Source organism: Lonchura striata, chromosome 16, assembly GCF_050655825.1.
Source record: "Lonchura striata isolate lonStrDom1 chromosome 16, ASM5065582v1, whole genome shotgun sequence".
Lineage (NCBI taxonomy): Eukaryota > Metazoa > Chordata > Aves > Passeriformes > Estrildidae > Lonchura > Lonchura striata.
The window spans coordinates 3,426,482-3,497,513 of NC_140718.1; the positions used below are offsets into that span (position 1 = coordinate 3,426,482).

Sequence of the window (71,032 nt, forward strand, 5' to 3'; positions counted from 1 at the left end):
AACACTCCTGGTTAGGTGGAGAAGTCTGAGCTGAGCCCAAAGGTGCAGATGGAACAGCCGTGCACGGGAAGGCTCGGTGGGAAGGATGATCCAGCATCCATAGGCCTGGCAGCCTGAGCTTGCTCCAGGGGAAGGCCTTGGAGCAGATCCTCCTGAGTGCCATCCCACGGCACGTGCAGGGAACCAGGGCGTCTGCTGGAGGGAGGGAAAGCTCTGCAGCGGGACCGGGACAGCTGGGGCTCCTGGAAGGGTGTTGAGGGCTTCTGTTGTGGGAGTTTGGAGGGGCTGGTGGTGGTGGGGTGTTGGAGAAGGAGTTGTCTGGAAGGTGAGAGGTCTAGGTTGGAATTTGAGTAAGTTTGAAGGCAGCATCTGTGGTTTGCCACAGCTTTGGTTACGGAGGGCAGAAAGAATATTGGTGATTTTTCCTCTTCATGGTCCTGATCCTCCTGCAAGGAACAAGAGGGGAGAGCTGTACTTTACTGGACAATTAGATATCTCTACCAGGGGGAGGATTAACCCTTTTTCCTTTCTTATTCATTTATTTGGGCTACTTTTGTAACACTGAGTGGACTTTCATTTCTTGCGAGCTTTTATTCCTTAAGATAATTAGGATATTATCATCCCTTCATAGAAAACCACTTGCAAACCAAAGAATGGCACTTGGTTTTGCCCTTTTTTGTGTAGTGTTATGTTCTGGAAAGTGACCCTCAATAGATGAGGTTAAGGCAAATGAGTTGCTGCTTTGAGATGGGAAGCAAAATTCCAAATCTTCATGTCCTCAGGCTATCCCAATTAATTTGGGAAGTTTGCAATGTTTTGGAACGCCTTGAGTTGAGCAATGGGAAGTAAAGCTTTCCTGAACTGAGGATTCTTACTTGCCAGATTCTTCTGTGCCTTCGCTGCTGTTTTTGTGCTGAAGGCAATACCTTCAATGAGAAAATAATTTCAGCATGGAGTAAGAGCTTCTGACAGAGACCAAGTGTTGCCAGCAGTTGCTCCAGGTGTTCCTGCCAGCAGGAAGGAGCACAGAAGAATCTGGCAAGTAAGAATGGTCTGAGTTGTTCCTAAAGATCCTGTCAGGCTGTCTTGGACACTTGGGGTGAGGGATTCCTTCCAACCTGGGCCACTTTGGGTGGGCAGGGGGTGGCCCCAGGGCAGGGGGCAGTGTGTGCAAGGGCCCTTTGTGAAAAAAGCAGCATGGTCACCATGGCATGGAACAGCGTGTCAAAGGGCCCTTTGTGACACATGGTGACATAGGAGCTGCTGGTGACAGGACCATGCCACAGTGCTCCGTGCACTTGAGAGGACAGGACGGGACAGAGCAGTGCTGTGAGGAGCCCCCACACAGCGCACTTGTTCATGTCTGACCAAGAGCTTTTCTGAGGTGTTATTCCTGCAGCTGACCTCGAGGCCAGACCACAGACTTGCTGACCCGTGGCCTTCCCGAGGCTTCTCTTCTGCAGGTGCCCTCCAGGGCAGAGCGTGGGACTTGGTGCCTCGGAGGCATCTCCCATCCCTGCCGCCAGTGCCCTCGAGGCCAGAGCACCATCCTTGATAGGAGACTCCTGTCCTTGTGGCAGGAGCCCTCGAGAACAGAGTGCAGGACTTGCTGTCCTGTAGCCTTCCTGAGGTTTCTCTCTTGAAGGTGCCCTCCAGGCACGAAAGCAGGACTTGCTGACTCGGAGCTTTTCCGAGGCATCTGTCCTGCAAGTAGCCACAAATCCAGCCACTGACATGGAGCAGAGACCCCCAAGAGTGCCCAAGCTGGCCTGGGTGGAGGAAGAGGAAGAAGGCCCTGGAGCTGCCCCAGCGCATGAGACTGAAGAGGTGGTGCCATTCAAGCATCTGCAGGAGGGTGAGTGGCAGAGCTGGGCTGCTGGGCTGCAGCCAGCTTGGTCACATCCCATCCCATTGCATCCCATTGCATCCCATTGCATCCCATCGCATCCCATCGCATCCCATCCCATCCCATCCCATCCCATCCCATCCCATCCCATCCCATCCCATCCCATCCCATCCCATCCCATCCCATCCCATCCCATCCCATCCCATCCCATCCTATCCCATCCCCTGGGGCCATGCCCATGGACAGGACAGAAGAGGGGCCCGGGCAGACACCCCGCAGTGGCTGTGCTCCATCCACCTGGGGCATCCCGGGGCTGTCCCTGCCTGGGCAGCGCAGGGCTGGGCTGTGTTCTCCGGCCTCTCCCGTAGCCCCTCAGCCCTGGCTGCGCTCACTCTTTGCCAGATGCAGCCCTGGACCAGACACAAGAGCAGGACCCCACCCGGGGTCGCTTCCGCAGAACAGCGCAGGTACCTGCAGCCATCCCCACCTGGGCTGGGCCTGCTGGCACCGCTCAGCCGAGCACCACGCTTGGAGAATTCCATGGAACATCCCTGCCTTCCTGCCCTTCTTCTACAGCTGGTTTGCAAATTCATTAAGAGGATTCGGGAGGAAGAGACTACCATGGGCACAGGACTCAGAGCATATTCACACATCTTCAAAACGAAGACCTGTGCTGCCCTGCTGGATATGCTGGTAGAGGAAGGGTTTTCCAATGCAAAGCAAGTAAGCAGCCTGTGGCCAGGGTTTGAGCCTCCCAGGAATTACTTGGCCTCCCAAGCAATGCCTGCTGGTCACTGGAAGCCTTTGAGGCCATGGCAGTGTGGTGGCAAGGGAAGCACTTCTCTGGGGAAGCTGGGGACATTCCTCCCTCTGGCAGCTTTCCAAGTCTCCCCTTGCCTTCTTCAGGTGCCTGCCATGGTGAGGTACATCCACCAGTGGCTCATGGCCAATCAGTTTGCTGAGCACAGGCTGGACAGGACCCTGCTGGATCTCACCAAAGAACAGCCTGCTGACGTAGTAATGACGCTCCTGCGTGTGGCCCCATCCTGTGACAGGTACGGGGCCCACCTGCCCAGAGGGCTCAGGGCTCCCCAGCCCATCAGCCTGCACAGCCTGTGCCAGGTGTCTGACCAACAGAGAGTCCCAGGGCCCTCTGGCTGCTCCCTCTGCCAGCCCTGGCACATCAGCCCCCACGCCTGCTGCCATGCTCCCTCACTGCCCCTCAGGGCCTGTCCCCACAGGGCTGGGCTGCCTGAGTGCTGCTGGCGAGGGGCAGTGGGCAGAGGCAGAGTTGGCAGCCAGCTCAGGTCCCCACTGCTGCCCAGGCCACAATGCTGTGTCCTAGACCCCCCCTGAGACAGAGCTCTGACCCCACAGAGCTGCTTTGACCATGTGGAAGAGCATCATGTGCTCGTCCAGGACTGCGGAGCCGGTGCAGCTGATACTCCTCGATGTGCTGGGGAGCTGGCCAGAGTACAGCACGTGCACCTCTGATGGGGACAAAACGGGTGTCTTTGTCCTGGCTGTGAGTTTCTGCAACTGGCCTTTGCTGGCCCCAAGGCCACCTCTCCATCCTCCCTCCCCCACTGCATCTCCCTGCCTCAGGCGCTGGGCTGAAACCTGGCCTTGGGGCAGCTTTAGGGCCACCAGGCCTGGTGCTGCCCCTGCATCTCTCCGGGCCTCTCCCTCCCGTGCTTGGGCCCTGTCTCACGGACACCTCGGCACTGAGCGCTGTCACGAGGGCCTTTGTCCTTTGCAGGCAACTGTGGTGATGTGGAAGATCCTCCAGGAGCCCTGTGTCCCACATATTGTGACCGCGTATTTCCCCCGCCTATTTGTCCATCTGCTCTTCCAAGTGCTCTTCAGCACTCTGGATAATCCAGAGGAGGTTGATACCTTCTGGAAGGGATGTCAGCAGCAATACGGCCTTGCCACCAGTCCCAACAGGTGCTCCATCCCAGTTCTCCTGTCCTTGCCATATCCCTGGGCAGGAGCCAGTGCTCCCAGCCTGACCTGGGCTTTGCTCTGCACACAGGTTTGCAGTGCAGACCCTGAAGTCCCTGCTCTGCCAAATGCAGTATGAGGATGTGGTGGTGGCAATGGAACGCAAGTGTGGCTGGGACACGCTGCTGTGTGCTGACACCCACCATTATGCTGTGGGTCTGCTGGCCAAGTGAGACCCCCTTCACCCTGCTGCCTCTGACATTTGTGCTCTGTGCCTAGGGTGCCCCACACAGTCCCCGTGGTCATGGGCCAGAAGGCCTTGTCACCGAGGGACAGCCAAACAGACTGGAAAAGGCTGGGAGAGGAGGGTGCCCACAAGGAGCCGCCTCCCAAATAGCCCAGGGGCCCTTGCAGGATGCTGGGGAAAGACCAGACCTCTGTGAGTCAGTCCTGGGAGAGGTTTGTCCCCCTGGCCCACAGTCTTGGTTACTTTGTCTCCTGCCAGGGAGATGTCCTGTGTCTCCATCCCCTTGTGCTCCCGGATCGCTCGCTACCTGCTCCGGCTGCTCAGCACACAGGAGCCACGCTGGGAGCTGCCCTCCCTGGCGTTCCTTGTGGAGGTGAGCCTGATGGCCAGCGCTGCCTCGCTCAGCTGCCTCCCAGCTCTCTGCCCTCTCGTAGCCACAGCTGCCTGGGATGGAGCCCACGCCCTGTGCTGCTGCCTGGGCCCAGCCTTGTGCGGTTCTGGGCTCCTGCTGGCCGGTCCCCTGTCACTGCCCTGTGCCTTTCAGGTTCTCGAGTGCCTGGACTTGAGTAAACGCCGTGCTAACAGAGTCCTGCAAATCTTGTCAAGGCACCTGAGGAGCGAGTGCAAGGAGAGGCGTCACCTGGCGCTCAGGGCCCTTCTCGAGCTCATCAACGATCCCTCGATGGTGAGAAGGGGACAGGGGCAGAGGCTGCGCTCGGGAATGCAGTCGCTTGGGCTTGGCTGGGCTTTGGGTGCTGGGCCAGCCGCTCCCAGCTCTCCTGCCTCCCACTTCAGCTGCCCAAGTGCTTCGGAACAGCCCTTTGGTCTCTAGGCCCTGCGGCAGCAGGATGGCATTTCACAAACTTGTGTTCCTCACAGAGAGAAAAAATGTGGAGCCTGACTGAAAGTCTTGTGGAGCTCCTGTGGGATGCGGATGAAGAGATAGTTAGAATGACAGTCATGCTCCTCAACTTTATCATCTTGGACAAGGACATGCTGATACCCAGCCCCATCCCACTGCAGCTGGTTGAGGAGCTCCTGCCATTCCTTGACCACGTAAGGCTCACTGCCCCCAGCCACGGACACTGGCGGCTGCCCAGATACTTTGTGCCCTGTGGCTTTGCAGGCCTGCACCAAGCTGAGCCCCATGCAGCCGATGCTGAGGTCTTTTTTTTTCCCTTCATACAGGACAATAGACAGGTGCAGCTGCTCTCCATACTGCTCTTCCGAACATTGGTGACTTTTCCAGAGGAAAATGAAAAAGAGGCTATGAAGACACATGTGCGCCAGAGCCTGCTGCCACTCTTCTTCCACTGCCATGATGAGAACCAGCGAGTGGCAGAGGTGAGGACTCGTGGGCTGCTGCTGCTCCCCTGGCAGGGGGCTGGGCTGCCTCCTGCCCTGGCGCCTGGCGGGCTGCAGCCTCCTCCAGGCTTTGGCACAGGGACACAGCTCTTGCGCCCTGGGCTCTGGGGCCATCTCCGTGTCTCTGCTGCTCTCCAGGCTTCTCAGGAAACGCTCCTTCGTGCGGCCGAGCTCTTGGAGAGGAGGGATCTTGAAAAACTGGTGAAGAGAAAGAAGCTGTGGAAGTTGGCGGAGTGGCTGGTAAGGAGGGCCGGGAAGCCGCAGCCCCAGCCCGGAGCAGCCCCTGAGCGCGGTGCTCGGTGTGCGGGCTGGCAGCTGTGCCCCTGCCCGCTGCTGCAGCCCGAGGCCCGCGGGCTCTGCTCCAGGCTCCTGCGGGCCCAGCCGGGTGCCGATGGAGCCGCGGCCCGGCGGGGCTGCGGGGCGGCCCCGCGGCTCCCCGGGCAGCAGCCGGCCCTCTGCCCCTGCAGAGCCCGGCGCCGGCGGCTGCTGGCCGCGCCTCAGGGCTGTGCGGGCAGGGGAGGCCGGGGCTGGCGCGGGGAGCGCCCGGCCCAGGGGCTGAGCCCGCGCCAACCCTTCCCTGCTGCCGCTCTCTGCAGCTGGCAGAGGACAGCAGCAGCGCGGCCGAGCACCTGCGCCGGGCCCTGCCCTACCTGCAGAGCCCACAGGAGCCCCTGCGAGAGGCGGCCGTCAGGTTCCTGGGTGAGCCGCGAGCCCGGGCTCCCTCCCCGCCCCGCCGCAGCTCGGCCCCAGCCCCGCCTGCTGCCCCGGCAGCGCCACCCGGGCCCGGCGCCTCTGGCAGCCGTGCCCTGGGGCGGCAGCGAGCGGCGAGGGCCCGGGCTGAGCCCTGCCGGGCCAGGAGGCCGTGTGGCCCCAGGGCTGGCAGCGCCGCTGGCAGGAGCTGTGCCGCTGGGCTGACAGGCTCTGTGTTCCCAGGGACGGCCGGGCGGCACCTCAGGGGGAGGAAGGAAGAGCTCCAGCTCATCTCTGAGGGTGAGTGAGGGCAACAGGCTGCCAGCGGGGGGTTTGTGGCGAGCACCTTCGGGCTGATCCGGCTGGTCCCTGCTCCCTGCTGGCCATGGCCAGAGCCGGCTGGGATGGCCCTGGCACGGGGGTCTACTCGGGTCCCAGATGCGGGAACTGACCCTGGCTCTGTCCTTCTCTCTTTCAGCCCTTGAAGGCATGGCAAATGACATCAGCATCCCCGTTGGAAGCCTGGCAATTCAAACACTGTACGTCCTCCAGGAAGCAGAGAGAGCTCCTTCTTCCATCTTCGGCAGCCTGCATGATCGGCTCCGCAGGGCATGGAGGAGACGGCCTCGTCTGTCGGGGCTCGGCTGGCTGTGCTGCTGGAGCTCTGCAGAGAGCTGATCCCAGGGGCTCTGTCTGCTAGGGCCACCCGAGCCAGCAGGAATGTTTCATTTCCTCAAGATTGTTCTTTCCTTCTTTTTGTTTTTCTTTAGCGTATAAATATAGGATGTGTTGCAATAGACAGACTCCCAGGATCTTTCTTTTGCTGCCCAGGCTCTGCAGGGCCGAGGGGAAGAGGGAGAAAAGGTTTCCTGGGCTCAGCAAGCTGCTCAGGCTTGCAGGGTTGCAGGGAAAATGGCCACAAGCCCCTTGGCCTTTGGTGGTTCTGCCGAAGCCTTTGTGCTGCCCACAGAGCAGATGGGCAGGGGCTGGAGCTGTGGGGATCTCTGTGAGAGCGGTGCCTGGAGATGGCCACAAGCCCTGTCCCAGGCAGGAAGTGCCATCCGTGTCCTCCTGCCCGTGTGTTGCTGGCTGGATTGCTGAGGACTCCCCGGTGCCTCTTGGTGGGGCTCCTCTGGAGCTCCTGTGGGGCTGCGGCGCTGTTGCCGGGCAGGTTGGCCAGGCTGCAAGGAGAGAAACCAGAAAGCCCCGTCAGCTGAAGGCTCCTGTCCCCTTGTCCCAGCCACCCGCGGTGCCCAGGCCATGCTGGCCGTGCCAGAGCTGTGCCCAGAGCTGCCCATCACTGCTGCCTTTGGGAGCAGAGCAGGAGGGCAGGACATGTGCCCAGCCTGCAGCCAGCCACGGCACCTCCAGCCCTCAGCAGCTGCCCAGAGCAGGACGCTCCTGTGCTCGCTGCCATCTCCCCAAAGCTCTGATCCCACCATCCCCAGCAGACAGGACCCACCTCACGCCATTCCCCGCTGGAAGAAAAGCTGGTCCCAAATGATGTCCTCAGCCTTCTCCAAGGGCACGGCCCATCCACGCCGCAGCTGCTCCCAAGCACTTCCTGATCCAGATTGGGCCCCACCTGGAACGCTTCCTCTAGAAAAACACACAACAAATTATTGAAAATACATTACAGAAAAAAGGGGAACAAGAAAAAAGGCCAAAGATCTTATCTCTGTCAGGGCCTTAAGGAAGGCCCAGCCATGTTGGAACTCAAAATGCCTCTCAGACATTTTTAGAGGTTCCAGGCCTTGGTCAGAAGCATTTTAGACCCTGGCAGGCAGCTGGAAGCAACTGTGATTTTGAGTTTGAGCCATGGAATGAGTTACCCACTTCGGAGGTGGAACAAAGGGTTAGATAGTATAGTAAAAGTAGTTACAAAGTAGAGGGAAAAATTTTTTGGTATTGTACAGGGGAGGGTTTTAGCACCTGTACAGGGGGGGGTTTACTTTGTACATGGGGGTCAGAAGTTCTAAGATGGAGGAAAGTGGGCTGATCCTGTTCTTCCTCCTTCTTCTTCCTTGCCTCCATGTTCTTGGTGATGCTGGCACTCACAGATTGGTTTAGAGTAGGAAAGCACTTTGTAATATAGGTAGTAGCTATTGGGGGAAAACTGTAAACTTGTAATACGTAATATATCATCTAAAAGATAGCAGCAGCCCTGGGTGGGGGGAGAGAAGAAGAAGACAGCAGACAGAGAGGGTGTCGGGGTGTGTGTGTGTCTCTGCCTGGGCCGCTGACCAAACAGCTGCACTCCGAGAAGAAAATCTTTTAGATAACTTGCAATAAACTGCCTTGAGACCGAACAACAAGAGGCTGTGGAGTTTTTCTTCGGAAGCATGGGTTGGAGGAGAGACTTTACCACCACATGAGACCCCAGACCAAGCCCGGGGTTCTCACACAACCCCTGGCATTTCACCTGATTAATAACAAAATGAGCTCTCTAGTGAGGCAGACAGCTGGTTAGCCAGTCCCGCCACCCAGGCAAAATGTGCATTTATCATCAAAAGCAGCCTCTGAAGTTCCTCAGTGCATCCCTAGCCCGTGTCTGAGCACATCACAGCTGGGTGGCAAAGATGGATTCCTACATTATTCCTCTGGAATTTGGCCTGGAGACACTGAACTGCTCCCCCAGAGCCACAGCAGGGCTCAGGCATCCCAGGGGTGTTTGTCCCCTCTGTGGTTGGGCTCAGCTCTTTCCTCCCCATCACCTCAGGGCAGCAGAAGGTGCCTTTAACCATGCTGGGAAGAAGCCAAATTGCCAAACCCAGGAATTACCAAAAGAGCACCAAACACATCACGTATAAAGGCTGACTCCAGAGTGGTTTGGGACCCATCCTGGCTGAGGCATCAGCTGAGCCTCACCGGAGCATCTACTGCCACACCAGGTGATGCTCTGCAGCTCCTGTGGGCTCAGCTTGGTGCTGTCCCCTCTTATGACCTGATTTTCAGAGACCAAACCCATCCCGGTCAGTCCCCTCACACACCCCCTTAGAGCAGCCAGGTGGGATAAGCAGAAATCAATTTTATTAAAGACAGCAGGGCTGCAAACTCTCCCCTCCAAGCAGCAAAACTCCTGCCTCAGCAGGGACAGCAGGAACATCCTCTCCAAACCACTCCAGATCCTCACCGCAGCACAGCTCCCACAGAACCTGAGTTTAGGCTGAAAAAGCCCTCTATGATGGAGTCCAGCACTGCCAAATCTGCCACTAAACCACTTCCCCAAGTGCCACATCTTTAAACCCATCCTGAACTCCCCACAGGGCAGCTACCGCACCAAAATTAGCTTTGTAGGATTACAGTATTCCCTTAAAAAAAAAAAAACTACAAAACACAGCGTGCCCATCTCAGCACGTCCTAGGACAGCTTCTGCAGGGCAGTTGAAATTTGGAAACATCAGCCTGAGCGGAAAACAGTTTGATTAGTTCATAGCCTGGGAAGCCAAGAGGAAATCTCCCAGCATTGTTCCACCCTGGGAAGAGCATCAGGACGTGTTGTTATTTACTCGGGGCTGGTTTCAGCACAGGGCTGGGGATTCCCATCCCAGGATCAAGGACATCCTCACACCAAAGTGTTCCCTTTGCTCCCCAAAGAGGGACTCCAAATTTGGGAGCTCCAGGATGGAGCCACAGCATCCACACGTGGTTGTGTCCTGCTGGGTGAAGGGGACAAACAGCTGAGGAAAAAAAACAAACACTGCCCTGGAAGGTAACTCCAGTGGAAAAACGGGGAGAGGGATTTGCTCTCACAGCACAGGAACACAGTTTGTGTGGGCACTGGAGGTTATTTATCCTTGAAGGTTTCAACCAAGTTAAAGACAGAAAGCACTCACTCCACGCGAACAATTCTCCAAATATTCCACATAGGAAAAACAAGGAGCAGAAATAGTAATTGTTTTCTCTTTCATTTCTCTCAGTGCACCTCTATGAAAAATCCTGAGAGGGAGAGAAATGTGATTGCCACACACAGGTTCTGGAGTCCCACCTCTGCTCCCACCATGGGGGTTTGTTTGTGTCGGGCTGGCTGCCCCAGCCCAGCCCCACCCCGGGGCACGGTGGGTGCTGGGGGCTGTTGGCAGGGCCAGGAGCCCACTCCCATTTTGTACCCACCCCAGCCCATGCCCTCAGCCCTGCCAAAAGCAGCCTGGCAGCCGACTGAAGGATCAGCTGCATCCACCCCAGCAAAGAGGGAACCTTGGGCTCCTGGCCAGGCTGAGCAATGCCCAAATCTGGGAGCATCCCCCTGTGTATGGACATATCTGCAAAATCCCTGTGGAACCTGGCTCTAAAGGAGATGTAAGAATCAAAGTCCAACATCTTCAGCCTGCCAGAGACCAGGTGGAGAAAGAGGTTGTCACCCTTGATGTCATCCTCGCTGCCCCCAGCAGCAGCAGGGCCCGACTCTGCTCAGCTTCCGAGATCAGACGAGACCGGGCGCTCTCAGGGCGGTGTGCCATAGGCACCTGGCAGCCCCTCAGCAGCGCCCTTCAACCCACCACACCACCCTCTGGGCACAAGCACAGAACCCCACGGGGGCTCGACAAGCCCAACCAGGCCACCCCTGCCCACAAGGGGATCTAGAGACAGACCCGAGCCCACAACACACAGACTAGGCACAAAAAGCACACAAGGCACACCTACCCCCTCCGTCCTGCTCCTCGCCATGACTGCTCAAGGAAAACCAAGCACCGCTGGCCTGTGACAAAAGTAGCCTGCAGCACAGCTGAGTAAGCCAACCTGTCAGCCCTGATTTTACCTTCTGTTATAAAACCTGGTAAAGTGGTGTCACTCTGAATGTGCAGGATGTAGTACGGATGAATCCGGGCTTGAATTGTGCACCACAATGCTCTCAGCAACTGAAACAAATGGCATTGTTGACTTCTTTCAGCAGTGGGTTATCCAGCCTCTTGTCTGTAACATAAGCAGAGTCAGTGACCAAATTCAAAGGCACCTCTGAAATGCCATAGCAATGGCTTTCAACTCAACCAATTGGGCTGCGCCGGACACGTGGCCTTCCAGCACTTGCCATCCTGACTCATCCTTCCAGGTCACAATGGCCTTTTCTGTTTTTCCAGAGCCGTCAGTGAAGACGGTGGGTCCCCGCACTGGTACTCGACTGTTTTTTGGTCGTAACTACAGACTGGTCATCTTTGCCAGTTGCAGCAATTTGTGACTGGGCAGATTATAAACAATTTGCCCTAGAAAATTTTGCAGCACGTTTTTCAAAGGGGCACTTAATAAAACACCATTCAAAGGTGTCCTGCCCCTCTGGAAGAATGATCCTTGCGGGATCAGCCGCCATCAATTGCAAACACCAATAATGGAATTTGATTATCAAATTAATCAGCAAAGACACTATCTTTTTGAGCTGATGGGTAAAAAGGCCCACTCTAAGATGTGCAAAGGATAAGGCCATTTGTCATTCCATTGGCCAATAACACCTGTGGGATGACTGTCTGGATAGATAATAAAAACAGTGATATCAATGGAAAGGTCTACTCAGTAAACCTGGTGAGTAGACAGAGACTGTTGAACCTCCTCCAGCGCTTGTCGTACTTCAGGAGTCAATTTATGAGGTGAACTCAGATCCGGGTCCCCCTTTAAAAGGTAGAACAGCAAGGACATCTGCGCTGTGGTCAGTCCCAGATAGGGATGTAACCAATTGATGACCCCAAGCAATCTCTAGGCATGAATCAGGGTCACAATACCCTTTGGAAATTGCACCTCCTGATGTTGAATGGTTTGCTCAAGAATCTTGACCCCCAAATACTTCCAAGGAGGTTGGCTCTGAACCTTCTCCGGAGCTACTTGTAGTCCATAAGAATGCAGGGCGGAGGACAACTGAGACTGAACCCTCAGCAGCTCCTCCTGAGTGGGTGCCGCCACCAGAATGTCATCCATGTAGTGATAACAATACACGTCAGGGAACTGCTCACAGACTCCGGGCAAGGCCTGGGCCACACACCACTGACAAATGGTCGGACTGTTCCTGCAGCCCAATGGCAAAACCTTCCATTGATATCTCGGCACAGACTCAGCACTGTTGATGGGAGGCATGGTGAAAGCAAATTTTGCTCTGTCATCAGGATGCAAAGGGATCATAAAAAACAGTCCTTTAAATCAACAATCAAGATTTCCCAACCTGTGGGGAGCATGGTAGGCAAGGGCATCCCAGGCTGCAATGCCCCCATACTTTCCATAACCGTATTAACTTTTCAGAAATCCTGTAACAACCTCCATTTCCCCGACTTTTTCTTGTTTACAAAAACAGGAGAGCTCCAGGGACTGGTAGAAGGTTCAATGTGTCCCTGACGAAGCTGATCCCACCCCAAAGAGTGATGGGAGCTGCAGTAACATAGGGCCAAACCTTAGCTGTCTGCCCTTCCAGATTATTGATCAAAACAGCCTGCTGGGGCAAAAATGTCTGCGCTGTAGTCCCCAATCCTTCAATGGCCACTCCCACAGAGTCCAGAGGCCACTTAGGAGGCCACACAGAGGTGGAGACAACTGTCAGGTTGGCTCTAGTGTCGATCAAACCTTGCAGCTGGATCCAAGGCAGGCTGGCACCTGGTAAAATCATGGAGCACATCATCTGCAGATGGTTGGCAGAAATGATCGTGGACCAGAGGACTTGCAGCCGTCCTGTGGATCCGAAACCACCATCTCCATGCGTCCATTGGCCTGCCCTGGGAACACACAAGTAGAAAAGCACAAGTTGAGCAATGCGGGTCCCTGCCAGAATAATGACAGAGGGGGTGATGTAGAAACCGTGGCAAAAATCTGGCCCATAAAATCGGAATCAATGATACCCAGGTGCACAAAGATTCCCAGAAGGGTAGCACTAGATCGTCCTACCAAAAATGCACTCAATCCATGGCCTAAAGGCCCAAATGCATTCAGAAGAACCCTGTGCACCTGACTAGAATCTAAGATGACTGCTGCTGCGGTGTGTACATCCACCCCGGCAGAGCCATGGGTGCTTGCGCTGAGTTGACTGAGACACCCTGCGCTGGTGCTGTGCTCTGGGGGATCACTTGTTTCAGCGTGCAGTTCCCCTGTGCGCTCTTTCCCCCATTTCCTGAGCCTGACAAATGCTTACCATTGGCATGGTAAGTAGACTTGCAGTCTTTAGCAAGATGACCTGGCCTCTCACACCTGGAGCACAGGAAATTAGAGTCTGGCCCTTTCCGGACTTTCATCCCCTGCACCTGCTTGCCCTTCTTCTTCCCCTTTTTGCGATGGCCAGCCCCTGAGGACGGTAGGCCTGCTTTCAAGGATGCTGCCAGAACAGACATTTTATGGTCCACTGTAGCAACCTTGGAACAAGCTTTGACCATGTCTGTGAACGATGGATCGCCTGGCAACACATTTATAATTTTCCTACAATCTTCATTTGCATTGTCCCTTGCCAAAGTTTTGCACAAAACCTGCCTCAAATTCTCATCCTTGATTTGCTTTTCTAAAGCAGCTGCAAGCCTTTAAACAAATGGCAAGAACAATTCTTTGGCTCCCTGTGTTCTCTTTACATACCGTTGCCTGGGAGCGGCTGTCTCCATGGTTTTCATCAATGCCGCAAAGCCCACCTTCTGGGCCTGCTCAAGTACGATGGGGTGCCAAGTAGCCTGAAGATCAGGACTGGCAAAGGCATTCTGTCCCATGAGCACACCCACCCCCACACAGCATCTAGGGTCTGTCAAAGGTAGTGTGCATTTTCAGCTGCAGCCCTGTCGGCCATCCTCCTCCAGTTGTTCATAAAAACATCAAGCTGCACAGGTTGGAACAACACAGAGGCCAGATGTTTGATATCCTAGGGATCAAGCAGGTCAGTGTTTATCACTCTGAGGACCTGCATCAGTGGAGCAGAACCCAGCACATATTTTGCCACTTTGTCCTGCAAATCCTGCACAACCTTCCCAGGTAAAACATCGTACTTGTCCTGTTGTCCCAAATTTGGGACAGCTCTTTGCACAGGAAAGACTTGAAGCTTACATTGCACTGAAGCATCGTCACACCCATCCTCTCGTGCTCCCTCTGGAGAGCGCAGAGGAATCAACTGACCGCTAGGTATGGTCTCTGTCTCCTTGAGCAGTGGGTTCAGAACCGCACCACCAGGTTTTCCCACCTGCTCTAAAAAATCCCAGTCACAAGCCTCCAAAGCCCCTTCCTGACTGCATCCCAAAAGCGATGGTGATTTATCGGTGGCACAAACACCTTACAGGCAGGGAGCATCTACAGATCTCTCTGAGATGCCCGCTGCCCCCGTTGGTGTCGGCGTTCCGACACACGGTCACGGCCCTGTGGCAGAACTGAGCCGATCAAAGCATCGCTGTCACTACCTGCCTCCTGTGACAGGGGCGTAGCACAGCCTGCAATCCACGGGCGAGGGTGGGTTGGTGGGAGACACCGAGGCTGGGGAAGCGGCTACCGACCTCGAAACAGACGAACCAGCCATGGCCCCCGAGCCAACAGCCCCCAGCATGGAGGGGCCAGCACCGGTGATGGGGCGGGGACTGGAGCCGTGACTGGTGGCTCGGCGGATCCTTCCATCGCAGGCGGCGACATGAAGGGATCAGCTGGAGCTTGTGACACCGTGGATGTGACAGGCACAGAAGCTGCAGTCATCGGAGACAGAAACGGCGCTGGCTGCCGGCACGCAGCAGGCATCACGAGCACCGGAGCCACAGCGGGCGGGGCAGGAGGCAGGAGTGTCGCTGCTGCTGAAGCAGCAGGCACGGCCAGAGGCAGAGGTGCAGCTGCTGAGACAACAGAGGGTGGGAGCCAGAGGTGCCGCTGGAGGCACCGAAGCACGTGACATCACACTGACATCTTTGTTTTGTCACATTGACCTTGTGAGGTCACACAGCTGTCTATGATGTCACATGGACATCTTTGTGATGTCACAAAGCGCTCTGTGATGTCACACAGCATTCTGTGACATCACACTGAATTCTCTGTGATGTCACAGAGTTCTATCTGATCTCACACAGACATCTCTGTGATGTCACTCCGACACCTCTGTGATGTAACACTTAGAATGCTGTGATGTCGCACCGACCCTGTGAGGTCCCAAAGCTTTTTGTGATGTCACAAATACACCTCTGTGATGTCACAGTGACATCACTGTGAGGTCACACAGCTTTTTGAAATGCCACACTGACATCTCTGTGACGTCACACATCTCTCTGTGATATCACATAGGCATCTAAGGGATGTCACACAGCTCTCTGGGATGTCACACTGAAAACTCTGTGACAGCATTCAGCTTCTTGTGATGTCACATTTACATCTCTGTGATGTCACACATCTCTCTGAGATGTCACAAAGACATCCCTGTGATGTTGCACTAATATCTGTGATGTCACACTATTCTCTTTGATGTCATACTGACTTCTTCGTGATTTCACACATCCTCCTCTGATGTCACAATGACATTTCTATGATGCCACACTGACACATCATTGACGTCACACAGCTCACAGTAATATCACATGGACATCTCTGTGATGTCACACAGCTCTTCGTGATGTCACACTGACATTTCTGTGAGGTCACAGTGCTTTTAGTGATGTCACACAAATATCTCTGTGGCGTCACACTGATATCTCTGTGATGTCACACTGACCTTATGAGATCACACAGCTGTCTATGATGTTACATGGACAACTTTGTGATGTCACACATCCTCCTCTGATGTCACAATGACATGTGTATGATGTCACACTAACACCTCTGTGACAAGACACAGCTCTCTGTGATGTCACAGCGACATCTCTGTGATGTCACACAGCTCTCTATGAGGTCACACTGACTTCTGTGTGATGTCACGAAGCTCTATCTGATCTCACAAGGACATCTCTATGATGTCACAATGACACCTCTGTGATGTCACACTTAGAAGGCTGTGATGTCACACAGGCCCAGTGGGATCAAAAAGATTTATGTGATGTCACAAAGACATCTCTATGATGCCACAAATACACCTCTGTGATGCCACAGTGACCCTGTGAGGTCACACAGCTTTTTCAGATGCCAAACTAACATCTCTGTGACGTCACACAGCTCTCTGCGATGTCACAAGGACATCCCTGTGATGTTGCACTAATATCTCTGATGTCACACAGCTCTCTGTAGAGCCACACGGATGTCTCTGTGACATCACAAACCTCTTGTGATGTCACACTCACATCTTTGTAATTTCACACAACTTCCTGTGATATCACAGAGATATCCCTGTGATGTTACAATGACATCTCTATGTTGACACATTGATTCCTCTGTGATGTCACACTTAGATGGCTGAGATGTCGCACGGACCCTCTGAGGTCACAAACCTTTTTGTGATGTCAAAAAGACATCTATGTGATGTCACTCTAATATCTCTGTGATGTCATAGTGACCCTGTGAGGTCACATAGCTTTTTGTGATGCCACAGGGACATCTCTTTGATATCACACTGACATCTCTGTGATGTCACATTGACATTGTGAGGACAAACAGCTCTCTGTGATGTCACACGGACATCTTTGTGATGTCACACCACCTCCTCTGAAATCACAATGACATCTCTGTGATGTCACAGTGACCCTGTGAGGTCACATATTTTTTGAGATGCCACACTGACATCTCTGTGACGTCACAGAGCTCTCTGAGATGTCACATGGACATCCCTGTGATGTTGCACCAATATGTGTGATGTCACACAGCTCTCTGTGATGCCACACTGACACATCTGTGACATCACACAGCTCACAGTGATATCACATGGACATCTCTGTGATGTCACACAGCTTATCGTGATGTCGCACTGACATTTCTGGGAGGTCACAGAACTTCCTGTGATGTCACAGAGATATCTCTGTGACGTCACACTGACATCTCTGTGATGTCACATTGACCTTGTGAGGACACACAGCTGTCTATGATGTCACCCAGACATCTCTGTGATGCCACACAACCTCCTCTGACATCACAGTGACATCTCTATGATGTCACACTGACACCTCTGTGACGTCACACTTAGATGGCTGTGATGTCGCACAGACCCTGTGGGGTCACAAATCTTTTTGTGATGTCACAAAGACATCTATGTGATGTCACTCTGACATCTCTGTGACGTCACAGTGACCCTGTGAGGTCACACATCTTTTTGAGATGCCACACTGACATCTCTGTGATGTCACACAGCTCTCTGAGATGTCACATGGACATCCCTGTGATGTTGCACCAATATCTGTGATGTCACACAGCTCTCTGTGATATCACATGGACATCCCTGTGATGTTACACTGCTCTCTCAGATGTCACACTGACTTCTCTGTGACATCACAAAACCTCCTCCTCTGATGTCACAATGACATCTCTATGATATCACACTGACGCCTCCAAACTGTCACACAGCTCTCTGTGATATCACCCTGACTTCTCTGTGAGGTCACACTGACACCTCCAGAACGTCACACAGCTCTCTGTGATATCACATGGACATCCCTGTGATGTTACACAGCTCTCTCAGATGTCACACTGACTTCTCTGTGAAGTTGTGGTGGTGTGCTTTCGGTTCCTATTTGGTTATATTTGTTATATTTGCTCAGTTATATTTGTTATTGGTACGTTTTGTAATGTTATTTGGTTCATCCCGGTTCCCCCCCACATTGTAATGGTTCTTTCCCTAGTTTTCCTGCCTTGTCCTCCCTTCCCGCCTTTCCAGTATCTGTCCATCACCCTGGAAGGGGCAAGGTCTTTTCCCTTTACCCCTCCCAGGTGCCTTGTCTATCACTTGGTGTTCCTTGCCCCCCATCTAGAAGCTTCTACTCAGGGCACCGAGTGATTGAACGAGGACCTGGGACCCCTCCCCTACCTTTCCCCTATTGGTGGTCCCCCTCTCCTGGCACACCCCTAGCCCCTCCCTGCTAGCCCCTGATTGGAGGTTGTTTTCCCTTCCCCTGCCCTATAAAATCCCATGCCAAGTTCAGTTCTGTGCCAGCTCCGGCTAGCACCACCTTCCGTGTTGTCATGTTGTGGATTTGCTTTGGTTTGCTGTTCTGCCCCGTTGGGCTAAGAAATACCAGAGCTTGCTCCCTGAGCTGGACCTTCTGTGTCTTTTTCCTGGACTCCTGCAACTGTCCGCGCTCGTGGAACCCACGAAGGCCCTGGCCAAAGCTGCCTTGCAGTCCAGCGGCCAGAGCCTTAGCCTGCCCGCCTCGTGTTCTGCTGCGGCTAGCTAGGGCTGCCTAGGGAAGATCGGTCAGAGTCTTCCGGAGCGAGGCAGCGGCATGAAGTCACACAACCTCCTCCTCTGATGTCACAATGACAACTCTATGATGTCACACTGACGCCTCCATAACGTCACACAGCTCCCTGTGATATCACAGGGACGTCTCTGGGATGTCACACAGCTCTCTGTGATGTCAAACTGTAATCTCTGTGACAGCACTCAGCTTCTTGGAATGTCACACTTACGTCTTTTTGATGTCAGCATGACACCTCTGTGATATCACACAATTTCCTGTGATTTCACAGAGATATCTCTGTGACGTCACACTGACATCTCTGTTTTGTCTCATTGACCTTGTGAGGTCACACAGATGTCTATGATGTCACTCGGACATCTCTGTGATGTCACACATCCTCCTCTGACGTCACAATGACATCTCTATGATGTCACACTGACACATCTGTGACATCACACAGATCACAGTGATATCATATGGACATCTCTGTGATGTCACACAGCTTATCGTGATGTCGCACTGACATTTCTGTGAGGTCACAGGGCTTTTAGTGATGTCACACAGACATCTTTGTGATGTCACTGAACTTCCTGTGATGTCAAAGAGATATCTCTGTGATGTCACACTGACATCTCTGTGATGTCCCATTGACCTTGTGAGGTCACACAGCTGTCTATGATGTCACTCAGACATCTCTGTGATGTCACTCGGACACCTCTGTGACGTCACAGTTACCCTTTGAGGTCACACAGCTCTTTCTGATATCACAGAGACATCTCTGTGACGTCACACTGACGTCTCTGTTTTGTCTCATTGACCTTGTGAGGTCACACAGCTGTCTATGATGTCACTCGGACATCTCTGTGATGTCAGACATCCTTCTCTGACGTCACAATGACATCTCTATGATGTCACACAGAGCTCACTGTGACATCACACTTATATGGCTGTGATGTAGCAGAGACCCTGTGGGGTCACAAAGCTTTTTGTGATGTCACAAAGACATCTCTGTGATGTCATTCTGACACCTCTGTGATGTCACAGTGACCCTTTGAGGTCACACAGCTTTTTCTGATGTCACAAACATATCTCTGTTACGTCACACAGCTCTATGTGATGCCACACTGACAGCACTGTGATGTCACACAGTTCTCTTTGATGTCACACTGACTCTTCTGTGATTGCACAGATCCTCCTTTGATGTTACAATGACATCTCTCTGATGCCACACTGACACATCTGTGACGTCACACAGATCACAGTGATATCTCATGGACATCTCTGTGATGTCACACAGCTCTTCGTGATGTCGCATTGACATTTCTGTGAGGTCACAAGGCTTTTAGTGATGTCACACAGACATCTCTGTGATGTCACAGAACTTCCTGTGATATCACAGAGATATCTCTGTGACGTCACACAGCTCTCTGTGATGTGTTTGACATCACAGAGAGCTGTGTGACCTCACAAGGTCAATGTGACATCACAGAGATGTTAGTGTGTCATCACAGAGATATCTTTGTGACATCACAGGAGGTTGTATGACATCACAGAGGTGTCTGTGTGACTTCACAGAGAGCTGTTTGATCTCACAGAGATGTCACTGTGACATCACAAAAAGCTTTGTGACCTCACAATGTCACTATGACATCACAGAGGTGTTAGAGTGATGTGGAGCGTTTTGTGGATGAATGGCTTCGTGAGAAAGGACATGACTACGTGCAGTTAGTGAAGCAGTAGCTGAAAATTGCATACTGCAGCTATAGCAAATGTAGCAATAATATCTTATGTCCTTGGGTAAGCTGGTTCCCAACAGTGGAATGGTCAGCAAAAAGATAAATGTAAGGGAAAACAAAGCAAGCTTAGAAAGCTCCAAAGGCGGGATTGACCTGTTTTTAATATACCAATGATGAGCCTAAGTTTTGCAATATGCATGAGCTTCATTATAACGGGTATAACTGTACATGCGTGCTTGGAATAAACTGAGACTTGTTGACATTATAGAATGGACTTGTCTCCTGTCATTTTTCCACAAAAATGGTGACCCGATCGACGTGATAGGCACCATGGTGGAGTGACGAAAAAGGGTTCGGGTCCTGGTGCAGCCAGGACGGCAAAAGTGCTGAATTGAAATAGAGTGCACCGTGCCCCAGGTGACTGCACAGGCAAGCCTGGCCGATACGTGCTGACGACGACCTCGGAGGGCTGCAACAGCACTGGCAATATAGGTATGGAGAGGCAAGCAGCATATGATTTATTTACTGCATTCTTGCAGAGAAAGCAGATTAAAGGCATTGATTTGCAGAAAGATCTGCCAGGGTTATTAACATATGGGTATTCTAAGGGGTTCTTTGTAAATCCTCATACAGTACATGAGTTGTCTGAGTGGCGTAAGTTTGGGGATAAACTGTGGAAGGAAGTTTTAGATGATGATAAGACAGCTAAAAAGTTGGGAAAGTGGTGGAAGCTAGTTCACAATGAGTTATTACAACATCAGGCAGAAAAGAAAGCTGCCAAGTGTCAGTAGCAACCCAGGGAAGTCTTTACGGCAGCCATATGAGATGTTTCCGATGTGGAGGGACAGGACACGTTCGGCGAGAATGCTCTGCTGCTGGAGTATGGTGTCCTAAGTGCAAATCGGATACTCATAACATTGCTGCCTGTAAGAGGAGACCGGGAAACGCCCGAAACAGCGCGAACAAGAGCAGCCGCGCTCTGAAACAAATAGCTGCTCCAGCTTGTCCAACAGGACACCTTGCGTCCAGCCACAAGAGAGAGCCTCGGGATGGACTTGGCAGCTGCAGTAGAAGTGACTTTAATGACGCCACAGCCGCAGAAGATCCCCACTGGAGTTAATGGACCTATTATAATCAAGGGCAGGACAATGGGAGCTTTGTTATTGGGAAGATCATCGGCCTCTATGCTTGGATTGTTTGTGCTGCCTGGTGTCATTGATGCAGACTATACTGGTGAAATTATGATTATGGTTCATACTCCATTTCCTCCTATTCGGATTAATAAAGGACAAAGGATTGCTCAATTAGTTCCTCTGGAGCAAGTTACTAAAGCTGTATTCTCACGGAAGAGCCGTGGGGGAGATGGATTTGGATCTACAGGAGGCCTGACTCTATTAACTTTGGATCTGAATGACAGGCCAAGAAAAGAGGTTTTGTTGGAGTATAAGGGACAAAAATGCATGCTTACAGGTTTGCTGGATACGGGGGCGGATTCAAGTATTATTGCACCACAGTGTGGACCTGCACATTGGCCCTTACAGCCAGCTGCTACAGCAGTAACAGGAGTTGGAGGTTTAACTCTTGCAAGTCGCTCGCCACCTCTTACTGTCTCAATAGATGGTAAAGTCATAAAGGCAATATTTTCTTTTGTTCAATTGCCACCTACAATGCAATGCCTAATTGGGCGAGACATTTTGGCTCAGCTAGGGGTTGTCCTGACAAATGAGCACCCTTTGGGATAATAGCCATTGCTTGGACTTTCCCAATTCCCATAATTTGGAAAAGTGATGAGCCTATATGGGTAAAGCAATGGCCTTTGAAAAGGGAAAGTCTGCAACGTGCTCATGCCTTGGTCACTGAACAATATCAACAAGGGCATCTGAACGTGTCTACAAGTCCTTGGAATACCCCTATCTTTGTGATAAAGAAAAAGTCAGGGAATTATCGCTTGCCACATGACTTGCGGGAGGTTAATAAACAGATGGAGCCAATGGGTGCACTACAGCCAGGTCTGCCTAATCCAGCAATGTTACCTGAAGGATGGCCTCTATTGATAATAGATCTCAAAGATTGCCTTTTTACAATAGCTTTGCATGACAGGGATACAAAGCGCTTTGCATTTACCTTGCCAGCTCTGAACAGAGAAGGTCCAGATCAACAGTTTGAATGGACGGTTTTGCCTCAGGGTATGCGTAACAGCCCTACTTTGTGTCAACTTTACGTAGATTCTGCATTACAACCATTGAGGCAACAGTGGCCACAAGCTATTATTTATCACTATATGGATGGTATTTTGATTGCTCAACCTAAGTCATCTACGAGTCAACAGGTTAAGCATGTACAAAATTTGCTGGGACGTTTTAAGCTTGTTGTGGCCCCAGAGAAAATACAGTTAACTCCTCCTTGGAAATACTTGGGATGGACATTGTCTCAAAGCTTGGTAACGCCTCACAAATTAGAACTGAAAATACAGATTGTTACTTTAAATGATGCTCAGAAATTACTAGGTGGTTTACAATGGCTTAAACCTATAGTGGGCCTTCCAAATGAACTGTTAGATTCTCTTAGACCCTTATTGAAGGGCACAGACCCAACAGCACCAGTGACCCTTAATCCTCAGCAGAAGAGAACTCTTCAGCAAATTACAGACTGTGTGGTTCAGGGTCGTGTACATCAGCGAATACTGGGAATCCCGCTTAATCTCACTATATGGTGTGGTGAAAAACATTTGCTGGGAGCTTTAACACAGCTAGAAACAAAAACGGGGGAGATCAGGGTGTTAGAATGGCTAAACACCCCTCCACTTCAGCAAACAAAGACTTTAATTCAAAAAATTGAACTGTTAGCAGCTTTGGTAAAATGGGGTCGTGAGAGAATTTTGCAGGTTGATGGACAAGAGCCTGAACTAATACAGATTCCTATGAAAAAGGACTCTTTACAATGGTATTTGGTCAATAGTGAAGAACTGCAGGAAGCTCTGCTAGGAGTAGGAGGTGCTGTCATAACTGAAAGTATTAAAAATCCTCCATTACAGTGGATTGGAAAATTGAGTTGGATGGTTCAGCCACAGCGAGAAAAGGAGCCGATTCCTGGTGCAATAACGGCATACACAGATGCAGGGAAGAGGTCAAGAACAGCGGCAATTACATGGCAGGAGCAGGGAGTCTGGAATCATGAAATTCTTACTGCAAATGACTCAGATACCCTTCAGACTCTGGAGTTAGCAGCTGTGGTATGGGCTCTAACAGTCCTGAAGGGGCCTTTGAATATTGTTACAGATTCCTTCTATGTAGTTGGTGTTGTGGAAAGAATAGAGGATGCTGCTATCAAGGAAGTACGGAATCAGAGATTATTTGAACTGTTCATACAACTTCAAAAAGCAGTAAAAATCCGAGAACATCCTTATGCTATCATCCATATAAGAAGTCACAAATGGGAAATTGGCTTAGGAGAGGGTAATTCTCGGGCAGATAAGCTCGTCACAGTGACTCAAACTTCTCCTTTGTCAGGGCAAATGCTTGCTAGGGAGGCACATTCTATGTTTCATCAGAATGCAAAAGGGTTATTACAACGGGAGATTGGAATATCCCATGCAGATGCTACTACTATAGTGAGAGCTTGTCTTACCTGTAGTCATCATAATGGGGGTCATGGCATGGGATGGGGAGTTAACCCACGAGGTCTTTCATCTAATGAGCTCTGGCAGATGGATGTTACTCATGTAAATAGCTTTGGTCGCTTGAAATATGTTCATGATACTATAGATACATATAGTAAATACATCTGGGCAACAGCTCAAGCTGGAGAAAAAGCATTACATGTTATAAGGCATTTATGTAGTTGCTTTGCAGTAATGGGAGTGCCAAAGCAGATCTAGACAGACAATGGTCCTGCATACATTGGTGGCAGGGTGAATAGATTTTTAATATCATGGGGAATTAAGCACATTACAGGAATAGCACATTCTCCCACTGGACAAGCAATTGTAGAAAGGGCAAAAGGAACTTTGAAGAGATACCTGGAAAAATATAGAGAGACTGGAGATGTTCAGGAAAGATTAATGAAGGTGCTCTTTGTTCTTAATCATTTGTGTATATTTGGGGATTCAGAGGCACCACCTGCAATGATACATTATGGACAAAAAGAAATGAGCAAAAAGGGCAAAGAAGTATGGGTCAGGTATAGGGACCCTAAAACAGGTATTTGGCAGAACCCAGCAAAGGTCCTATATTGGGGAAGGGGATATCTTTGTGTTTCCACCCCTACAGGTTCACTCTGGGTGCCGGCGAAATGGACTAATCCAGCTCTGGATGAGTTGTCTCTTAGCCTGCCTGACGGATCAGGACCAGAGGAGAATTGAAGAGAAGCTGATTCGCACAGTGGGACCTATTCTTCAAGAGATAAGAGGACTTTCCCCAGTGATTGATCAACTTTTGCCTTCAGAGTTAACTTTTACGGCAATTGTTACAGCTATTGAGGCTTTACAGACTGTTCATATTTCAGGACCAAAGAATCCTGAGTGTCTTAGTTGTGGGAATTTTAATTGTAACAGTTGGATTGCTTTTGTTTGTGGGGGTTGTGGGAAAACATACTGGGAAGATCAAATATTTTTAAAACTACATTTTTGGTGTAAACATTGTGACTTTCGAAAGCGAGGAGATTCTTGGCAGAGAGATTTAATACGAGACACAGGCTTAGGAGTTGCTATAGCTTTACAGTTATTTGAAGCACCAGAACAAAAGATATTAGCTTTTTATAGGTGGGAAGCAGAACACGCTTGTGATAGATTAATTAAGCAAGCAAATTCAAAAGTTTTATCAACAAGGTGTCAAAAGCAAGTGAAGGTATCTATAAGATCTTATTTAGGAAAACCAGTAGTAGGAAATCCAGACATAGAATTAGATAAGCTTATTAAATATGTGCAGACATTAAAATTAAAATTCAAGCAGAAGAAATCATGAGGGCAATAAGATGGATAATCTATCTTGTTCTTTCAACTAATCTTTGTCGTGATTGGATCCCTCACAGCTGGCTTCAGAGCATACTCAGCTTGGCTCTTCCAAATTCCAGGGGCTCCAGGCTGCTCAGCAGGATCTGCACCTCCACAGTTACGTGGAACTGCACCTTCAGTACAGGCACCTTTCCAGCCTGATCTGCCCTCATTCCTCTGTGTGTGTGCACAGAACACGGCGTGGAAGAGAACAGCAGAAGGGGCCTGTGTGTCCCAGGGCTTGGGATTTGCGCTGCTTCAGCTCCACAGAGATGCAGGTAAATGGGAGAAACCAAACTGTTTATTAATGGAAGGGAAAGGGAAGGGATGAGATGGGGGCAAAAAGAGGGGATGGGCAGGGTCTGAGGGCTGCAGGGAGGGAGCTGTCAACAGGGAGGGGAAGGCAGCAGCTATGGGAGCTGGAAGCAGGCACAGCTGCGGCCAGCATCAGGTGTGCCCGGAGCTCTGGTGACACGGAGTCCTGGTGCTCTCTTCACTGTCTCCTGGTACTCTGCTTGGGGCCCTAGTTCTCTGAATCCAGCAGATGACCTTAGTTCTGCACATCTTTGTCCAAAAATAGCCTGAATTTCCAGGAGAGTGGAGGATGGGCTGTCATCTTCGCTCATGGCTTCAAGGGCTGGAAGACAGATAAACTAGCACAGTCAGAGCCCAGAGGGCCACCCGGCGATTCTTCTGCTAAGGCCATGTCTCCCAGCTCTTGCCGTGCCTAACAGAGATGAGGACGCAAGGGGATCAGCCGCAAGGTGCTGGTCACAAATCTCCCACTGGCGTCCCTGAAATCTCTCTGTGCCCTGCCCACACCGGCCCTGGTCCACACAAGGAGCGCAGCTGGCCGCAGCCGGGACAGGGATTGCAGCTCCCTGGGCGGCATTGCAGCTCCCCCGGCAGCCCCTGCTGACAGCCGCTGCCCTGACTCACCCTGAGTGAGAAGGTGAAGCTCTGCTGGCTGTCCCCTGAGGTGCCGCCCGGCCGTCCCTGGGAACACAGAGCCTGTCAGCCCAGCGGCACAGCTCCTGCCAGCGGCGCTGCCAGCCCTGGGGCCACACGGCCTCCTGGCCCGGCAGGGCTCAGCCCGGGCCCTCGCCGCTCGCTGCCGCCCCAGGGCACGGCTGCCAGAGGCGCCGGGCCCGGGTGGCGCTGCCGGGGCAGCAGGCGGGGCTGGGGCCGAGCTGCGGCGGGGCGGGGAGGGAGCCCGGGCTCGCGGCTCACCCAGGAACCTGACGGCCGCCTCTCGCAGGGGCTCCTGTGGGCTCTGCAGGTAGGGCAGGGCCCGGCGCAGGTGCTCGGCCGCGCTGCTGCTGTCCTCTGCCAGCTGCAGAGAGCGGCAGCAGGGAAGGGTTGGCGCGGGCTCAGCCCCTGGGCCGGGCGCTCCCCGCGCCAGCCCCGGCCTCCCCTGCCCGCACAGCCCTGAGGCGCGGCCAGCAGCCGCCGGCGCCGGGCTCTGCAGGGGCAGAGGGCCGGCTGCTGCCCGGGGAGCCGCGGGGCCGCCCCGCAGCCCCGCCGGGCCGCGGCTCCATCGGCACCCGGCTGGGCCCGCAGGAGCCTGGAGCAGAGCCCGCGGGCCTCGGGCTGCAGCAGCGGGCAGGGGCACAGCTGCCAGCCCGCACACCGAGCACCGCGCTCAGGGGCTGCTCCGGGCTGGGGCTGCGGCTTCCCGGCCCTCCTTACCAGGCACTCGCTGAGCTTTGACAGCTGCTCCTTCTTCAGCAGCTGTTTGAGATCCCTCCTCTTCAAAAACTCGGCCGCACCAAGCAGCGTTTCCCGAGAAGCCTGGAGAGCAGCAGAGACCCAGAGATGGCCCCAGAGCCCAGGGCACAAGAGCTGTGTCCCTGTGCCAAGGCCTGGAGGAGGCTGCAGCCTGCCAGGCGCCAGGGCAGGAGGCAGCCCAGCCCCCTGCCAGCATCATACAAATGCTCACCTTTGCCACGTGCCAGTTCTCATCATGACAGTGGATTAAAAGTGCCAACAGGCTCTTGTTCACAATTGTCTTCAGGGGCTTTTTTCCCTCATCCACTACCAATTCCATCACCTTACAGAAGAGTTGAATGGAGAGCAAGCGCACATGGCTGTTGTCCTAGAGGAAAGGAAAAGACCTACACCAGCTACTCCAGGCCCACCTGGGCAAAGGCCTGAAAATCCACAGGGCACAAAGTTTCTGGGAAGCAGCCGATGCCTGTGGCTCAGGATGCAGAACCTTACGTGGTCAAAGAGCAGCAGGAGTGCCTCAGTCAGCTTCGGGGCAGTGGTGCTGGACACCAGGATGTCTTGGTGCTGGAGTACATTCATGAACACACAGAGGCTCATGCTGACCACCTCTACATCTGGAGCCCCCAGCAGCTCCAGAAGCCTTTGAGATAGAGGGTAGATTCTTCTGGCCTGTGCAGAACACAAGGCTGTGCTGGGGAGCCGTGGACGGCTGCAGGGCCAACACTGCCCTGGCACTGCAAGCCCACCTTGCTGCTGCAGGGCCCACAGGCTGAAGGCCTGTCCCAAAGCACTGGGGCAGGTGAGGCAGGAGAGTTGGGAGCAGCTGCCTCAGCTCCTGAAGCCCTGCCAGCCCAAGGGGCTGCTTTGCCCAGCACAGCTTCAGCCACTGCCCCCTTCTCACCATCCATGGATCCTTGGTGAGCACCGCGAGGCCTCGGAGCGCCAGGTAATGCCTGTGACAGCATTCACTCCAGAGGTACTTTGACATGGTCTTCAGAGTGCTGCCACGACATTTACTCAAGTCCAGGCACTCGAGGACCTGAAAGGCACAGGGCAGTGACAGGGGACCCGGCCGGCAGGAACCCAGAACCGCACAGGATGGGGACCAGGCAGCAGCACAGGGCCTGGACACCGTCCCAGGCAGCTGTGGCTACGAGAGGGCAGAGAGCTGGGAGGCAGCTGAGCGAGGCAGTGCTGGCCAACAGGCTCACCTCCACCAGGACTGTCAGGAAGATCAGATCATAGCATGGCTTCTCCTTGCTGAGGTGCCGGAGCAAGTGGAGTGCAATGTGAGAACACAAAGGGAACGAGACACGCCGCATCTCCCTGTCAGAGGAAAAAAGGCACCAAGGCCCTGAGGTGGGGGTAGCAAACCTCTCCCAGGACTGACTCACAGAGGTCCAGTCTTTCCCCAGCATCCCTGGAGGGGATGTGGGCGCTTTGTGACGCGGCCCCCTCTGGGCATCTTCCTCTCCCAGCCTTTTCCAGTCTCCTCGGCCATCCCTCAGTGACAAGGCCCTCTGGCCCGTGACCACAGGGACTGTGAGGGGCACCCGGGAACAGGGCACAAATGCCGGGGGCAGTGGGGAGAAGGGTGTCTCACCTGGCCAGCAGACCCAAACCATATTCCTGGGTGATAGCACGCATCATCGTGTCCCAGCCACGCTTGCGCTCCATAGCCACCAGCACATGGTCCCACTGCAGTCGGCAGAGCAGAGCCTTCATGGCCCGCACTACAAACCTGTGTGCAGAGCAAAGCCCAGGTCACACTGGGAGCGCTGGCGCTGGCCACAAGGGCACGGGAAGGACGGGGGGACTGGGACCTCCTGAGCCTGCTGTCAAGGCGGTGTTCCTGCCAGCATGCTCTCCAGAATGCAGCAACTTCCTCTGGTGGGATCTCCTGTGTGGTGGCAACAGCATGGAAGAGCAGAGCCACAAACAGGCGGGAGGAATAAAGATTCATTGCCTCGTGGCACTCAGGCACCTGGAGAATCACCCAGAGCACCAGAGTTGCCTGCAAGAGAACAGCCCAAGGCAGCGCTCAGTGCCGAGGTGTCCATGGGGCAGGGCCCAAGGGCCGAGGCAGGGGAAGCAGCGGGCCTGGTGCCCCCTGAGCATGCCCCTAGCCCAGGTTTCAGCCCAGCGCCTGAAGGATGGATAGGATGGAGACCTGCTGGAGTGGCAGCCAGGGGACGAGTAAAGGGCAGTTCCAGAAACTCACAGCCAGGGCAAAGACATCTGTGCCATCCCCATCAGAGGTGAAGATGCTGTGCAGAGGCCAGTTCTCCATCACACAGAGCAACACTGGCAGCACCTTTTCCACTGCGGAACTCGACGAGCCTATGGTTCTCCACATCATTGCAGCAGCTCTGTGGGATCAGAGCTCTGTGTCAGGGGCATCTCAGTCACAGCACAATGCTCTGTGCACCCGTGGGGGCCCAGGAGACAGAGCCCCGGTGCCCTGAAGGGCAGGGGGGGAGCGCTGGCAGCAGGCTCAGGAAACAGAGGGGCCTGAGGCTCCTGGGCCTCTCTGCCTGTCTGGCAGAGCCCATTGGACAGGCTGTGCAGGGCCGTGGGCCCTAGAGGCTGCTGAGCCCTGAGCTCTCAAGGCTCGTGGGCCCCGTACCTGTCACACGTTGGGGCACAGCGCAGGAGGGTCAGCACCACGTCAGCAGGGTGTTCTTCAGCCAGCCTCACAATGTCAATTTGCAGCCAGGCATCCACAGTGACTTGGGACATGAGACGCTGGTGAATGTTCCTTACAATGGCTGGCACCTGGAGGAAGCATGGGGAAGACTTGGAGTGCTGTCCAAGGGAACAACTTTCCCAGCTTCCCCCAAGAAGTGCTTCCCTTCCCGCCACACTGTGCTGGCCTCAAAGGATCAGGAGGCCCAGTGACTGTGGCTTGAGGGAACACACAATCGTGGGAGGCCTCCAGGCCTGGCCCCAGGCTGCTTACCTGCTGCTGAGAAAGAGCAGCACTCTCCTTGAGAAAATCCATAGTGGGAGCATGAATCACAGTGGCAGTGGGCATGGTGCCAGTCTTTGAGATGCCCTGAGTCATTCTGGTGTCAGTGTTTGTGATGGCCATGCTCTCAGCCATTGCCATGTGAACAGCCATCACCCTCTGAGAATGGATTGCATTGTTCCCTGAGTGTGCAGTCGATTCTGGGCTGACATCAGGCTCTGCCTGGAGCTCGGTCAGCCCCGAGTCAGGCTCGGCCGGGCCCTCAGCTGCTGCACTGCTGGTCTTTCTACGTGGAATGCACGGGAACTTCCAGAACATCTGCAGGAGAGCAAAGGACAGGGTAGCCAGGGATGTTCCATGGAGTGCTCCAGGTGTGCTGCTGGGCTGAGCAGTGACAGCAGGCCCAGCCCAGGTGGGGATGGCTGCAGGCACCTTCAGGGTTTTGCGGAAGCAGCCACGGGCGGGTTCCTTCTTTTGTGTGCGGTCCAGGGCTGCATCTGGCAAAGAGCGAGCACAGTGAGGGCTGAGGGGCTGCGGGAGAGGCCGGAGAACACAGCCCAGCCCTGCGCTGCCCAGGCAGGGACAGCCCCGGGATGCCCCAGGTGGATGGAGCACGGCCATTGCGGGGTGTCTGCCTGTGCCCCTCTTCCATCCTGTCCATGGGCACGTCCCCAGGGGATGGGATGGGATGGGATGGGATGGGATGGGATGGGATGGGATGGGATGGGATGGGATGGGATGGGATGGGATGGGTCCAAGCTGGCCGCAGCCATCAGTCCTGTGGCCCAGCTGTGCCACTCACCATCCTCCATTGGCTGGAACTGCTCCGGTTTTTCATGCTGTTGCACTGGGGCAGCTTCAGGGCTATTCCTTTTCTTCCCCCTGAACACTCTGAACAAGCGGAGAAATCTGCCCGCCATGCCAGAGTCTGGCCTCGAGGGCAACTTCTAGAGAGATGGCTCGGGAAAGCTCCAAGTCAACAAGTCCTCAAGGACACTTGCAAAAGAGAAGCCTCGGGAAGGCCACGGGCTGCCAAGTCCTGTGGTCTTGCCACGAGGTCACCTGTAGGAATAATGCCTCAGAAAAGCTCCGAGTTGGACAGGAACGAGCGCGCTCTGCGGGGGCTCCTCACGGCACCGCTCTATCCCGTCCTGTCCGGTCGCCTGCTCCGAGCACTGTGGCGTGCTCTGGTCACTGCCAGCTCCTATGTCAGCACGTGTCACAAAGGCCATCCAGTCCCGTTCCATGCCATGGTGACCATGCTGCACCATGTCACAAAAGGCCCTTGGAAACACTGCCACCTGCCCTGGGGCCACCCCCTGCCCAGCCAAAGTGGCCCAGGTTGGCAGGAATCCCTGGCCCCAAGTGTCTGAGACAGCCTGACAGGATCTTTAGGAACGGCTCAGACCATCAGCAAACGCTGCCCTGCTCTGCGGGCTCAGGGCAGCAGAAGGAGCCCCCAGGGCTGCCGACGCAGCTGTGCTGGGAAGGGCACGGGACCTTCCATGGAAGCTGCCACGGCCTCCTTGGGACGCGTCCCAGCCCGTGGCCATCCTAAACCCGCGGGTGTGGCACACACAAGGAACTGTGGGCCAGGGCAGGAATGCTGCTCTGAGCCCTGGGGCCCGGGGAGCGCTGGCACCAGCAGGTGAGGCAGAGTCCCTGCCCAGGCAGACCTGCCAGCCCCCGAGCCCTGGCAGGGCTGGTGCCGTCTCCTGCCCCAGAGACCTGTGCCCCTGGGGGCTTCTGTGCCAGAGGGAGCCAAACCCACGTACACTGGGGGCTGTGCTCCTGCCTGCAGGGGCTGTTGGCAGGAACACCTGGAGCAACTGCTGGCAACAGTGAGTAGATGGCAAAATGGTTAACCCTGCCCTGGTATAGAGATCTAAGTGGCCAATAAAGTACAGCTCTCCCCTCTTGCTCCCTGCTGCAGAATCAGGACCAAAAAGAGGAAAAGTCACAGATATTCCAACTGACCTCTATAACCAGAGCTGTGCCAAACCACAAATGCTGCCTTCAGACAGACTCAAATTCCAGCCTAGACCTCTCACCTCCCAGACAACTCCTTCCCCAACACACCTCCAACACCAGCACCCTGCAAACACCACACCGAAGCCCTCAACGTCCCGCCAGGACCCCCAGCTGTCCCTGTGCCTCCGCAGAGTTTCCCTCCCTCCAGCAGACCCCCTGGTTCCCTGCACGTGCCGTGGGATGGCACTCAGGAGGATCTGCTCCAAGGCCTTCCCCGGCAGCAAGCTCAGGCTGCCAGGCCTATGGATCCTGGATCATCCTTCCCACCGAGCCTTCCATTGGCACGGCTCTTCCATTGGCACATCTGCACTCAGCTGGGGCTACTCCACTCACCCAGGGCTGCTGGGAAAGGATCAAGAGCAGCCTGGCAAGCTCTTTCTCCAGCTCCCTCTGTGCTCTTGGGGAAGGTAGAACCTTCCACAGGAAAGCAACTGGTGCCACAAGGAGTGGGTGGCATCAGGCAGCTCTGGGGAAGCCCCTCAGGAATGCTGTATCCTGAGGGAACACTGTTGGCTTTGACCTGTTGGAACCTGCAAAAGCTTCAAATCAGCTGCCTCAGCTTCCAGGGCCTCTCTTGGCCAGCATCCTGACGTGGATGCAGGACGGCTGCCAGGCACTGCTGGGACCCAGCGGGACAGGACCGGCTGTCTCGTGCCCACGCAGCAGCCCTGACACAGCCAGGGCCATCCCGAGAGCAGACAGACGCTCACGGGCCAGCAGAGAGGAGCAAGGAGCCCTGGGCTCCTCTCAGGGTATCTCAGCTGGGCTCGCTCCACAACACGCCTCCATTGGAAGGCCTGCTGATGCCCAGCTGCCAGAAATGCCCACCTTGTGCTCTCCAAGATGCACAGGGAGAGCCAAGGAGCAGGACACCTTGGCAGGCAAACCTTCCAAGCCTTTTCTGAGGCCAGGCACACACCCAGATCAGCAAAGACTCCCCACCACACTGCCTGGCCCACCCAGCCCAGCTCTGTGCTGGCCCTGGGAAGGCAAATCTTGCCAAGAGTTGAAACACAGCAGCCAGGGAAGATGTGAAAAGTGAGTGTGTAAAGGCCTTTTAATTCACAGCTCCCACAGAGAGCTTTGGGGCTCACAGATGGACAGAGATGGTTCTGCTCACCCCTCTGTCCAAAGGGGGGTAACACACGCTGCTGCAGGTGCTTGGGTTGGTCTCTGCAGGTTCAGGTAGATGCCAAACCTGCTCTTCACAGGCTTCTCCCTTGCCCTGCCCCTCTGCCAAGTTCTCTAAAAACCCCACAGCCCTGCCTTTGCCCTGTCTTTTGGGGGTAAGAAATGGATTCTGGAGCTTTGTGAAACCAAGCCCCGTCTCATTTGTTCCTGGCACGCACAGCTGCACTCTCCCTGGACACCATGAACTCAACTTCTGGAGGATTTGTGGGCTCTGGGGGAATTTTGGGCAGTGTTCTCCATCTCTTTGCACTCAAAAAAAAAGCCAAGAGGGATGAATTTGTCACCACAAAACCACTCAATCCCACTGAAAACAACTGAATTTTAACCTATAAAGGCACAATCCCACCTCAAATTGCATGTTCTGACCTCCAAAAAACTCAATCCAATGCAAAGCTCACTTGATTCCACAGCTTCCAGGGTGAGATGGGGTTGGGAGGAGATTGGGAGAAGTGGGATCCCAGTTTGCTGTGGTGGGATGTATTTGATAGCAAATAAAACTTTCCATTACTGATTTCTGTCCCCTTCATTTTCAGTCTGTTCTGTTTGTAGAGTGGCTCCTTCTCAACTGATTAAATTTTTATAAAAATCATTTTTTTAAAAATCAGCTGGCCCAAACATTCCAAAAACCAATATCCTTATAAAACCACCCATCTGCAATTATATTTTTTAAACAATTTTCATTTTTTAGAGTGTGTAAGGGTGTTATTAAAGTTTAATTGTTTGGTTAAATTGTATGAGACATTATAGTGGTGTTTCGTTTCATGTTCAGTATATTTGTAGTGTGAATTGTTTTACTAAGGTGTGTTCGATTGTATGTTTAGATTGGCCGGTGCTGTGAGAGGCGCTGGGCTCTGCCTGGCAACTGATGAGTCAGAGCCATCCCGGGCGCTGATTGGCTGAAAATCGCCAGGCGGGACCAGCGCCGAGTTTCTGCCTGGGAACTGAATCGTCATCAACGCCGCGCGCTCTGATTGGCCAGGATCTGCTTCGGGGCGGGGCCGGGAGGAACTGGGGACCCCCAGGAGCCCCCCGGGTTTGGGGGTTTCCATCCCCCCTCGGCCCCCGGGGCGGCCTTGGGGCCACCCCAACACCCCCGAAATGGGGAGGGTCCCCGGAGCCGCTTGGAAGCCCCAAAAATGGGCTGGAAGCGGCAGGAGCCGCCCCAAGAAGGGATTGAAGGGTCCGGTCCGGGAATGGCTCCGATCCGGATTGGGGCGGGCTGGGATTGAGGGAGGGTCCGGTCAGCGGCTGCGGAGGGGCTGGGATTGGGGAGGGCTCCGGGATTGAGGGGATGGGTCCATTCCGGGACTGGGGCAGGATCGCTCCCTGGGCGTGGGCTCCATTATTGAGTCAGGCTCTCTCCCCTTCCCGATCCCAATCCCGTTCTCTGATCCTGTTCCCGATCCCAATCCCATTCCCATTTCTGTTCCCGATCCCGATCCCGAGCTCATTCCCAACCCCATTACACTCCCATTCCCGATCCCGATCCTATTCCCGTTCCTGTTCTCGATCCCGATCCCACCGCTGTTTCCAGGGAATGGCTCCTATCCCAACCCCGACCCCAAACCCGGGGGGTCAAACACTGGGGTCAAACACCCCAAATCCCAGCACTGGGAGGGGAGAGGTCAAACAGCCCCAAACCCAAACTCTGGGATGTCAACCTCCCCCCTGCCCCAAACCCCAAATTTTAGGATCAAACCCCCCAAATCCCAGATCCTGGGCTGTCAAACACTGCCCAAATCCAAAACGTTGGCGTTAAACCATCCTGACCCGAAATCCTGGGGTTCAAAACATCTGGAGTGTCCAACACCCCCAATTCCCAAAGTCTGGGGTCAAATACCCCCAAATCCCAAATCCTGATGTGTCCAACACCCCCAGCCCCCAAAGTTTGGGGCTAAATCCCCCAATCCCGACTCCTGGGGTTTGAAATATCTGGGTTGTCCAACCCTCCTCCTATCCAAAGGTTGGGGTCAAACCCCTCAATTCCCAAACTTTGGGGTCAACCGCCCCGAATCCCAAACCCTGGGGTGTCAAATCCCCCTGATCTCCCCCACTTTGGAGTTAAATCCTCTAAAATCAGTTGGTCAATCCCCCCAGTTTCCAAATTTTTGGCTCTAAACCCCCAAACCCCAAATCCTGGGGGTTGAAACACCTGGGTTGTCCAACCACCCTCATTCCAACTTTTGGGGTTGAAACCCCCTGATCCCCAAATCTTGGGGAATAAAACCAAAATCCCAAACCCTGGGGTGTCAAACTGCCCCAGTTCCCAAAGTTTGGGGTCAAAAACTCCCAAACCCCGAGGTGTGAAACCCCCCTAAACCCCAAATTTTAGGATAAATCCTCCCAATTCCCAAAGTTTGGGGTCATGACCCCCAAAATCCACGCCAGCCCTGGGGACACAGAGGGGTTTGTTTGGGGTTATTTGGGGTTACTTGGGGTTTGTTTGGGGTTATTTGGGGTTTGTTTGGGGTTATTTGGGGCAGCTCCAGGTGCAATGTTTGCAGAAAGACCCTGGGTACAACACTGGAAAAAACGGGGAATGGCTGGGAATTGGGGGATTCAGGATGGGGAAAGATCCTGGGTGGGAAAAGGGGATTTAGGGTGGACAGGGAAGGATTTGGGATGGGAAAAGGAGATTTGGGATGGGGAAAGGGGAATGAGGTGGGGAATTGGGGTGGAAAAAGGAGATTTTGGCATTGGAAAAGGGATTTGGGGACAGACAAAGGATGTGGGAAGGAAAAAGGACAATTTGTCATGGGAAAAGGAGGATTTAGGTTGGGAAAAGAAGGATTTGGGGTCAAAAAGACATTAGGGATTAAAAGTGATTTTGGTGTTGAAAAAAGGAGGATTTGGGATACAAAATGAGGATTTGTGATAGAAAAGGAGGATTTAGGATAAAAAAAGGATTTAGGATAAAAAACGGGAGGATTTGGGTTGAGATGAGCCGGATTTACCTGGGGATTAGGGGCATGCAGGGGGTTTGGGGCAGGGTCAGGACCATTTTTGGGGCAGTTTTCTGGGATTTTGGAGTATTTTCTTGGGATTTGGTGGGAGGTCTATGGGATTTGGGTGCAGTTTTATGGGATTTAGGGTGTTTAGGGGTGGTTTTAGGGATTTTTGGGCGTTCCTATGGGATTCGGGAGCACTTTTATGGGATTTCAGGGGTTTCTACGGGATTTTGCAGCGATTTGAGGGATTTCAGGGTATTTTAATGGGATTTTGAGGTGGTCTGGAGGGACTGCTGGGTGTTTCTATGAGATTTTGGGGCAGCTTGAAGGCATTTGAGGTGTTTTGGGGCAGCTTTAGGGTATTCTTGTGCATCTTTGAATAATTTTGGGGTGGTTTGGAGGGATTTGGAGTGTTTGGGAGCACATTTTAGTTATTTAGGGGCGAGTTTGAAGCAGTTTTTTAGGGATTTTGGGGTATTTCAGGCCCGTTTTGTTTGGGTTTGGGGTTATTTTGGTGGGGTTTGGGGTGTTCTGGGTCACTTTTTGGCGAAGGAGATCTCCATGGGTGGCTCTGGGTGATGCTGGAGCCCTGCAGGGCCTCGCGGGCGGCGCCCGCCTGCACCTCGGTGTCCAACTGCAGCGAGGCGATGTCGCGGCGCCCGGGCACCAGCGCAGCTCCTGGAACCCCGGGAACCTGGGATGGGAACGGGGCCAGGAGAGCCCGGAACACCCGGGAACCTTCCCCAGACACCCGGGAATGTTCCCCAAAAAACCTCTGAATGCTCCCCAAAAAACCTGGGAATGTTCTCCCCAAATTCAGAAATGCTCTGCAAAAAAAAGTCCTGAAACATTCCCCCAGAATTTCAGAAATATTCTCCAAAGAAATCCAGAAATGTTCCCTCAATAAACTCCTGGAACATTTCCAAAAATAGGAATTTCTGTTCCCCAGATAATCCAGAAATATTCCTCCCCAAAAAATCCAAAACCAACCCGATTCCTCATCCAGAAATATTCCCCAAAAATACAGAAAAGTTCCCAAAAATCCAGAATTTTCCACCCACACCAAAATCCAGAAACATTCCTCCAAAAATCCCAAAATTCCCCCTCAAAAATATCCAGAAATCCCTCCCCAAAAATCCTGTAAGTCCTCACCTAAAAATTCATAAATTCCCCCCTAAAAATCCAGACATTCACTACCAAAAATCCAGAAATTTCCTCCCTAAAAAATCAGGAATTTCCTCCCCCCACTCCTGGTATTTTCCTCCAAAAATCCAGAAATTCCCCCTAAAATCCCAGACATTCACCCCCAAAATCCCGATATTTTCCCAAAAAATCCAGCCCCAAGCCCCCCTCAGCCTCTCACCCCCCAAGCCCCAAAATCCCGCAGTGCCCAAAGCCCGGCCGGAATGCCGGAATGCCGGGATTGCCCCAGATCTCCCTGGCTGAGGAGCAGGGGGAGCATCAGCTCCTGGGGCTGCTCAGGGAGCTGGGCAGGAACAGGATGTGCTTCGGGGCTTTGCCACAGCCGGGGGACACGGGAGACAAACCCCAAAAGCTGCCCCAGAGCTGCCCAAAGTCACTCTGGATACACAACACAAAATCTGCCCAAAATCCCAAGAGAAAACACCAAAATCCCAACAAAATCCTGAGAAAAACCACAAAATACCCCACTGAAATAAGAATAATAATAATAAACTCACAAAAATCTCCCCAAAATCCCCCACAAAAATATCGCCAAAATCCCATAAAAATCCCCCAAAAAACACCCAAAATCCTGCAAAAATCTCCCTAAAAAATACCCACAAACCGCCACCAAATCACAATAAAAATCATTCAAAATCCTCACAAAAACTCCCACAAAAAAATCCAATTAAAATCCCATAAAAATTCCACCATAGAATCCTTGAAATGCCAGAAAATCCACACAAAATCCCAGGTAAATCTCCACAAAAATTCCACCCAAAAGCCCACAAAACTCACCCCAAAAATCCCCACAAAAATCACCTCAAGGCTCACAGAAATCCCTCAAAATCCCCATAAAAATCACCCCAATAGCCCCATAAATGCCACAGAAAAAATCCCTCAAAAAGTCCCACTTAATTCCCATGAAAATCCCACAGAATCCACAAAGAAAAAGCTGTACAAAAATGCCCCCCAAAATGCCCCAATCACACAAAATCCACGTAAAAAATCCCACCAAAATTTCCCCAAAAACCCTCCAAAATCCACACCAAATCCACTCAAAAAGTCTGCACCAAAATCCCACCAAAGCCCTCTCAATTCCCCCCAAAAATGCCCCCAAGTCCCTTCACATCCCACCCAAAGCCCGAGGAAATGCACCCAAAAAATCCCCACAAAATCTTCCCTCAAAATCCCAGCAGAACCTCACAGAACCCCCCCAAGAATCCCGCCCAGATCGCTCCGAGCGCCCGAATCCCCCGGAACAATCCCCGAGCCATCCCCGCCCGCCCCCGCGCTCCGGCCCCGCTCTCTGTGGGGCCGGGGCCTCTCCCCCCTTGGCTCTGCGCTGGGGCTGTTCCCGAGGATTTTGGGGCATCTGGGAGAGCTTCCAGAGGGGACTTGGGGCTTTCTGAGGGGTCTGGGGGAATTCAGAGGGGATCTGGGGAGGATCTGGGGCTTTCTGAGGGATCGGGGGAATTCTCAGGGATTTGGGGCAGTTCCAAGAGGGATTTTGGGGTTTTCCAAGGGATTTTCAAGAGTTCTGAGGAATGTGGGGAGGCTCCAGAAGGGATCTGGGGCAGTTCCAAGAGCAATCAGGGACGTTTTTGAGGGATTTTGGCAAGTCCTAGAAGGAATTTGGGGAATTTCAGCAGGATTTTGGGGGAATTTAGAGGAATTTCGGAGGTTCCAACAGGGGTCTGGAATAATTCCCGGGGGACTGGGGGTGGATTTCTGTCTGGATTTCTGTTTCTTCCCAGATTTCAGGCTTTTTCCCAAGATTTCCTGTTTTCCCAAGGATCTGTGGATTCTCCCCTGGATTTGGATCTCACTGTGGGGTAGAAGGGGAAGGTTTGGGAGATTCAGGGTGAATTCTGGGGGGTTCCTGGCTGGATTTGGGTGTTTCCCACGGGATTTTGGGTGGGTTCCCAATTGAATTTTGTGTTTTATCCCCAGAATTTCAGGATTGTTCCCAAAATGTGGGTATTTTCCTGAAAATTCTGCTGTTACCACAGGTTTGTCCCAGAAGGGGAAGCTTTGGGGGGTTTTAGGGTGGATTTTAGGGATAATTGAGGCTGGATTTTGGTTTTTTCCCAAGGATTTTGGAGTTTTCCTCAGAATTTCAGGATTGTTCCCAAAATCGCAGGACTTCTACTCTGATTTCTCTCTCACCATGGGCTTGTGGTAGAAGGGGAAGCTTTGGGGGGCTCCTGGTTGGACTATGGGGATATTTGAGGCTGCATTTTGAGTTTTTCCCACAGGAATTCAAGATTTCTCCCAGAATTTCAGGATTTTTTCCCAAAATGTCAGGATTTTCCCAGGGATTTTGGTCTCACCATGGACTTGTCATAGAAGGGGAAACTTTAGGAGGTTCCTGGTTGGATTTAGGGGGTGTTCCCAATTCGATTTCAGGGATTCTTGATGGGATTTTTGGGGGAATCCTGGTTGGGTTTGGTTTTATTCCCTCAGGATTTTGCGTTTTTTTCCCTGACAAGTCCAGGATTTTCCCCCAGCATTTCTGTCTCACCACGGGCTTGTCATAGAAGGGGAAGCTTTGGGGTGGTCGGGGTGCATTTGGAGGGATTCCAAGTTGGATTTTGGGGATAGCTGAGGCCAGAGTTTGGCGGGTTTTCCCCAGAATTCCAATTCTTTCCCCAATGTCGGAACTCCCCCAGTCTCTGTCTCCCCACGGGTTGGCCGCAGGAGGGGAAGCCCTGCAGGGAGCGCAGGGCGTTGGTGGCGCTGCTCATCTCCCTGAAGGTGAGGAAGGCCTGGCCCCGCAGGCCGAGACTGCGCCGCACCAAAATGTCCAAAATCTGCCCAAACCGCGAGGAAACGGCGCAGAGGGACTTCTCCAGCTCTGGGACACCCAGGGGACAGCCTGAGCCCCTGGGGACACCCAGCAACACTCTCGGACCCCCAGGACCCCCCAGCCCCCGGTCCCCTTGATCTCCTGGCTCAGCTGCTGATGGAGACGCTGGGCTGGGGGCGGGGGTCCTGCACCACCAGGGCCGGGACCCCTCTGTGGGGACAGGGGGGCTTCAGGGGCGTCTGGGGGCTGCGACCCCTTCACCCCCTGGCACCCCTTTAGGTGCCCCCAGAGCCCCAAATCCACCCAGACCCACCTAAACCCCCCAGGTACCCTCAGATCCCCCCACTTTACCCCAAGTTGACCCCAGACCCACCTGAGACCACCCAAATCCTATCAGATACCTCCAAATCCCCCTTACACCCCTGAATCCTACCTAAACCCTATGAAATCCCCTCTGACCCCCCCAAATTCCCTCAGAACCCCCCAGTTCCTCTCACAACCCCCCAAAATCCCCTCAGACCCTCCAATGCCCCTCAGATCTCCCTAAACCCACCTGAGAACGCTCCAGACCCTCTCAAGCTCCCCCCAAAGCTCCCTAAACCCCCTCAGACCCACCAAAGCCCCCTCAGACCCCCGCATTGCCCCCAAACCCACCGCACACCCCCTATTTCCCGTCAATCCCCCCAAAATCCCCAATTTCTCCCCAGACCCGCCCCAAACCCCCCCAGCTCCCCCCGGCCCCCCCTCAGCTCCTCCTCAGCCGCGCTCCCCTCACAGTTTCCCGCCTCCGCCGCGCGCGCGGGCTCCCCAGCCAATCGCGGCGCGCCCCGTGCCGAACCGACCAATCAGCGCGCGGCTCCCCTCAGCAGCGCCCGCCTCCCCGCGCCGCGGCAGCCAATCAGAGGGAGCCGGGAGCGGGCTCGGGCGGGCCCTGCGGGCGGCGCTGCCAGAGCGGGGGAGGCGCTGGGAGAGGCCGGAGCTGCGGGAGCGGCTGGGGCGGCGCCGCTGGGGAGGGGGGTCCGCACAGGGCCTGGGGCTGGGGGGATCGGGGCCTTGGGGGAGGGATCCGGGGGGAGTGTTGGGAGGGGTCTGGGGGGTCCTGGAGGGGTTTGGGGAGGGGTCTGGGGGGTCCTGGAGGGCTTTTGGGAGGGGTCTGGGGGGTCCTGGGGGTGGGGTCTTGGGGGGGTCTGGGGGGTCTCAGGGGACATCCTGGCCTGGCTCGATTGGGGTCTGGGGCTCTCAGGGGGTCCTGGGCCAACCTTGGGGGTCTCTGGGGGGATTTGGGGTTCCTCGAGGGGTTCCTGGGGAGATTTGGGGGTCCCGGGGGGTCCCAGGCCCACCCTGAGCCGGGGTCTGGGGGTTTGGGGGAGGAGCACAACAGGGGTTCCCCCTGCCCCGATTTTGGGGGTCTCCCATGGTGCCCCCTCCCCAGAAAGCTCCGAGGGCCCCTGAAGTGGCTCCTGTTCCACCGGGCGGTGCCCCTGACCCAGGACAGCTCCCAGTGAGTCTGGCGGGCTCTGGGGGGTTTTGGGGGGATTTTGATGGTGGTTTTGGGCTTTGGAGGATTTTCTTGGGAGTTTAGGGGGAAATACTGGGTTTTTGGAGAGAATGACTGGGTTTTGGGGGGGGTACAGGACTTTTTGGGTTTTGTGGCTTTGGGGACATTGGATTTTGAGGTATTTTTTTTAGCGATTTGGGGATGTTGTTTTTTGGAGGGTTTATTGAAGTTTTTGGGAGTTTTTTTGAATGTTGATGGCTTTCACTGGGATTTTATTGGATTCCTTGTGGTTTTGGAGGGTTTTATTAAGATTTTGGGGGGGCTTTGCAGTTGTCCCCGGGTGTGGGGAAGGGCTGAGAGGCACCAAAATCTCCTTTAAACCCTTGAAAGTCCCAATAAAACTCACAAAATTCCAATTAAATCTCACAAAAACCTCATTAGAACACCCCAGAATCCCAATAAAAGCCCACAAAATCCCAATTAAACCCCACAAATCCCCCCAAAAATGTACCCAAAACCACAAGAAAATCCACCCAAGACCCAAAGAAATCCTTGCAACACCCCAAAACCCCACAAAATCCCCCAAAATCCCACCACAAAAAAAAAAAAAAACCAAAGAAAACCGAAAACCAAATCCCCAAAGAATATCATTAATCCCCCAAAAAATTCTAATAAAATGGCCAGAATTCCAGAGTTCCACAAAATATTTAGTTATTACAAAATACACACACCAGCACTGTGAGCTGCCCCCCCGCCACGTATTTTCGGTTACACCAGAGCCGGGTTTTTTGGCCAATGCCTCATTTACAATCCAATACATGTGGCTGGTCTGGAGATGGGCTGTCCCAAAAGGCGATACTGGAACACCTGGGAGCTGATCATGCTGGTAGCGACCCAACATTGGGATCGCTGGAGTCCTCCGGGCTGATACATCTGAATGCCACGGTTCCTATAACCTCATCAGGAAAAACTGTCCACACCTGGACCTGGATTGTTCAACCCTGGCTCAGAGAAAAGAACTTTATGAAGATGTGGGACTCTGAATAGAAAGAAAAGGCAGATTACTGAAATCCTGGCCTCGGGCAGAAAATTTCCTATAAGAACTGCAGGGCCCAGGAGGGTGGTGTGTGTGTCCAGGGGAACCTCTGCCGAGAGGCTCCTTCCTGTCACGCACCCAGTGCCGAACCCGGGCTCAGCGCTGTCCTTTTCCTTGTGGTTGGCTCAGAGAAAATTCATTCCTAAATACATTTTTATCATTTCATTTTGAATTTGGCTGGACTAATTTTCATTTCTAAAAGGGGAAAGCGGACTGTGAGGAGAACAGAGAACATCTAAACAACAAATCACAATAACATACCTCCACATCAATAAAGCTTCTCTTAAGATACACACAATATTCATCCCTTAATTGCGAGAGCCAATCATCTCATTATCTATCTATTACAGTTTGGATGGAGACCAGAACTAATACCTTGCAAAAGGAAAAGAGGGTACAAAGGTCCCTGCAGTCCCCTGGCCTGGTACCCCAGCCAGTGGGGAAAGGAAGGGGGCAGCATGTGGCCAGGAGTTTAAAAGGAGGCTGTGTCCTCCAAAACTTTGAGAGAGAAAACCCCAGCAGCAGATGTCCCCATGGACTCTCTCCCTTTATTCAAAGAAAGATGCAGGGCTCCTCTGGCTCCCTTATGGACACTGGCTTTTCACAGCCTGGTTTGTATGCACACCCGTTTCCTTGTATCAGAGTATCACCAGCCTGCAGTGACTCCCTGCCACTCTGGTCTGCAGGAGAAATGGAACCAATTTCCATGAAGGCCCTCCCAGAGGGAAGGAAGAACACACCCAGAGGAGACAAGCAACCCCTGCAGGCATCCAAACTTCAGCACCAGATGCGGAGTGAGTCACAGAGGGGACGTAGTGGGTGCATTTCCCTCAGCCTTCTCCTGAGACTCAGCAGCTGGGGGCTTGCACTGCACATGTCAAAAAGATGTCCTCTGCACCCGGGGAGCTTTGGACCATCCAGGTGTCCTTTGTCCCCTGAGACCTCCTCTCCTGTTCCTGGTTTTTGCGCTCCCTTACCCCTTCCCTCCTCCCCTCCCCGAGGTAAAAGGGACAGCAACTGTGGCAAGCACATTTCTCTCCCTCTCAGTATTTTTCATAGAGGTGCACAGAGAGAAATTAAAGAGAAAACAATTTCTATTTCTGCTCCTTGTTTTTCCTATGTGGAATGTGTTTGGAGAATTATTTACCTGGAGTGAGTGCTTGATTGGATTCTGGGGAGGATTGTTTGAGCCTGATGGCCAATCCAATCCAATCCAGTCCAATCCAATCCAATCCAATCCAATCCAATCCAATCCAGTCCAATCCAATCCAATCCAATCCAATCCAGTCCAATCCAATCCAATCCAATCCAGTCCACCTGTGTCTGGACTCTCAAGAGAGGGTCATAAGTTGTGTTAGAGTTAGAAAATAGAGTATATAGTTTTAGTCTCTTCCTTTTATATAGTATTTTTTATAAATGAAAATTTATTCAGCCAAATTAAAAATAAAAATAGTTTTATTAGCGGTCAAATTCTATCTAGCCAGCCAGGGAAAAAAACCCAAAACAACACAGTGCCGAGCCTGGGGATCAACCCTGGGTGTGCAACAAGGAGTCAGCCTCAGGAGAGATTTTTCACCTATGCCCACGTGGGAACTCAAAATGTCTCTCAGACATTTTTAGAGGTTCCAGGCCTTGGTCAGAGGCATTCTAGACCTTGGCAGGCAGCTGCAAACAACTGTGATTTTGAGTTTGAACCATGGAATGAATTACCAACTTTGAAGATGGAACAAGCAGTCACAAAGGGTTAGATAGTATAGTAAATGTAGTTGCAAAGCAGAGGGAAATTTTTTTTAGTAGTGTACAGGGGGGTTTTAGCACATGTACGGGGGGGTTTTACTTTGTACATGGGGGTCAGAAGTTCTAAGATGGAGGAAAGTGGGCTGATCCTGTCTTTCCTCTTTCTTCTTCCTTACCTCCATGTTCTTGGTGATGTTGGGACTCACAGATTGGTTTAGAGTAGAAAAGCACTTGGTAATATAGGTAATAGGTATTGGAGAATAATTGTAAATATGTTATAAGTAATATATCTTATAAAAGATAGCAGCAGCCCTGGGCAGGGAGAGAAAAGAAGAAGACACGAGACAGTCAGGGTGTCAGGAGTGTGTGCATTCCTGCCTGGGCTGCTGATCAAACAGCCGCAGCCCGAGAACATAATCCTGGCCAAGCTGCACCTTCTTACTTGTAAATCAGTTTCCAATATACACCCGGCCTCGCTTTCGAGGGTGGAGGGGGGGCTAATACAAACGAGCATAATCTAACAAGTATCCAATATTACACATTTCATTCAAGGAATGGCGCAAATCATGTTTACTACACATAACAGTATATTACTGTATTTTAGCCATTGTTATAATAAAGAAATCAGTCAGACTTCTGAATTGAGTCAGACATCGTCATTTCTTCTCATTGGGTTCGCCTGCATTTACAATAAGCAACCATGCAGTCGGGGAGTTCTGTTGGAGCAGTTGCTGGATTCAGAGCCAACAGGCCAGAATAAAAGCTCTGGATTAAAACCCTCCATCAGAACTGACTCCGTTTCTTCATTTTCACTTCAAAAGCTTCTCCAGCAGATGGAAACCTGAGGGAGCAGACCCTCTACGAGAGGAAGCTCCATCCCGCCGCCACTGGAGCTCTGGCATGCCTGGATTTGTCTCCTTGTGCCCAGCTGAAACATCCAGCTGGCCAAAAGTGTCTCTGGGGTGAAAGGCCACAGTTGCCGCTATTTGGATCAGCCAAAGGAGCCAGACAAGCCAAGGCATGTCCCGTCCTCATTATTGGCAATACCAACAGGTCCCAGTGTGCCACTGGCAGCTGGGGCCTCAGCCACCTCCTCTCTCCACAGCAGCGCCTGTGCAGCCTCACAAGATTGGACAAAATCTTCACTTGCAGAGACCTGTACCTGCCATCAGCCATCCCCAAGCCAGGTTCCAAGATCTCGTCCACAGCTGCATTATCAGCTTGTTGCTGGGGCATGGTGACACCACCCAGAACAGGACCCTCTGTCCCCGAAGGTGCTGGCCCTGGTGTCTGGCCAGGACTGAAGGGAGGCCCCTCCTGCCAGGGAAGGGCTGGAGCAGCATCTTTGGGCTTCAGCTCAGGTGGGTGCTACCACCAGCACTGGCGCAGCTGCTAGTCTGGGCACAGCCAGGGGTGGGCAGGCAGTGGCTGGGCAGGGGCTCCTGAGACACCACGTTTTGGCTTTGCTTTTCTTTTTAGAATTTACAAATTTTTACAAATATTTAGATTTTTTCTTCTTTTAGAAAGAAAACCCCAAAAAATTCTTCCCTTTTTCTACAATAGTTTGGATTTTTCAAAGTAGATTTAAAATTTTGAAAAACTTAGAACATTTTTATACTACTAGAGTAAAAACTTGAATTCAATTTCATTGGTCATATTTACTCTGGGAAGAACTAAGACAACCCAGGGCACCTAATCTGCTGCAGAAGCTCTTTTCCCACTGCAGATTTGTACCTAGTCACAACAACTAATGTAAAACCTTTTCCCTGATGTTTTCCAGGATTTCTGACAAGCTCACCTCTTACTCTTCAGAGACAAACTTTGAGCACAGTGGGAATCTCCTGCTGTGCAGGTAGGTCTCCTCTTTTTATCTTGGTTTAGGGCAAATTTGGGAGATGACCTCCAAAGGGGTTCCCAAGAAAGCAGCAGCCCTGCCCCCAGCTAGTTTGGGAAAATGATTTTTTGGAAAAAAGTGGAAAAAACCTCTATATTTAACAGGAAAAGTATTCACCGCCAGAAAAAAAAAAAAAAAAAAAAAAAAAGAACATTATTAAAATATAAAACCTCTCGCCGCTTAGAAGAGATTACAAACTCAGAAAGTCCCCTCTGCGGGCTGTGGCTCTGCAAACTCATTCTTTTATCAGTCCCTCTGACCCAGGAAATTCCGCAGCCCCGGCCCAGCCTGTTGGGCCACAGGTGTGAGCTGCTGGGGCTCTTCTGGGTGTTCAGTCCAGAGCAGGTTTAAACACTTCCACGAAAAAAGAAAAACCACAGTCCAGAGAAATTCCCTGACTCAGCTAGCTAAATACTAACTAAAAAGCAAAGGAGAGCTCTCTCCTGCTGTCTTGTCTGTCTGCAGACAGCAGAGTCCAGGAGAAGGATGTGGGGGAGCAAGTGCAGTTTCTGACAACAAACTCTGCGCTTCTTCTTGCCTCCCCCTTCACTCTTGGAACCAGTCCTAAAGGTGCAAAACTTATTTCTGGGCTGAACTGAGAAATGGGGATACAAACATCATAAAGTTAACCCAGGACAGTGTCCCAGCTGCAACTGGGGCCTTGGCTAGCTCTTCTCCCAGCAGATGCTCCTCTGAATGGGGCAAAGAATTCCAAGAACGGCCAAACAACTCAGTCAGGGACACATCTGCCCGACATTTCCTATCTCCATGCCCATGCCTGATGTCCCTGTCACAGCTGCATTACCAGCTTGTTGCTCTGCAGATGCTGCCTCCACCCAAACAAAACCCTGTGTCCCTGAAGCTTTTTCTGAGCAATGGCCCTTGGATGAAGCAAAACCTTTACAGTCAGGGCAGTCCATTTGTACAGAAGGGGGTACACTCTGGGGGTACAGCTAAGAGCATGAGGTCACAGAGGGCTCTGGGTCACAGCAGGCTGAGGTCACAGTGGGCTCTGGGGTCACAGCAGGCTGAGGTCACAGCAGGCTCTGAGGTCACAGAGGTCCCAGAGCCCCGTGGCTGCACAGCACCACAAGGCCCGAGCAGGCAGTCCTGGAGCACAACTGCTGCGGCAGCAGCGGCGGTGGCAGCAGTGGTGCTGACATTGGGACAGCGGTGTCAGGAGAGTGGTGGCAGCGAGAGCGGCGGGACTGGCACAGGGCAAGGCACCATGGCCCTTGCTCTGCGCCTCCTCCTCCTGCTCCTCCTGGCCGTGGCCCTGCCTGCCAGGGCTGCCCAGGCTGCTCCTCTGCAAGCGCGGGGAGCAGGTGAGCCGGCAGCCTGGCTGCCCTATCCCAGGACAGCACACCCTGCTCCCCGGGAAGCGCTGGGGATGGTTTTCCTGTGGGATTTAGGGAGGGTTTCCTCTGTGGGAGGTAGAGAGCCCCTGTGGGCCCTCGGCAGCTCCAATTTCTTCTCCAGGGACTTTACACAGGACAGGGAAAGAGGATGAAGGGTGACAAGGAGCCAGCCCAGAGCTCCCCAGGCCCCTGTGCATCTTTGGCCTTGCCCATTGCCACCTGGCTTCCACAGCCTTATTGATCCCCTTGCAGTGCCCAGTTCCCAGAGGCAAAAGGGGATCCCAGCACAATGGAAATGGGTCTGGTCTCTGCTTCCCTCTAGATTTGGATCACGCCTTGAATATTTGCAGCACTCCCTGCTGCAGTTTTCCCCAGGGATTAAAGAGAGTTTCCTTTGTGCAAGTGAGAGAATCCCCATGGACCCCGTGCTGCTCCAGTTTCCTCTCCAGGGATGTTGCACAGGGCCTGCAAAGTGGATGGGGATTGACCAGGAGCCAGCCCAGAGCTCCCCAGGTCCCTGTGCAGCATCAGCCTTGTCCTTTCACTTTAGGCTCCCAGGACCTTCCCCAACCCCCTTGGAGAGCCCCTTCCCTGAGGCAGAAGGGGATCCCAGTACACCATGGAAATTGTTCCAATCTCTGCTCTCTTCTAGACTGGGAACGTAAATTGCATTATCTGGATGCCCTGCTGGATGAAAGCTTGAAAATGCTGGAGAATGCTAGAGGTAAATTCTCCCTGTTCCTTTCCTGTCAGAATAGGCAGTGCAAAGGTGGCAAGAGCTCATACATTTGCACTTTCCCTTAAGACCATCTCAAGTTAGACGGAATCAGGAAAATTTTCCTGCTCCCTTCTCAAACCCTGAGTGGTCCCACAGGACCACTGTCAGTGGGAGGAAGGAGCATTTAGCTGTCAGTTTTCTTCCTGTGTGCAATGCCAGTGTGTCCTTCCGTGTGCTCTGTGCAGCCACAGAGAAGAGCAGAGAGGGAAGGGGCTGAGCCCAGGGCTGTGCCCTGTGGCTGAGCCCTGGGTGCAGCCTGAGGATCTCCTACAGTGTCACAGGAGCTGTCCTGTCCTGCCTTTCTTTGCAGATAACCCTGCTAGCAAAAGTGATCTGGCTTCCCAACCCACGTTCAGGATTGGGCCTCTGGGAGATGCTGAGGGTAGGTCAAGTCCTTTCCCCCTGTGAGAGCTGCCAGCTCGGAGCCCAGAGCTCGGCCAGGGGGGCATCGCTGCAGGTTCCAGGACAGAATCACACACATGTGTGCCCTCGCCCTGGGCCATCCCCTCACTGCTCCTGCGGCTCAGTGCTGCCCGTGACGATCTGCAGAGATGGCAGAAGATTCTGTGGCTGTTGAGTTACAGGTGTGGCTGCAGGGAGGACTTTTCCAGCTCCTTTGGTGGATATTGCTCGCAAGCCCATCTCCCATCGCAGGGGTGAGTAGTGTGTCCCTGCTGATCCCACAGGTTGGACACTGGTTCTGTGAGATCCGTTCCTGGGAAATGGAATTATTTTGCTCTAAGGTCCTCCAACAGGAAAGAACAGAGCCATAGGACGCAAGAAACCCCATGAGCCATCTGAAAATATGCAGCATATGCTGAAGGAAATGCTGCAGGCAGGACAAGGTGGGTGCATTTCCTCAGTCTTCCACTGACACTCAGCAGCTGGGGCCTTTCCCTGCACATCTGGACAGGCCGTGCCTGGAACAGTGGGAAGGGATCCAAGGCAGCCTCACTGCCCTGCAGCTGCTCTCATGCCCTGCAGGGCTGTTTCCCAGGCTGGCCTGGCTGCAGCTTCTCCCCAGCACCTGCAGGAAAGCATTTGGCACCAGCTGACAGGGAGCCCCAACTGCACCACGGGCCATACACACCCTGATGTCCCCTGCAATTTCCCAGTCCCCAGAAGATCAGGAGGGGTGGTGGTTTGGAAAAGAGTGAGCCCTGTCACAGCCCCAAGAGCCTGGGCCTTTTCCTGATCCTTATCCATATCTTTGACAAGGATTGCCTCCTGAAGATGCCACCCCCCTGATGTGTAATGCTTCCATCTGATTCACCTGTGCCTCTTCCTTTCTCAAGGGATGGACAGAGATGCTCTCTGGAAGGCAGCATTTCCTGAAGGAAGGGAGGCAATTCCAGGCATGGGCACAGGCACAGGAGGTAATTGCTGTGCTGGCCTCAGCCCTTGGTGAGGCTGTGTGGCAGAAGCTCTTCTCCAAGGGCCTGACCTGTGTGAGAGGGTCTGACTGTTCCTTGGCTGGTCTGAGCTGACTGAGCAGAGATAGGCAGGAAGGAATTATTGTGGCACTGCCTGCTGCACATTTCCTCAGGAAATTAGTGAGGGTTTCCTCTGTGCGAGTCAGAGAACCACCATGGGCCCTGGGCAGGTTCAGCAACCCCACCAGAGATGTAGCACAGGGCGTGCAAAGAGGGTGGAGAGTGACCAGGAGCCAGTGCAGGGCTCTCCAGGCCCTTGTGGAGCTTTGGCCTTGGCCATTCACATCTGGCTCCCACTTCCTTACCTGACCCCCATTGCAGTGCCCATTTCCCAAAGGCAGAGGGAGACCCCAGAACACCATGGAAATGCTTCTGATCTGTGCTTCTGTCTAGATTGGGAGCGTGACATGGCTTATCTGGGAGGCCTAGCACAAGACAGTTTGAAATCCTTAGAGAATTTTGGAGGCAAGTTCCCAATGTCTGTCTTCCTGAAAGAACAATCAATGTCCATGTTGCAAGAGCTCAATCATGTGCCATTCCCTTAATAGCCTGAAGGTTGTTGAGATTAAGAAACCCTGCCCTGCTCCCTTCTCAAACCCTGAGTGATCCCACAGGATCACTGTCAGTGGGAGGAAGGAGCATTTAGCTTTCAGTTTTCTTCCTGTGTGCAATGCCAGATTGTCCTTCCGTAGCCTCTGTGCAGCCACAGAGAAGAGCAGAGAGGGAAGGGGCCAAGCCCAGGGCTGTGCCCTGTGGCTGAGCCTTGGGTGCAGCCTGAGGATCTCCTACATTGCTACAGGATATGCTCTGTCCTGCCTTTCTTTGCAGATATCCCTGCTAGTGAAAGTGATCTGGCTTCCCAACCCACGTTCAGGATGGAGCCTCTGGGAGATGCTGAGGGTAGGTCAAGGCCTTTCCCCCTGTGAGAGCTGCCAGCTCAGAGCCCAGACCTCGGCCAGGGGGGCATCGCTGCAGGTGCCAGGACAGAATCACGCACGTGTGTGCCCTTGCCCTGGGCCATGCCCTTATGACTTCTGCTCAGGCCTGGCAGATGCTTGAAGGAGGGAGTGCCCTGGCTGAGTCCCAATACCCAGATGTTTTTCTGATCCCTAATGATGACTTTGAAAAGCATTGCCCCCTGAAGATGCCTCTTCCATTAATGGTGGGTGGTCTCATCTGATCCAGTTGTCTCTCTTTCTTTCCCAAGTAATGGACCAAACATCTCTGCAGAAGGAGGCACATCCCGGAGGAAGGAGTGGCTCAGTGCCAACCTCTGCTGCAGGAAGGAAGGCGATGCCAGGCACGGGCACAGGCACAGGAGGTGATTGCTGTGCCGGGCTCAGCCGGGCTCAGCCCTCGGCAGGGCTGTGTGGCAGCAGCTCTTCCCCCAGGCCCTGCCCTTGCACGGCCCGGCAGCAGCCAAAGCTGGAGGTGCCTGGGCTTCCAGGCCTCTGGAGCTCGTTGGCAGCCCCGGGGAATCGGGACTCTGCACCAACGTCCCTCCCGCTGCAGCTGCTCCCGCAGCCGCCCTGAGTGCCCAGAGGCCCCAGACACAGGAGCAGCCCCGAGCGGGAGCCCTGCTGCCAGCCCAGGGCCAGAGCCAGCCCTGGCTCCCGGCTGGGCAGGGGCTGCACTGGGTCCTGACAGGGCCTGGCTCTGTCCCCTGGGGCTGGGGGAGCTGTCCCAGGGCAGGGAGGGCCAGGGCTGGCAGGGGCTGCTCAGGGATGGGTTTGGCCCCTGTCCCTCCAAGCAGCCACGGCCCAAGCAGCTGCGCTGGCCCCGGGCTCTCCTCCCAGCCTGCTGGGCTGTGTTGGGAGGCACAGCCTGTGCCAAGGGGCGGCAAGGTGCCTGCAGGCCCCAGCTCTGGGCAAACAGAGAACGTCCTGGCCGTATCCACCGTGCTGCCAGCTCAGCAGTGCAGCACAGCGCGGGCTCACGCTCCCCATTGCTCCCACAGATGCAGCCGGCCCCACAACACCTGTTCCCGATGCCCAGAACAGCCTCAGAAGTGGTTGCTGTTGGGAAACACACTGTGTGCTACAGTTAATTGCAGGTCTGCTGTTTCTGGAGCTTCTCTTCATATTGCCCTGTGTTGGAATCTGGTGTTACTGGAAGAGAAAACGGTGAGTGTTTTCATCATCTCTCCCTCAAACAGTTTCTTTTAAAAGTGTAATGTAGATGGGAAACATTTCCAGTCAGGCTGCAGTGGAGTTGTGGCCAGTCCATGGCTGTCCAAAGCACTCTGCTGAGGGTTCTGCTGCTGCCCAGTGCTTTCCTTGGCCTCTTCATTGCTGGGCCTTGTCCTGGGGGGCCGCTGGGGCTGCAGCCAGTGCTGGCTCCCCCTGAGGCTGCCTGGCCAGGAGCAGCCCCAGGGGCACAGGGCAGAGGCACAGCAAGGTGGGCAGGAGAAAGAGCGGGGACGAGATGGCCCCTGAAAGGCAGAGGCACTCGGGGGCCGCTCCTGGCCAGGGAGATGCCCAGAGCCGTCCCCTGCTCGCCGGGGCCTCGAGGGGCAGCTGTGCAGCTGGGCCAAGGTGTGCCAGCCGCTCCAGCCGTGCTGGGGAGCCCTGCCAGCTCTGGGCCCTGCTGTGCACGAGGGTCCCTGTCTGCCACTGGCAGCTGGGGCCTCAGCCACTCCTCTCTCCACAGCAGCGCCTCTGCAGCTTCACAAGACCAGACAAGGACTTCAGCCACGGAGACCTGTGCCTGTCATCAGCCCTCCCCAAGCCAGTTTCCAACAGCCCTTCCAGAGCTGCATTGCCCACTTACTGCTGGGGACATGCTGCCACCACCCACAACAGAACCCTCTGTCCCCAAAGGTGCTGGCCCTGGTGTCCAGCCAGGGCAGGAGGTGCAGCCCTCCTGCCAGGGTAGGGCCTGACTCCAGCAGCATCTTTGGGCTTCAGCTCTGGTCCCTGGCTGCTACCACCAGCACTGGCGGAGCTGCTTGTCTGGGCACAGCCAGTGCTGGGCAGGCTCAGCTGGGCTTTGGGCTACTGAGACCAGCAGCTACTGTGTTTATTTTTCATTTTGCAAAATGTAGGAATATTTTTCATAGAAAATACTCCAAATATTTTGTTAGTTTTCCCACAGCAGTTCTATATTTTTCAAAGTAGTTTTAGAATTCAGAAAAACTTAGAATATTTTTACACTTCTCAACTAAAAATTAAAATTGTATTTTATTGCTAATCTATACTCTTCTTGAAATTAACACAGCCTATGATTCACAGCCTGCTTCAGAGGCTCTTTTCCCACTGGACACTTGTGTCTGATCACAACTAACCTAAAAGCTTTTCCCTGATGTTTTCTGGGATTCTGGACAAGCTCACCTCTCAGTCTGCAGAGGCAAAATTTGAGCACAGCAGGAATCTCTTCAAGTCACCATCTTTGTTTGCTTCTGCACAAAGTGCCTCAGTCACAGAGCAGGGGCTTTGCTCAGCTTCCTGCCGTCCCGCTCCCCCCAAGCCTGTCCTGAGCCCTCTCCTGCAGCTGCTGCTCTGCCATGGAGCTGCTGTAAAACACAACAGCTCTGCCACACCCGCTCAGCAGGACTGGAGAAGCTTTCTGGCCTTGCGTACATTAGGCTGGTGGCTTCTCTAGACACAAGCTGAGCTTTTGAATGCTATGTCTCACCTGGCACAGGCACTGATGCTGCCCTTCTCATGGAGGCTAAACTCCCATGGGCTTTAAAAGATTTCTGGCCAGCAAAAGACCTGGAAAACCATTTAATGCAGCCATTTAGTATTGAAAATGGGCAGTCTATGTATCAAAGTAGCTTGTTTAAATGCTGGAGCCCACCAGAGTGAAATAAATGGGCCAGGTAACCTGCTCCTTTTTAAGGCCTTTACTGAGTGACCAGCTCTGGGTTGGGGGCCCGAGGGGTCGTGCACACCACCGCTGCTCCCACTTGGTAACACTGAGGAGGAGATCGGGTCCGCTCGGCAGCTGAACCGGGGCTTCCATTCTCGCGGGCGTGCCCAGGAAGGCAATTTGCGGCTCGTTGCCTGGGGTCCTGATTCCGCAGTCACGTTGTTTACATTAGGGCGGCATGTCGGCGGCTATTCCGCGGGTCCGGCGATGCCCGGGGACCTCTTGCCGATCGTCCAGTCCGGTCTGCGGCCCCGAATTTGGAGTGGCTCATTGTCCTTGGGGCTCTTTTCGGGATTTTGCGCTCGGTTCGCGATTTGCATATTTGCCGGAGTCAGCGCGGCCGCCATTTTGGGGAGCAGCGGCGATAACATCCCGGCGGTCACAAAGTGAAGGGCAAGCGGGGCAAGGGGGAAACATAACAATGGTGCACATAAGGGGATTTTAACGGGGTTTGAACAGTTTACAGCATTTTAATTAACATTTTTAATATAAAACTGAATTTATTCATAACAACTCCCCCCTCTATTTGTTTGATTGGGCTTTTGCCCGCATCAATTAGCTGTTTCAGGTTCCTGGAAATAGACTTTCCTGAGCTTTTGGAATTTATTATAGATCTCCCTGGCATTCTCATGATTCTGTTCTTTATTTTTCATTAACATGATTTTTGTTGGATCTTGGTTAGATCCCTCAGAGAACTGGATACTACCCCTGACCATGGAAGTTAGTGCCCGAACTAAAAAAGGGAAGAGGCAAGGTAGAAACACTAACCCTGCTATGGAGCAAACAGTAATAAAGGCGGCCTTTTTCCACCACGTCCCTTTTAGGGACCAGAACTCGTCCCACCAGTCACTATTTATTAAGGGTGTCCAATTTTGATTTCCAACATATGTCAATTTGTGAATTTCCTTGGAGATGTTTTTGATTACTGCACTTTTGTCATCGATCTCCAAGCAGCACTCTGAGGAGTTAAATTTTCCACATATTCCTCCTTCATCTGCAAGTAAATAGTCTACTGCCAATCTGATCTGGTAAATGACTGCTCTTGTTTGTGATAGTTGGTCACTTACATGGTCAAATGCTAATGCTGTCTGATTAGATACAGTCTCGAGTACTGCTTGGAGTCGAATTATCCTGTTTAACATATAAATTGGGGTGCGATATCCCCAGGACCCATCTTGAGCCCATGTTGCTGGCCCATATGTTTGGATAATTTCTTCTGCGGTCCATAACTTGCTTTTCCAGGTTTGTGCGCCTCCCATGTCAATTGTATCTCTTTTCTTTTGTTGTTCTTTTCTTAAGTCATCATAGACTGGGACTCCTAGGTGTGCTCCTGATTTCTTAGGGAGAAGGAAAAAGGCCGGCTTGATTACCCCTACAGTGCAGCTCCCTGCCCAATCCCCTGGGAGCCTGGTATAGGCCACATCCCCACAAATCCAAAATAAATATTCTGGGGCTTGCCAAAACCCACCTCTTGTCTCTGTTGGAACCTCCCAGAACTTGGATAGTTCTCCAATTCCTCAAAAGGGGTTGGCCTCTTTCTCGGTACACTTATGAAGTTTATACCCCTCATGATAAATACATCCTTTTCCTGTTTTTCCCATGGCCCAGGATGTAAGGGGTTCCTTTGGGACTCATCTTGTCTCTGAGTTTTTTACTATCAGATACCTTTTGCATGCCATCTTCCCCACTCAGGTCTTGTACCTTCTTTCTATTCTCAGTATGCACTCTTCCCCCAATACCTTAGATTTCAGCTCCCATTTTTCTTTTCCCCTGGATGCCAGCACTTCATTTGGTGGTCTTATTTGTCTCCATTGCAGAACATCCAATGGGCTCAAGCTACTCCCTTCCCACGGCCAAGATCTCTGTCATCTGGGTACTCCCACAGACCCAACAGTTAGTTAAATTCAATTCCCTACTTATCTTTTCCACCAGGTCGTTAAATAAGTTCTTTCCCACCAATTTGTCAGGATTACCATTCTCATGCATTACTTGTTTTTCTTTTACCAGATCTTTTTGTCCCTCATGTTCGAAACAGAACTATTCCTCTCCTACTGGGCACTCCCCAAGCAGGCATTGCCTATAAGAGGCAGTGTTCTTTGTGGCCCAATATGTTTTTCCGTCTTCCTGACAAGTGATTAATTGGGAGTGGTTAAAGCAGCCTGGATTTATATTGGTATGGACTCTGAATAGGAACCTCAAGTTATCCCCATCATAAATGGGGTGGTAACACTTTGTGCAAGGGTCTCTTTCTCTACTGAGAGAGACCTCCAGTATTAGCAGCAACATTAACTTCCCCAAGAGTCCGTAGGGGCCCTCTTCCCTTTGTTGACACCCCCCGGTCTTGCCTCTTGGGTCTGAGGTTTCCCTAAGAGCCCCATAGAGTCTTTTACTATTGGCTGCCTCAATCCTTATTAGTTAATTTTTTTTCTTATCACCTCTTTAGAAAGTGCTCAGTAGGAGAAATTATTCCCTATAGAGGGGGTTCAAAACACTTAAAACATTAAAATATTAAAACCTTAAAACATCTCTGACTTGTAACAGTTCTTAGCAACAATGCTAATATTTCATTTGGCACAGTCCTTGTTTTCTGTTTTCTTTTTGAGTGTGATTTTCAGGTTTTCTGGGTCCTGGACTACTGTCCACTCTTCCGGATTAGTGTGAGATGTCTTGTCTGTTGGTTTCTCAGAGGATGCAGAGGAGTCAGATGTCTGGCTTGGAGATGACACTGGCACTTTGACTCTGGTAATATGGGTCCAACCCTTCTCCTGAGTTCATACTGCAGTGTGGGTGGTCAGCAATACCTGAAAGGGACCTTCAAATTTTGGGGTTAAGGGAGTGTTATTCCAAGACTTAATTAGTACCCAATCCCCGGGCTCAATACAGTGCACATTGGTGTCATGGGGGGAAGTTTGGGGTATATATCCCTTTTTTCTGAGACCCTCTAAAGTCCTCCCAATAGCTCTTAGATATTTGCAGGTAGCCTCTTCTCCATCATCATAGTTGCCAACACTGTATGGGGACAGCAGAAAGGGGAGCCCAAACATAATTTCGTAAGGGGTCACTCCTATGTCTGCTCTAGGCCTTGTTCGAATACACAGTAGAGCCAGAGGTAAACACTTGAGCCAATTCAGTTTGGTCTCTGCTATTAATTTGGTTAATACATTTTTCAGGGTCTTAGTCATTCGCTCGATTTGGCCTGAGCTCTGGGGGTGCCATGGAGTATGTAATCTCCATTTTATCCCCAGTGCCTTGATTACCTGCTGTAATGCCTGAGCAGCAAAGTGATGTCCCCTATCAGATTCAATAGTATTTACCAAACCATATCTGGGAAGGATTTCCTCTAGGATCAGTTTTGCGACCACTTCTGCAGTTTCCTTCTTTGTGGGAAAAGCTTCCACCCAATGAGTGAGGTGATCTATCATTACTAATAGGTGTTTGTACCCTTGTATTGGAGGCATTTCAGTGAAGTCTACTTGGATATTTTGGAAAGGTTTGAGAGCCAATTTACTTCCTCCAGGTTCTACTTTTCTCATTACCTTCTGATTTATTTTTTTGGCAAATTATACATACTTTAGTTATTGCTTTGGCCAGATCATATATCCCTATACAAAGGTTTTCCCTGAGGAAGTGGTCACATAACCCCTGGATTCTCCAGTGTGTCAGTTCGTGTATCTCAGTTAGTATCTCTCGGGCTAATGCTTGGTTTAAAAATCTCCTCCCATCTGGAGTTAGCCACTCCCCTTGCTTCCCCTGATGTAGCTTTAGTTCCTCTATAGCCTTTCTTTCCTTTTCACTGAATATTGGCTCAGCTTCATCCCCTCTTTGTTCTGTCCCTCTCTCCAACCTTAGGATCCTAATTGGTTCCCCTTGTTCCAAAGCTGCTTCCTTGGCTGCCTGGTCTGCTAGCCTGTTTCCTTTTATTTCCAGGGTATTCCGCCTTTGATGTCCTCTTACATGTACCACTGCTATCTCAGATGGTTTCTGCAAAGATTTCAGCACTAATTTCACTAGCTCAGTATGCACTAGTTCTTTGCCTTTTGAATTTAAATACCCTCTTTCTTCCCATATTTTTCCAAACGTGTGGACTATCCCAAATGCATATTGTGAATCAGTATAAATAGTGCCATAATCCTCCTCCAATAGATCCAATCCTCTTTTTAGAGCATAGACCTCGCAGCACTGGGCTGACCAAGTTGAAGGCAGCTTCCCTTTTTCTATCACTTCCATATCTTTCCCATTTATTATTGCATATCCAGAGGCTCTCTTTCCAGCAACCATTCTAGAGGACCCGTCTGTAAACAATATTCGCCCGTACGGTAAAGGTACGTCCCCAAGGTCTTCCCTTACTTTTGTCTGCATGTCTATTAATTCAACACAATCATGTTCCAGTTTGTCCTCTGGCTCCCCAGAGAGGAACTGGGCAGGATTAATACATTTAGAGGTATCAAGACTTAGATTCTCAGTGTCTATTAGCATCACCTCATATCTTAAAATTCTAGGGTCTGTGAGCCATTGTTGTGCTCTTTGGCTGAGGATTGTCCTGATATCATGTGGTGTGTGCACTTTAATTTTCCCCTGTAGTGTTAACTTCTGGGCTTCCTCTATCAGGATTGCTGCAGCTGCTATTGCCTGGAGACAGCTAGGCCACCCCCTAGCCACTGGGTCCAGTAGCTTTGATAGAAATGCCACTGGTTTTCTGGACCCTCCCCATTCCTGGGCAAGTACCCCGTAAGCAATTCCCTCTTCTGCGCTCACAAACAAATCAAAATCCTTCCTGAGGTCAGGTAGACTTAATTCTGGGGCTGAGGACAACTTGCTTTTTAAATCCTGCAAGCTTTGGTCATCATCTGATGTCCATTCGATTGGCTCTGGGTCTACTAGTTTATTGTATAAAAACTTCACACTCTGTGAATAATTATCCAGCCATAGCTTACAATATCCGAATAGCCCCAAAAGCTTCTGCACATCTCTCTTTGTCTTGGGAGCTGGAATAGACACTATCCCTGCTATTCTCTCAGGGCTCAGCCTTTTATACCCCCCTCCAATTATGTGCCCCAAATAAGTGACCTCTGACTCTCCAAATTGCACTTTGTCCCGTGATACCTTCAGTCCCTTTTCTCCTAAAAAGTTCAATAGCCGTACACTCACAGCCCTGACTTTCCTCTCTTGCTCTCCTGATACCAATAGATCATCCACATATTGCAATATCTTGGTCCCTTCTTCCTGCTGAAATTGCTCCAATAGCTCCTCTAGAGCTTGTCCAAACAAATTTGGAAATTCTGTAAATCCCTGAGGTAGGTGTGTCCACCTCACTTGCATCTTCCTATTCCTGTCTGGATATTCCCATTCAAAGGCGAACCAATCCCAACACTCCTCCGCCAGGGGACACGACCAAAAAGCATCCTTTAGGTCTATTACTGTAAACCAGATATGTTCTCTGGGAATCTGACTCAGTAAGGTATATGGGTTGGGTACCACTGGATGTCGGGCAATAGTCCTCTTATTCACTTCCCTTAAGTCTTGTACTAGTCTGTATTTCCCTTCTGCCTTTTTAATGGCCAATATAGGTGTATTATGTGGCGACATGCAAGGTTCTAAAATGCCTTCCCTTAACAGATGATCTATCACAGGTGCCAGCCCTCTCTTCCCTTCCACTGAAATAGGGTATTGCTTTACCCTTATGGGGAGGGTGTCTTTATGCATTTCCACCTTTATAGGTGTTATATCCAGATATCCATATTTCCCTTCTTCTGCCCACACTTTAGGATCAATCTACTCCAGATCTCTCTGGGTTAGTCTCATCAGCTTTACAACCATTTTCCCATTCTCCGGGAGGATTCCCACCCCCAGTAAAACCTGTAAATCTCTGCCTAACAAATTGGTTTCCAGGCTAGGCAAATAGAGTATGTCCACCACACACTGTCTAGAATTTCCTTGAATTCTTACATCTTCTATGATTGGGGCTTGGAAGGGTTTTCCCTTTGCCCCCAGTACTTCACATGTCTTGTTTCCAATACTTGTTCCTGCTGGTAATTTGTTTATGCTAGATCGATCGGCTCCTGTGTCTACCAGAAACTCAAAATCTTCACCCTGGGGACCCACGTTAAAATTTACTAGAGGCTCCTCTTGATGTTTCATGGGGTCCCCCATCACATAGAGCCCCTGACACCCCTAATCGTCCCCTCTCAAGACCCGTTCTAGGGCCTCCTGTTCTCTGGAAATCTCCTCGTCTCTCTGTAGTTTCTTTCAGTCCCTTTTAAAATGTCCGGCCTCTCCACAATAATAACAGGTCCTTCCACCCGATCCCCCTTCCATCCTTCCCAGTCTCCCTCCTTCCCTCCTTGGTCCTGGCTTCTCCCAATTTCGCCCTCTCGAGGGTATGAATCTGTCCTGGTTTGCACCTATGGGTCTCGCCGAAGTATGACTCTCAGTTCCCACACTTTCCCAAGCCACTGCTACCATAATCTTAGCCTTGGTCCGAGCTTTCTCCTCTTCCCTTCTTAAATAGACCTTCAAGGCTTCCTTTAGCAACTCATTTATCCCCTTCTCCTGCCAATCTTCGATTTTCTCCAACTTTCTCCGGATATCAGGCCATGCTTTTGTCACAAACTGCACCCTTAAAAGCACCTGCCCCTCCGGACTATCAGGGTCTATATTTGAGTAAAGCTGAAAGTTCCTCCTTAGCCTATTAAGCCAGTTGGCAGGTGGCTCATCCTTTTCCTGTGTCCCCTCAAAGGCCAGCCTAGTATTGCTGCTTTGGGGAACTGATTATTTTATTCCTCGGATTATCAGCGACCTGTAGTCCTTCATATTCCTTCTACCCTCTTCACGATTGGAAGCCCACCTGGGGTCTACCAAGGGCATTTTCACATCTCCAGGGAGACCCATTCTATTTTCCCGCTCCCAGATTCGTACCCCTGCTGCTCTTATCATCCTAACCTCCTCTGGGCAGAATAGGATGTTTAGGATGGAGTTCAACTCCCCCCAGGTGTAGATGTTAGGTCCTAAAAACTGATCCACCTGGTTGGAGATCCCCACAGGATCTTCTACCAAATTCCCCAGCTCCTTCTTAAAGCTCCGTACCTCCAAGGCCGTCAGTGGCGCATTCACAAACCCCACTCCTCCCAGCGCTCCCCCCATAGGCACCTCCCTGAGAGGCATCGTTTTTTCGGGCTTCATTGTTCTGAACCTAGTGTTACACCAAGGACCTTCACTATCCTGAGTTGCTGAGTCAGGTGTGTTCGAACCCCAGTCCAAAGGTGGTAAGGGGATGGATGTCGATGCCAGAGAGGAGGACCAGCCTGGTGGGTTAGAGCCTGAAGCTGGGTTCTGGTGTGGGGGTTCACTCGGGGAAATAGGGAGAGTTACTATAGGGGCGGGGAAAGGTTCCGGCCCAGGGTCAGGGACCTTAGGTGGAATCAAGGATGGTGTTGGAGGAGGAGGAGAATTTGGGGATGTTGCCGAAGGAGTTGGCCCAGAGAGAGAGATTGGGGGTGCAGTGTGGGTAGGTGCTGGGAGGGTAGATACAGGGTTAGGGTTAGGTAATACAGGGACATTAGGTGCTGGGAGGGTAGATACAGGGTTAGGGTTTGGTAATATTGGGACATTAGATGGGGGTGGTAGTGGGATGGCAGCTGGGGGGGCTAATACGGGAGGTAAAGTGTTGAGGTTCAGGTTTGGGTAAAGTGGGGATGGAGGAGGCGGTAGATGGTCTAGAGGATTCCAGGTCTTATGGGTGGCTTGTTCCCCTCTGCTTTCCTACTCATTCTCTCCCTTTTTCTTTAACTTATGGATTTTAACACTCTCATGGCTGATATTTTTCAGCCAGTATGTGGCATATTCCATCTGCTCCACGTCTGGAGCCTCCTGTGTTTTTAGGTAATTGTTCAGCTGGGAGCACATCCACTGGTCACTTGTTCCACACCAAGGCCATTTCCCTGGCAATTTGTATGTGGGCCAAACCTCAGTACAATAATAGATCATCTTTACTTGATCTAGTGTCCTGGTGGCCGCCCGTGACTCCCAGCGGTCTAACATCTGCCCTAATGGGCTCTCCAGGGGGATATTTTTCACCTCTTTGTCTTGGGGCATTCCTCTCTTACTCACGCACTTTCCCATTCTTAAACTTCTAACTTAAATCCTCTTTAAAGTGCCCCTACCCGAACGGAAAAGTACTAATGTGCAATGCAAATTCTCTTTTTCTTTTCCCTCCTTCCTTTCCTGTGAGGTGGGCGCCCCCACAAATTTGCCTGTTTGATTTACAAAACGAAGGAGGGAAGCAACAACTTAACACACTCCTCAAACAAAACTGCTCAACTTCATCACAAACCTTTCCCCCCCTCAGTCTAACTTAATCCCTCTCAAATACTGACACCTTCCTTACACTCCAGGGAACAAACAAACGAGGACACACTCACACTTGCTCACCCGGGTGATCACACTCACATCTCTTCCCTCCGTCCTCTTCTGTGAGGTGGGCGCCCCCACGGATTTGCCCGTTTGTTTTACAAGATGAGGGAGGGAACTTCGGCATCGACTCCCTAGGCCTATCCCCTAGGCCAGCCCGATGCCCCGCACTCACTCCTTTGGCACCGACTCCCTAGGCCTACCCCCTAGGCTAGTCCGATGCCAGGGCCCACCCTAGTGGTATGACCCCCTAGGTACCCCCGTGCCTTGCCTACTCCTGGGCACTTGTTAGGCCGCACCAGCCAGGGTAGCCGTACCAGAAGCCCCCTGCGCCAGGACCTTCCTTGGCCTGACCTCCTGCCGGGTCAGACGGATCCTCCCCCGGGTCAGACCGCCCTGTTCTCGTACGGCCTCTTCCTCGATTTGATCACGGAGGCAGGAAGGGCCCAGGAGACTCCGGTCTGTTCCCCCTATCGCCGTCCGCCTGAATGGGCTTGACCACCCCTCCCCAGCAGAGTGGCCTAGCCGATAGGGATGTGTGCGGGTGTGTGTGGCGCCTATCCTCGCCCTCCACCGGACTCCCCACCCTGGTGCCCTCGGGCGTGGGTTTACGGCTCCCCTCCCTGGGACCGCGGCAGCATGCCACCTACGGCGCTTCTGGCTCGACCCTAGGGAGTCAGGGCCCTCGTGAGCGCTCGATGCCGGCAGTGCCTGGGGGCACCCAGTGACTGCGTGGGACCCACACAATGCCTGGGTAGTCCCCACACCTGGACCTACCCAAGCCGCTCTGGTTCCTTTAGGGGAACCTAACCCCTCGCATGCCACTCACACTTAGGCTATCCCCTGCACGCTCGGCGGGGTGGCCCTTAATAACCCCTGGAGACGCCTCTTTCACTCCTCCTCTTTTCGCTTCCCCCCGTTACCGGCCGGCTCCCTCGCAGGAGTCTGGAACCGCAGTACTAAGGGTTCCAACTAACTTCGAGGGTCTGAGCTGCCGGCCCTCATCTCACTCACACAGCACTCGCTCGTCTCCCACGCCCGCCACCAGGGTTCTCACCCTCCGGCGCTCCTCTGCGTTGTCTACCCCGAGCTGGTCCCTCGTTGTCCGGATCTGTCCAGCAGTCCTGGAGGCCCAGGAAGGGCGGCCGTCCTGATCCTGACATCCTCTTCAGGTGTGGCACAGATCCCGGACGAGCCCCCAGCTGAAATAAATGGGCCAGGAGACCTGCTCCTTTTTAAGGACTTTATTGAGTGACCAGCTCTGGGTTGGGGGCCCGAGGGGTCGCGCACACCACCGCTGCTCCCACGGGGTGACGCTGAGGAGGAGGAGATCGGGTCCGCTAGGCAGCTGAACCGGGGCTTCTGTCCTCGCGGGCGTGCCCAGGAAGGCAATTTGCGGCTCGTTGCACGGGGTCCTGATTCCGCAGTCACGTTGTTTAGGGCGGCATGTCGGCGGCTATTCTGCGGGTCCGGCGATGTCTGGGGACCTCTTGCCGATTGTCTGGTCCGGTCCACGGCCCCGAATTTGGTGTGGCTCGCTATCCTTGGGGCTCTTTTCGGGGTTTTGCGCTCGGTTCGCGATTTGCATATTTGCTGGAGTCGGCGTGGCCGCCATTTTGGGGAGCAGCGGCGGTAAAATCCCGGTGGTCACAAAGTGAAGGGCAAGCGGGGCAAGGGGGAAACATAACAATGGTGCATGTAAGCGGATTTTAATGGGGTTTGAACAGTTTACAGCATTTTAATTAACAATTTTAATATAAAACTGAATTTATTCATAACAAGAGCATCTCTCCAGGGCATCTCTATTTCTCCTCCACCTCTGCCTCCATGACTGCCAAACTGCACCTTTGAGAGTTCTTTTCTCCAGAAGCGGAATGGCACCATTTTATTTGGGGGAGGAAAAAAAAAAAGGGAAATGTTCTGTGATACTATCATCATCATCATCATCACGACAATGAGCTGCAAAAATTCAGAATGTGGATTTACTTTTCATAGTTGCAGCACTGTCTTTATTATCCCTTGAAACTGCAGATGTGCTACAGTCTTTAAAGTCCGTTTCATGCTTACCTCATTTGGAGTCAAGCACAGCTCTGTGAGAGCTTTAGGGATTGGGCCTACCCTGGCACTCTCGTGTGTCTGGAGTGACCTGCCCAAGGCATCTGCCCCCTGAAGAGAAAAGCACAGGCTGCAGAACAGATTGAACTGCAGGGAGCCCATTCCTGTCAGGAGTAACACGACCATCCCACCTTAGGACTGGGTTTTGCGAGAAACCACTGCTCACTTTAAAAATTTTAAAACGTTTATTAAACATTTACAAAAACATAAGAGAAGTGTGGGAACTCCGGCCTTATTTTGGGTTCTTATGTGGTGGTGAAATCACTCCTCCAACCCGTGCTCCCAAAGAAAAACTCCGCAGTCTCTTGTTGTTCGGTCTCAAGATGATTTATTGCTAGTTATCTAACAGATTATGTTCTCGGGCTATGGCTGTTTGATCAGCGGCCCAGGCAGAGATGCACACACTCCTGACATCCTGACTGTCCGGTGTCTTCTTCTTCTCTCTCCCTGCCCAGGGTTGCTGCTATCTTTTATATGATATATTACGTATTACATGTTTATAGTTTTCCCCCAATACCTACTACCTATATTACAAAGTGCTTTCCTACTCTAAACCAATCTGTGAGTGCCAACATCACCAAGAACATGGAGGCAAGGAAGAAGATGGAGGAAGAACAGGATCAGCCCACTTTCCTCCATCTTAGAACTTCTGACCCCCATGTACAAATAAAACCTCCCTGTATATGTGCTAAAACCCCTCTGTACAATACTAAAAAAAAATTCCCTCTGTTTTGCAACTACTTTTACTATACTATCTAACCTTTTGTGACTGCTTGTTCCACCTCCAAAGTTGGTAACTCATTCCATGGCTCAAACTCAAAATCACAGTTGTTTCCAGCTTCCTGCCAGGGTCTAAAATGCTTCTGACCAAGGCCTGGAACCTCTAAAAATGTCTGAGAGACATTTTGAGTTCCGACATCTCCCCTCACTGTTTGAATCAGAAACACCTGCTTTGCAATGTTGTTCAAGGCTCTTCAAATGCACATGAAAATGCATGGCAGAACAAGTAGAACTACAAACCCTATAAGAATATAAAATACTATTTTTAAAAGGTTTTTCCATAATGGTGAAAGATCAAAAAAAACAATGAAATCATCTCACCAGAATCCTGTAACTTTCTTTTTTCTCAATTTGCTGATACTACTTTGCATCTGTTTCATATTTTCATGAATAGATTTTGACTGATCAAACAAGTTCATGTAGCACATCCCCTCAGATTTTTCACATCTGTGCCCATGTGACAGCAGCAAATAATCACCTGCCGCCCTGTTCTGAAGCACCGCTTGTCTTGCACTGCTGATATCTGTTAACATGTCACTCAGTGCACACGAAATGGCACGACTGTGTTTGCTCAACCAGCAAGCTATGTGGTCCAATTGTGTCAAGGCCACCCCTAACGCTGTTCGGGGTGAGAAAATTGCTACTGCAATTCTCTGAGCCTTGTCCTAGGTACAAACATCATTATCACAATTTGGCTATATTGATCAAAGGATCTTTTTTGTTCCCTGTGTGATCTGCCCCTTTAAAGTTTTCAAATCAAGCGTTATCAATGAAAGTTCCTCAATGCTGCATAGACTGCTTTTGACTTTTGCAGGGATAGCAGGCCAAATTCTGTCTCCACAAATCAAAAACACTCCCTTCGGTAAATTGGCTGGGCGTTGAAAGGATAGTTTGCTCGTCACTTTGGTGTGATTGTACCAGGATGACACATCTCTATAAAAGAACTGATTTGGGATGATATCCACTATACAATTATCTGTCTTTGTCACTCTCAATGGATTGAATTTGATACCAAACTAAATTCCTGTTAACCCAAAAAATGTTCAACTCTGGAGGTTCAAAGTGAGCCATTGGAAGGAACTGTGTCCAAACATGCCATCCTTCCACAGGATCCAAAAAAGACTTCAGAACCTTTAGGAGGGATGTCCCTTGGAATTGGTCATTCCTTCACTGGCACACCTACCAAACATGTTGAAAATTGTTTCCCCCGTTCTGAATGGGTCAGGCAAATGCTGTCCAGACCCGCTGCTTTTGCCAAAGTCTCCTACACCTTTTCCCTTGGTTGTTTCATGGGAAAACCTGTCCCATTGCCCAAGGCAACAAGCAAGAGAATGAAGCACATGAACAACATCTGTCTGAACCCCATGTCCATGTCCCCAACCTCTGTGAGAAACCCCACAATGCAGCAACACCCAAACAACACTTGATTCCCCAGAAAAACCCCAAGTCTCTGAGTTGCCAATCATTGTCCAATGATACGTCTGCAGCGTTGCTGTCCATCTTCGTCTGCATGCTTGTGCTTACTTCTCTGCTTCTCTGGTCCACGTTCACTGGCATCTGCACCTGATAAGGTTTCACGTGCCTTGCCGACACCCACTTTGATCCTCGTTCTGTAGAAACACAAACGAAACCCTTGCCCCAAGTTATTAATGTAAATGGATCTTCAAATTGTCCTGACTCTGGGTTTCTGATCAAAACTAAAGAATTTTCCCTTAGCTCTGCTTGTGCACTGTTTGTAAAATGTCTGACAATTCACATACAAATCTTTGTTCAACTACATGTGAGATGTTGCTCCTGCCTCCTCCTTGTCTGTTTATCCAAATGGATTTCAAGATATGATGTATTCTGTGGTTTCCCCTGCATGTCATGATCCAAAAATTGCTCCTGGAAATGTGTGAACTGAAACATAAATGTGAAAATGTATCAACTGAAACACAAATGTTTTCAAGCCTCTCAAAAGATGCATGTTTTTGTGACATCAGTTTGCCACAGCTGAAGACTTTTTCAAACCTCCTGAATTGGTCACTCCTGTAGATACAGGACGCTGTACAAACTGACACTCTGACAAACACTGATGATTTCCTATGCCTGACCTTTAGAAAAGCAAAAGGATTCCATCAATGTTTGTATATTTTTGTGAAAAAAAATGCATGGCTCAATTTTGCTTGCTCAAAAATGTCTGGCAGTGTCTGTGAGATGGGCACTGTGAATCTGTCTACATGAACATTCACTTTTACTCAAAACCTCGGAAGTGAAGAATGCATTCTGATATGTATAAAAAAATATCTATGTTCTCTGTCTTCTAGGATTATTTTCATGCATAGTAGATATGAATATAAAACTTCATTGACCATATGTTGTAAAAGTGACTCCTCTAATTGTTTGACCACATTTGCAATATACACTGAATCTGTCATCAGATTGATGGCTTCTGAAATAACTGAAAACCTCTGACTACCACTACTAATTTCACACAACTTATTTTTGATTTTCTTCTAAAATTTATTTTTGCATTTAATATTTTGTGAGCTAAAAAATGAAAACTTCTGCGTACTCTAACAATGTGATTGAAAAATTTTGTGACTGTGGATTGTCTACTCAAAATCTTTTTTCTTTAAATGTAAATGAATTATTAAGAAATCTTTGCCTGACATTGTCAGCAATCTGGTGTTTGCCTTAACAATGATCTGAGCCATTATCTCTAAATCTATAAGAACTCTTTTTGAGGGCCTGTAAGCTAAAAACAAATATCTACTTTAAACTTCTGTGAAAGCATTAACACAATCCTAGCTCAAAGTTATTAACTTGACTGATATTTTCAATTTGATCTGTCCAGTGTCTGGCAGTCTCCTCGTATTTTCCTCGACAATCAGCGAAATCAAGTCTACAAAAGAATTATCTCAAAAGATTAAAATATACAAAATCTTCATTGCTCATTCCAGCCTTATTTCAGGCACTTCTTTTCTTTTTTCTCTTTACACCTTTTTTCTATTTTCTCTCTTTCTCTTCTTTTCTTTTGAAACAAGAAGGTTGAAATATAAAACATAATATAGAACAAGACAAAATACCTTGATAATAAAATGCAGAAAACCTATCAAAATCAATAACAATTCAAGAGAGTTCAAAAGAAAGATTCTAAATAACATATATAAAATTGAACAAAGCATGATTATCAGAAACATTGTGCCAGCAGTTCAGAGTCTGCAGACAGCTGAAACACTTGTTTCAGTGAAAATTGACATCCCTTCCCGGGCAGGGCTGACAAGTCTCACCCCAAAGCTGTGTCAGCTGTCACATGTGTAGGATCGAATCAGTGGATCAAAATGATCTACATAACATTCATTTTTATGCAAAAACCTCTGAATGTTGCTGGCAAACTCATCCGTCCAAGTTAAAATCAGGGCCTGGCCAAAACCCAAACTTTAAATTGGAGTGAAGTTCTTTAACATATTCTCTTAAACAAAGCTTATACCAACATTACATATATGATACCTAAAACATAACAACTTATTATAACATTTTCATATAAAATAAACACTCAAAGTTCAAACTGATAAATTGATAAAATCACACAAGGATTCATTCTTCTTGAAACTTCTTTGAAGGAAACAGATGTTTTTCAATTGAAAGAAATCATAAGATTAGCATTGACAAAAGGCTGTCAGAATGCTTCAGGCACCTCTCTCTGAGATCTTCTGAAAAACATTCGAGAACGATAAGAAATAGAAATGCAATGATTCCACTCACAAGAGATGTAAAAACAAACCAGAGAGTTCACCTAGAAAAATGCACAACATAGTTAAAATCCAAAATGAGACTTCAGAATGACATGTAACCTGGATGAGATTACATAAACAACAATAAAACATATGAAAATGTGCTATGAAAAAACAATGCACAGAGCTTCACCTGATAACATGATCAAATTTCTTAACAATAACATTTATAAAACACTTAAATAGTTAAACGTAAAAAAAAGAATTTGGACACAAACACCCTTTGTATCATTACACAAAGAAATAACAGACTATACAACTAATTGTTAAATAATGAAATCAATCTCAGAAAAACTCAGAATCAATTCCTTCAAGACTCTTATACACTGATAAACATAAAAAACCAGAAAAGACTAAAATAAAACTAAGGATCTAATAGATTGTATCTTCCCTTTAAATCAATGTTCATTATCATCTCATAAACTCTTTCAGTCAAAACCTTCTCATCCTTAAAGAAAAACAACTAAACTTTGTTAATTAAATAAACTTGACCTTTGAAAAACTTAAAATAATTTTTGAATCAAACATTACACTTAAACTTCATATATAAAAATCTTGGTAAAAAATCCCTAAATTATATTAACTTTATGAAATCTATATGTATCAAATTAACAGTATATAAATCCATTATCAATTAAACTCTTATAAACTTCACTTTTTCAGGGCCCAAACTAAGATAAACTTAAAGTGATATACTCTAATTAAACAATATTTAACTTAAACTCTAACCAAACTAAATAAAAATCAATTCTATCATTAATAGAATGTTAAAATACAACTTAACTTAAACCTTAATATAATAAATTACTAAAGTTTCATGCTATTCAATTTTCTATCCCAATTCTAATTATGATATCTCTTTTTCACATTGTGTTCCACAATCAATAGTCTTCATCACACCGGCAGGGTGTAACTGCTGATCAATTCTGTCACCGAGCTAAAAAAAATCTGGGGTTAGCATTTAGAAACATTAGAGAAGTTTGGAGAAGACCCTTATAATTTTAAGCAGCGACCTAACTGTATCTTATTTTTTGGGTGAATGTTGGAATTCCATCTCAGTATTGCTGTGGTACATTTGGTGCAATAGATGTGATTGCAAAAAGTTGTTTACTTTGGCTGCTGTGGTTTCTGGGCTGTGCCGTGTATTTGTTGTTAATGTTTGGATGTGCACTGCAGTGGAAAAAACCAAGGCATCTCTTGCCGCTGTCACAACGCAGCTCTGCTGTGGAGAGGCAGCGACCAAGGAGATCCCTGCCTTGGCTCTGCCCAGTCCCCGCTTGCACGAGCCTGAGTGGTGTGGAGGGGAGCAGTTCTGGCACAGTCACACCCCGCTTCTGCCTGCATTGGGGTGACTGTGTCTCTCTCCTGGTCTCAGCCCCCGCTCACGCCCAGTGTCTGCTGCGCTGGACCCGTGCCTGAAATCTGCCCCTCCGAACAGAGTGCCCACTCTCTCAGCCACTTCTGCATTTTTTTTGACTCCTGCAAATGCATGCACAGACTGGATTCACCCCCTCTCTGTGTCACCATGGGAATGAGGGAAGGAATGCCGGCCCTGAGTGTGCCCCTCCACGCCCACCCTGGCCACGGCCGTGGGCTCGGGAATGCCCCCTCCCCTCTCCTGACCGGACCTGGCACTGCTCCGGTCCCGCTCTGAGCCATCCCGCCCGGTTTCGTTGGCCGTCCCGATCCTCAGCGTGGTTCGGTGCTCTGCTGACATCATCAGCGCGTGATTGCTGCTTCCCGCCGCTGCCGCGCCCTGCGCCGCATCCCGCGCTCGGTTTTCCCCACTCGTGGTCGCTGCACAGTTTGTGGACGCCTGTCTGAAGGTTGCCGTGCCACCGGTGCTGTCAGTGACTGTGCCACACTCGAGATGCGAGAGACCTCGCTATACCATTCCGCGCACTTTGCTCTCCAATTTGCACTTCTGATAATATTTATGCATTTCTTCTGACAATTGATTTACATTTTCAAATCCCGTACTAATTCCTGATAAACTTTTGAACATTTCTTCTAACAACTGATCCATGTGTAACTGATTCTTGTTGCAATAACTGTTCTGTTCTGGCCATGTCTGAAGCTGGCAGGGATTGGCTGTGGGTTCATGCTGGCTGTTGCCATGGGAACTGCAACGGACCCGTGCCCTGAGTCATCCTGGCCACGCCCTGTCCCTGCCTGTGTCATCCTGGGGGTGTGGACGCCCCTGCTCCGACCCTGGCTGTGCTTTGGCCTCGCTCCGCCTTGCACCGCCTCTGATTCAGATCCACTGCCGTCCACCTCTGAGACTGACGCAACCACCTTCCTGTTCCCATTCCGGTCCCGATGTCTCCCATCTCGCTTTTCCCTTCTCCTGGCTCTGTTCCAGCACCCACAGCCCACACGTGCTG

The 71,032-nt window shown here is 51.4% G+C and overlaps 1 protein-coding gene and 1 pseudogene across 1 annotated transcript; both read right to left on the minus strand.

Moving 5' to 3' along the window:
• Window positions 1-9,105: 9,105 nt before the first annotated feature.
• Window positions 9,106-15,002, minus strand: LOC146765925 (endogenous retrovirus group K member 8 Gag polyprotein-like; annotated as a pseudogene).
• Window positions 15,003-24,524: 9,522 nt separating this feature from the next.
• Window positions 24,525-29,113, minus strand: LOC146765926 (maestro heat-like repeat-containing protein family member 6). The gene is made up of 10 exons (XM_085593550.1): window positions 28,602-29,113; window positions 28,382-28,519; window positions 27,990-28,104; window positions 27,680-27,817; window positions 27,271-27,447; window positions 26,990-27,145; window positions 26,740-26,841; window positions 26,281-26,383; window positions 25,990-26,046; window positions 24,525-25,687 (listed from the first exon to the last, which is right to left on the minus strand). The coding sequence occupies exons 1-10, from the start codon at window positions 28,739-28,741 to the stop codon at window positions 25,461-25,463; spliced, it is 1,353 nt and encodes a 450-aa protein (XP_085449676.1). The 5' UTR covers window positions 28,742-29,113; the 3' UTR covers window positions 24,525-25,460.
• Window positions 29,114-71,032: the final 41,919 nt, after the last annotated feature.

Coding starts and splice junctions, on each gene's coding strand:
- LOC146765926 (XM_085593550.1), bottom strand. CDS start 28,741: ATGAATCTTTATTCCTCCCGCCTGTTTGTGGCTCTGCTCTTCCATGCT. Junction 27,448..27,679: donor TCACCAAGGATCCATGGATG/GTGAGAAGGGGG, acceptor TGTTCTGCACAG/GCCAGAAGAATCTACCCTCT. Junction 26,047..26,280: donor GGCGGCCGTCAGGTTCCTGG/GTGAGCCGCGAG, acceptor CTGTGTTCCCAG/GGACGGCCGGGCGGCACCTC.